Here is a 60,948-nt window from a genome sequence, read left to right on the forward strand (position 1 = left end):
CTTCTCTTCTCACAATAGACAACCAGATGCTTGTGGGAAACCCACGAGCAGGATTCGAACACAAGAGCATCTCTCCTGAATACCAGCGGGTATTCAGAAGCATTCCTGCCTCAGGGTGCAGAGCAGAGGCATTGTGGCTAGTAGCCATCGAGAGCCCTCTCCTCCATGAATTTGTCTAACTGTCTTTTAAAGTCATCTAGAGGGGGAAATGTTAATAATAATAATAATAATAATAATAATAATAATAATAATAATAATAATTTATTATTTATACCCTGCCCATCTGGCTGGGTTTCCCCAGACACTCTGGGCAGCTTCCAACAAAACACTAAAATACAATAGTCTGAAAGCTTCCCTAAACAGGGCTGCCTTCAGATGTCTTCTAAAAGTCTGGTAGTTGTTTTTCTGTTTGACACCTAGTGGGAGGGCATTCCACAGGGCGGGCGCCACTACCAAGAAGGCCCTCTGCCTGGTTCCCTGTAACTTGGCTTCTCGCTAGGGAACCACCAGAAGGCTCTCGGAGCTGGACCTCAGTGTCTGGGCAGAATGATGGGGTGGACCCCTGGACGGTTAAGTCCAGTGAAAGGTGACCATGGGGTGCGGCGCTCATCTCGCTTTCAGGCTTTGTCCACAGACGGCTTTCCAGGTCATGTGGCCAGCATGGCTAAACCGCTTCTGATGCAATGGGACACTGTGATGAGTGCCAGACCGAACGGAAACACCATTTATCTTCCTACCGCAATCGTTCCTATTTATCTACTTGCACTGGTGTGCTTTTGAACTGCTAGGTTGGCAGAAGCTGGGACAGAGCAACGGGAGCTCTACCCGTCACGGGGATCCGAACCACCGACTTTTCGATCGGCAAGCCCGAGAGGCTCAGTGGCTTAGACCACAGCGCCACCTAGAACTTATGGGCAGCCAATAAAACTGAAAGTTGGAAGATTCGAGACAGATAAACTATGCAGCGCGTAGTTAAATTATGGAGGCCAGAAGACTTTAAAAGAAGATTGGGCAAATGCATGGAGGAAGAAAAAGAGCTATCAATGGCTATCAGTCAGGATAGCCTCTGACTGTGGCAGCAGCACTTCTGAATACCCTTTGCTGTGGATGCCACAGGAGGGGAGAGATGCTCTCATGATTGAATTCTGCTCGCAGGATTCCCACAGATACCTGAGAAGAGGGCGCTGGACTAGACGGGTGCCATTGCCATTATTATCAGAGAGCAAGGGAGGTCTTCATGGTCCAGCACCTCTTTCTCTAGAGGAATGCCACTGGTTAGAACATTAGAGGAGCCTGATGGATGAGGCCAGTAGCCCACCTGGACCAGTGGCCTGATCTCCCAGTGGCCAGCCACATGCCCGTGAAAAAAAGACAGTCACGGAACCAAGAAATTACACAAAACAAAAGAATTACTGTGAAAATCCCTGAAACGAGAAGTAATCGACTTGTAAAACTTGTCATTGAGGTTTTGATACCTTTTTTCTAAACTCAAGGAAGCGTTTCAGCCCTGCTCTTGAGTTTGTTTGATCTCACTTTAAATCATTTAAGGTTTATAATTTCTTTATTTCCTTCTGAGGAAACTGATTTGTTCAGTGAAATGGGTTTTGTAGCCGGCATCTCTTTAAGTCTTTAATTCTAGGTTAACTTTTCCTTAATATTTTTGATATTTGTTATTTAATTCAATTCTATAGTCGATTACTTCTCGTTTCAGGGATTTTTACAGTAATTCTTTTGTTTTGTGTACATGCCTGTAGCAAGCAGGCTTCGAACACAAGAGCTTTCTCCCTTCTCCAGCAAATGGCATTCAGAAGCGCTGCTGCCTGTGACCTTTCGGGCAAAGCATAGCCCTATGTCATGAGGCACAAAGAGTGTTGCATGTGCATGTGTGCCCAGGCTCCCCCCACAGTGTGAGGCCCCACAACCTCCTTTTCAAACCCCACGCAGGTCCATGTACAATCTTTCGCTCTAATACTTTTGCTGCGGCTCCTCGCCTCCTCTGCCCCAGCCCTTTGCCAAATGTTCCATGGCTTGTTTTCTTGTTTCCCGATCCTCCTTGGGGAGGCTTAAATTGGTCACCTGGGAGTGCAGCACGGCCTCCCCAAGGACATCCCTCCTGCCATTTCTGAAGTCATCCAAAACACCACTGGAGTCTGGAGGGTCCCAATTAGAGAGCGGTAACCGGATCAGACACAGAGTCTGGCAGGGGACACATTAGCCGGCTGCGTACCTCCTTCTCCTCCTCCTCTTCTGCCAAACTCTTGTTGATGTGTCTTCCATCGCCTGCCTTGCCCCAGGGACAGCCTACTTAGCTCAGCTCTGCAAAGTGGCACCATCCTGCCCCCTGGAAACCACTCTGCCAAATAGCACCCACAGAAAGCGCCTTGCTTGACTCCTGGGCCAGAAGGAGAAACACAACGGGCTTATCCACATTCATATCTTGCCCATCTTTTTCCAGGCACAGATGACACCTTAAATCTCAGTGTCGGAACGTTGGTTTAATCCCATTTATTCATTTTGCCCTGGAGTTTTTCCTGAGGAAACCCACTCTTTAAAGCTGAAGCTCCGCAAACGGCAATTCAGCTTTTCTGCAGGTTGCTCCGACTGAGCTTTAGAATCACAGCATTGAAGGGTTGGAAGGGACCCTGAGGGTTAATTCTGTGTCCAGAGCAGCTGTCTCCCAGCTCCACCTGGTACGCAGGATGAGACCCTCCCTGCCCGCAGACCGTCTCGCCAGAGTGGTGCATGCTCTGGTTATCTCCTGCGTAGACTACTGCAATGCTCTTTAAGTGGGGCTAACTTTGAAGGTGACCCAGAAACTGCAATTAATCCAGAATGCGGCAGCTAGACTGGTGGCTGCGAGTGGCTGCCGGGACCACCTAACACCAGTCCTGAGAGATCTGCATTGGCTGCCAGTATGTTTCCGAGCACCATTCAAAGTGTTGGTGCTGACCTTTAAAGCCCTAAACGGCCTCAGTCCAGTATGCCTGAAGGAGTGTCTCCACCCCCATCGTCCAGCCCGGACACTGAGGTCCAGCTCCGAGAGCCTTCTGGCGGTTCCCTCACTGCGAGAAGCCCAAGTTACAGGGAACCAGGCAGAGGGCCTTCTTGGTAGTGGTGCCCACCCTGTGGAACGCCCTCCCACCAGATGTCAAAGAGATAAACAACTACCTGACATTTAGAAGACATCTGAAGGCAGCCCTGTTCAGGGAAGTTTTTAATGTGTGACATTAATGTACTTTTAATCTTTGTTGGAAGTCGCCCTGAGTGGCTGGGAAAATCCAGCCAGATGGGCGGGGTACAAATAATAAATTATTATTATTATTATTATTATTATTATTATTATTATTATTATTATTATGTGCTGCTCACAAAAACAACGCAGGGGCTGGCTCACAATGCCCCTGAACTACTGCGTTCCCCTCCCCCAGCCACCCTCTGGCAGCCAAGAAGGATGGAGCAGGCACATTCCTGCCCCCTGGCGCTGGGCTTGCAGGGCACCCGAACCACCATCCTCCCAGCTGCCTTCCAGCTGGAGGGCGCCTGCGAGGGGCTTGCTGGCTCGGGTGCCCTTCAGACCCAGTGCTGCCCGGTTTGGTGCCTGGATCATGCCAATCACGTCCCCCTCAGCCACCCTCAGTCGCTCTGCCTGAGCTCCCAGCCCCCAGGCCGCACGTATTCGAAATGTGCAACTCTCTCTTCTCATAGATGTGGGGCCTTTTGGATCCAATTCCCGACATTTCAGAGCTCGGAAGGCGATACACGAATCTCCCTTTGCCTCCTCAGCACCCTGCAATCTCAACGGGAAAGGAGATCCATCGTGAGGTTATAACTTTGGACTGTTTTATTCAGAGAAGTTCGGCCAGGAGGGCTGTTTACCATGTCAGCTGGAAGATTCTGATGGAGACCGGTATTAGGATCCTCTTTGTGAAGAAGAAGATGAGGATGGGAGGGACCAGGGAGAGGACGAAGGCGAAGAGCGAGGGAAGCAGCCGCCCGAAGAAGGTGTCCAAGATGGGCCGAGTCGACCTGGCGAACAAGACGATGGAGGGGATCACATGGTCGTAGATGATGAAGAAGGGGAGGAGGAGGAAGAAGAGGAGGACGAAGCTTATGCGGAGGAGGAGGTCGCAGAAGAGGAGCGTGAAGATGATGGAGAGAAGCTTCCGGAAGCAGCGGAAGATGCCTCTCACGGTGATGCGGAAGGCCATGCTCTGCCAAAGGGTCTGCCCGGGAGCTCACTCGGTGTGGGCAGATGGCTGTAGGGACTCCTCTGCTGTGGCACCGTCCCTGCGAGGGAAGAGAGAGAGAACTGGAGGATCATGGGAGCGCGAAACATGGGTTGGAGGAAAGACAGTTGCCCATCCGCTCCCTCCGTGTCTACGTTTTGCGGTGATATAACTGATTGGACGCCATCCTGAAATTCTAAACAAAATGAAGGGTAGGGACTCAGCTACACAGCTGCATATGAAACGTTTCAAGTGTGTTTCAAGTGCAATATACAATGTGGCACTAGATGGCGGTGGTGAGCCTTATGGGAAATTCAATATTTTATTTTGTTTTTAAAAGCATTTCCAGAACAGTTTTTATACGCGTGTAGATTCCACCTAGGATTTAAACATGCCTTGATTCTGGAATTCTCTGGATACTGAATCCTGTAGCCTGTGTCAGTCTCTATACTTGTGCAATGACTTTACAGAATCCAAACATTTGCAACCAATAAGCATTGGAGCAGTGGCAAGTTCAGGAATGAAAGGTTCCTCTACTTTATAGCCACAGCCACACCCCCTTCTAAAATTATACGAGCTTCTAAGATCGTACCCATATCTCATAATTATACAATAATGATAATTAGGGATGCACTGCAACATCTTTCCACATGTTGCCTTTCAGCTAGAGCCACTATTTTCCATGCATGTACATGAACATACGATTTGGAGTGCTCCAAACTCTTTTTTTCCTAATTGACTTGTATTTTCCTTGAAATTCCACTATACATAGCAGAACTTGGGCACCTTTTTTCTTGTAATGGAAGCGCCTTGTGTTTTCAGTGTTCCTCAATCCTTGGCTTTGCAGCATACAGAAAAATAACTCAGCAATGTTCTTCCCAAACACTTTCTTCAGATACAGATAGGTAGCCGTGTTGGTCTGCCATAGTCAAAACAAAAAAATTCCTTCCAGTAGCACCTTAAAGACCAACTAAGTCAGTTCTTGGTATGAGCTTTCGTGTGCATGCACACTTCTTCAGATACTTTCGTGAGCATGCACACTTCTTCAGATGGTATCTGAAGAAGTGTGCATGCACACGAAAGCTCATACCAAGAACAGACTTAGTTGGTCTTTAAGGTGCTACTGGAAGGAATTTTTTTGTTTTGACTTTCTTCAGAGTGACCCTAGGAGCCAATCCTCAGTGGCCGACTCACCTCCTTTCACTCTGATTGGCTCCCATCAGCACAAGGCGTGAGAATGCTTCCTCTCAGTGGCTAAAGAAAATCCCCTTTCTTGCTAAATGGGTGGCTCTAGAACCCTGGAATTAGGAACCCTGCTGTAGAAACAGGAGCAGGTCTTCAACCCCCTACAACCCCAGATCATGACCAGTGGCATCGCAGTGGGGTGTGTGGTGTGCCCCAGGTGCAATGTCTGGGGGGGTGACAAGAAGGCACCCCGCAGGGGCTCGCAGCGGCGCAAGCAGCCAGTGCGCCGTCACAACCACATGTGGAGGATCCTCCGTTTGCAACTGCAGCTGTGAGCAGAGGATCCTGGCGCCGGCGGCAAACCACTATGTACAGCACATGTGTGGCATCACACACATGCGCTGTACATAGCGGTTTGCTGGCGGCGGCGCTCCAGCGCAGTACGGACAGCAGTGGGATCCCTCCTTTACTGCTACAGCTGCAAGCAGAGGCTCCTAGCACCGTCCATACGCCGCTGGAGCGCCGGCGCCGGCAAACCGCTATGTACATCTCATGTGCAGCATCACTACGTACAGCGCATGCATCATACATAGCGGCACCACATATGCACCCTATGTAGCGACACCCCGCCATGGGTGTCACGACGCCTTTATTCGCCCCCTGATCACGACACCTCTTCCAATAAGTCCTTGGTTCATCACCACCACTGAAAAGCCATAAATCTCCAGTCCTTGATCACCTTCCCTTTTCTTTCTGATCATTATTCATGGAATCCTAGAATTGCAGAGCTGGAAGGGACCCCGGAGGGTCATTCCGCCCAACCCCCTGCAATGCAGGAAACTCAACTGCAGCATCCATGATAGATGGCCACCCAGCCTCTGCGTAAAAGCCTATGAGGAAGGAGAGATTTTGTAGCTCTGCTCAAGAGCCTTCGAGGCAGATGTGGGGAGACTCTGGCCAAACAGATGTTGCTGAACTACAACTCCCATCATCCCCGATGTGTTTAGAGTTGTAGTTTAGAGATGAGCTTAGCAACATCTGGAGGTGTGGGTCAGCTACCTCTGGAGGTGCCAAAGGTTCTCCACATCTGTCTCCCAGGCAGTAATTTAGCCAGATAGAGAAGATTCCCCAAACCAGGTAATAATAACAAGCATTGGGCAAGGGATGTCCTGCTTGTTTTCATTAAGTCAAGCCAACTTTCTGAAAGGGCTCGTCCACCCAACGGCCATTTGTTCCAATTCAGCGCTAAACCGCAGGGGAAAGTGGCCATTTGTCAGGAGCTCTTCAGCTGGGATTCCTGCATTGGTTTAGACTAGATGGCCCCTGGGAGTCCCTACAATGCTATGACTAAAGGTTTTGACCTTTAAAGCCCTATGTGGTCTAGGACACACATATTTATGGGACCTCTCCTGGTATGCCCCATGGAGGACCTTAAGGTCCACAAATGACAACACCTTGGAGGTCCTGAGCCTCAAGGAGGTTAGATTGGTTTCAACTAGGGCCAGGGCCTTTTCAGTACTGGCCCCGACGTGGTGGAACGCTCTGTCACAAGAGACCAGGGCCCTGCGGGACTTGACATCTTTCCACCTGACCTTTGGTTTGGACTCAGTCTGACCCTTATGTTTCCCTCCCCTTATGGTCTTGATTTATCGGCTGTTTTCAAATGAGGCTGCATTTTAAATTGCATTTTAACTTATATTTTAAATTGGGTTTGTTTTTTCCTCTCTTTTCCCCCTATTATGTTTTTACTGTGATTTTATTGGTGTTAGCCGCCCTGAGCCCAGCTCTGGCTGGGGAGGTCAGGGAATAAATAAAATTTATTATTATTATTGAAGTGAAGGACATGAGGCAGGAGTTGATAATGTAGGTGAGCTGCGCGCAGGTGAGCTGCAAGCAAGCTGCCGGCCAGCTCTGTGGAGGCTCCTTTTATTGACACAATATGAAAACTCAGGCAGATACATTTTGGGCTGTGACATTCACAAGTCTTCCAGTCCCAAGATCGTGGGGTGGTACAAAGCTATTTTGGCCCCTGTTTCCTCCTGAGACAAAGGTCTCCGAGTCAAAGGTTACAGACAGGACACTGCAGACTACTGAGACCGCAAAAGGTTAGACAGAGGGCAAGATGTTCAGAAAGCTGTGGCTTTATCTGTGAGGGGGAGTGTGCCCCGCACCCCAAGATCATGCATGCAGACAGCTGAGGCTGCCTGTGGGCGGGGAGTATGCTCCGCACCCAGCGATCATCCCTACAATTATTATTATTATTATTATTATTATTATTACTCTGTGAAGTCCCAGGACTTGGGGACCGGGGAGTGGCAACAATGCTGGAGAGCAGATGGCAAACAGGTGAGAGGGATCCTTCCTGCTTCTAAGCACGGAGGAACCTGACTTGCCTGATATAGTGAAGTAGACCCACCTTGTTCCTCCCACCATCTGCACCTTGCCTGCTGTCCCATTGGCCTGCCTGCCTGACCTCACGCCCGACCTCTGTCCGTCTTCCAAATGAGTGGAGCCCTCTCTTCTGCCATGGTTCCTCAACAGCCTTGGCCCAGCCAGGGCTGTGTGAGCATGGCACCTCTGTCACCCTGTCATGCTTCCTTCCGGTGATGTCACAAATGGGTGTGGTCTTATTGGAAGGCCCAGCTGACTCCAGGCTGGCAGGAAGTGAGGAAAGGGCACTGGGAGGCAAGTCCAGCAGCGTGGTGTCACTGCCGTTTGAGATGGTGCTAAAAGCCACTGGACGTGGGTGTTCAATGGTTTAGGCTTTGGTGGCAAGCATCATGTGGGTCACCAGCCCTTCAGAGAGATGCCACCCAACCTGAGAAGATTCAAAATCAGCATGGCTGCATTCTTGAGCCAACCGTGTGATTTTGAGGCGCAAAAGGCCAATACGGTTCCAAGTCGTCCCAACCTGAGCATGGTTTCCTGGTGATTGTTGTAGGAAATCTGCTAATCCGTAATTTCTGGTGCATCCAGCCTCTGCTTGTAAAGACCCCTAATGAAACAGAGAGTCCACTATCTTTTGAGGCAGCCTGTTGCACTGTTGAGCAACAGGCATTGTTGAATGTCCATCCTACTGTTTTGGGGAAATTGCAGTCAAACATAACTATGTATGAGTACTAGTTAGTGCATGAAGGGGTTAAGACCACAGAGTGAGATTCCTAGTCACAGCTAGGTCAACCCCCTCTTCTCCAATGTAGGTAGAAGTGAAACCTTCTCTTCCCTCTATCTCCACAACATGTAACTGACCATTGAAGACGTGTCTAAGCAAGCTGCAAGCTCAGAGCATGTGTTTGAAGCTATATGGCTATATTGCCTATCCAAGAGTATTCTGCCTGTGTTCTCCTTGCTGCTGCTTGAATAAATGCATGAATCTGACCTTTGAATTTGTAAGTAAAGCGTTTAAACTTATTTAGCAGTGTGTAGTCTGTTCGCTGCAAGAGGAATAGAGAGAGGAGGGCGCTTTGCAAGTGGGTTAAACAGGACAAAAGCTTTAGCATCCTGCAACCTTCTGATCAGCAAGTCCTAGGCTCTGTGGTTTAACTCACAGCGCCACCTGTGTCCCTGGTTTTCACCTACCTCATAGCAAATTGTCACAACTTTCTTGGTATTGGCGATTAGGCATTGGTATTGTTCTGTAGATGGAAAAGGGGAGGTAGCACCATCACCTGCCCCACATATTGAAGGGGCACCACAGTTCAAGAAGGACACTGACAAACTGGAACGTGTCCAGAGGAGGGCAACCAAAATGGTCAAAGGCCTGGAAACGATGCCTTATGAAGAACGGCTAAGGGAGCTGGGCATGTTTAGCCTGGAGAAGAGGAGGTTAAGGGGTGATATGATAGCCATGTTCAAATATATAAAAGGATGTCACATAGAAGAGGGAGAAAGGTTGTTTTCTGCTGCTCCAGAGAAGCGGACACGGAGCAATGGATCCAAACTACAAGAAAGAAGATTCTACCTAAACATTAGGAAGAACTTCCTGGCAGTAAGAGCTGTTCGACAGTGGAATTTGCTGCCAAGGAGTGTGGTGGAGTCTCCTTCTTTGGAGGTCTTTAAGCAGAGGCTTGACAACCATATGTCAGGAGTGCTCTGATGGTGTTTCCTGCTTGGCAGGGGGTTGGACTCGATGGCCCTTGTGGTCTCTTCCAACTCTATGATCCTATTCTATTCTATGATTCTAAGTCCGTTAATAGTTTCCGGGGGGGGGGGGTTGGCCCTGCCTGAAGCCTGGAGAGGTGAGGGCCTAAGGCACGCCCCCTAGCAGTGACCCCGGGGGAGTTCCTAGTTGATGTGCATCAGCAGGACTCCCCCTACTGGTGGTTAACCCTTCCCGGACTTCAAGCCGATGGACTGAAGTCGGATATAGTCAGTTAGGACCAATGCCTAAGCCAATACTGCTCATCACCTATAACCAATAAAGTTGTGGCCTTATTTAGCCCATTAACCTTAATAATTGTGTCATTATTTCCGCTGGGAGGGGGGTGGGAACTCGCCACGCAAGCAGGAGCTCAGACCACGCGGCTGGTTCATGTTGCTTGTATTGAGCTGGCTTCTCTGGACCGCTGTCCTCACCAGACCAGCCGCAGCAGCCTGAAATAGCTGGGGAGCAGGAGAAGGTGCAGGCAGCAGCCGGCGGTCAGCGGCAGCAGCAAGGCACCCAGGAAAACCAGAAGGGCACCGAGCACTTCGTTGTAGAAGACTTCTGTGGCGGGAGCCAAGGCATCCATGAAGACCAGGGAAGCAGGGACCATGCGGTCGTGCAAGACGGCGAGTGGGATGGAGAGGGAGACGACAACATGGAACATGATCTCCGCCAGGCAGATGCTGTAGACCAGCACTGCCAGGATGAGCAGCGTCTGCTCCAGGGCCCCCAGGATCTTGCTTGCGATGGAACGCAGGCCGAGGAAGGTCTTCGACCTCGGAGACAGAGGGGCCTTCTCCTCGGGTGACACATTCAGCCTAGAGGGGGCAGAAACGGAGGCAAGGGAACGTGTGACCTCGTTTGCTCTTTAAGGGTATGTGATTTATTGATAAAGCAACAGCTGGCAGGGAACGAAACAGAAGGAACGGATTGTGAATTACAGTGGCACCTTGGTCCACAAACTTAATCCGTCCCGGAAGTCTGTTTCAAAACCAAAGCGTTCCAAAACCAAGGCGCGCTTTCCCATAGAAATGGATTAATCCGTCCCAGACTTTTAAAAACAACCCCTAAAACAGCAGTTTAACATGGATTTTACTATCTGATGAGACCACTGATCCATAAAGGGAAAGCAATAAGCAATGTACTGCAGTCACACAATCAATCAATCAGTAGCTGAACTGGATTCCACACAGTCACAAAAACCAACAAAAGAGAGCCGCAAAAACAAAAATGCAAAATAAATAGCAAAAACAGATAGACCTCAGTGTAACACTCAAAAAGGACGTGTGACACTCAAACTGGAAGCAAAACACTCAAAACAGGAGCTCACCCCGTTGCGGGGATTCAAACTGCCAACCTTCTGAACAGCAAGCCCAAGAGACTCAGTGGTTTAGACCACAGCACCACCCGCGTCCCTAGGTTACCTTAGGAAATCCCTATTTTCATTGGAGAAATGTTGGAGGGTCTGGAGTTATGTGACCCCCGAGCTAAGGAGATAAGTAGCTATACAACCTTTAGAAGACATCTGAAGGCAGCCCTGTGTAGGGAAGGTTTTTAATGTTTAATGTTTTATTATGTTTTTATATATGTTGGAAGCCGCCCAGAGTGGCTGGGGAAACCCAATCATATAAATAATATAGGGATATAAATAATACAGTTGTTGTTGTTGCTGCTGCTGCTGTTGAATAGGACATCCCTATTTTCATCGGAGGAATGTTGAAGGGTATGTATAAACCAGAAGTGGGAAATCTCAGTCCTAGGGGGCTGAATTTAGCCCTCCAAGCTAAGCAATCCAGAATCCAGATCTGGATCGAGGAACAGATCTTCCATAGACATTATGCAGCCCTCTCCAGCTGGACTTCTGAACTCTCTCAGGCCACATTCATCACACAAAAAAGGTAAATAACCCCTGGACGGTTAAGTCCAGTCAAAGGCAACTATGGAGTTGTGGCGCTCATCTCACTTTCAGGCTGAGGGAGCCGGCATTTGTCCACAGACAGCTTTCCGGGTCATGTGGCCAGCTTCTAAACCGCTTCTGGTGCAAAGGGACACCGTGATGGAAGCCAGAGCACACGGAAGCACCATTTACCTTCCTGCCACAGTGGTACCTATTTATCTACTTGCGCTGGTGTGCTTTCAAACTGCTAGGTTTGCAGGAGCTGGGACAGAGCAACGGGAGCTCAACCTGTTGTGGGGATTTGAACCACTGAACTTTCTGATTGGCAAGCCCAAGAGAGGTATTTTGGACTCACCTGTTTAGGTGATACAGGGATTGTACATAAACTAGGCTACTCTACTTTGTTGGCATTCATCTGTCTCCAGTCATCTGCTGGAGTCTATGAGTTCTCATGTTGGGATTTGCCCACTGAGAATCACCCTAAGAGCCCCACATACAGAGGCACCGCGGCAATCTCCTACTCACCGGCTGCCTTCTGAACGAGCCATTTCTATCCCTGGGTGTTGTCCTCCCACACGCAGCCTGTCTTCATTCCTTCATCCAGATCTTTCCCCTCTCAGCTGGGCTCCAGCTCTTGCCAGCCAAACAGCTCTTGTGGCCTCTGCAAGGTCCATTATCCCGGTGGGACAAGCAAGCTGATGACCACATCACCTGGCGCTGATGTCATAAATTAGGTTGGGTAGCCCAGAGGCAGGCTAAAAGGGGCCAGGTGGTGGAAGCATCTCAGATCCTTCACCCAGTTATATCAAAGGCACAGGATCAAAGGAAGCTGCCATATACAGAGTGAGACCCATTCACAGACCCTCTAAGTGTCCCTGTTTTCCAGATGTTCTACCACATTCCCTTGCTGGTGAAAGAATTGCACTGGTTCCCTGTTTGCTACCAGCAGGGGTGCCAACTCCTGGGGGTCAAGCCCATTCTGATATCCCCTTCATTTTGGGCTAGGGGATGCTCCCCCCAAAAAACCCCCGGCTTCGGCCCGGTATATCTGGAGGAGTGTCTCCACCCCCATCGTTCTGCCCAGACACTGAGGTCCAGCTCCGAGGGCCTTCCCTGCGAGAAGTGAGATTACAGAGAACCAGGCACAGGGCCTTCTCGATAGTGGCACCCGCCCTGTGGAAAGCCCTCCCATCAGATGTCAAGGAAATAAACAACTATCTGACTTTTAGAAGACATCTGAAGGCAGCCCTGTTTAGGGAAGCTTTTAATGTCTGATGTTTTATCCCTTTATTAATAATATTATTATCATTAATTCTATTGGGAGCCGACCAGAGCGGCTGGGGAAACCCAACCAGATGTGCTGGGTATAAATAATAAATGATGATGATGGTATCCAAAAAGCAGAGGTGAAGCATGGAGTTCTACAGCACAGTTCTGGTGGCTGGCTTCTTCTTCTCTGCCATGGAGGTGAAAGAGGCAGTGCCAAGAGGTGGTGGAAGAGTCACCATTGAAGCCATGCAGCTGCCATGTTTGTGTCAGGATCTCAGGCTGACACAAGCAAGCTTTGATAAGAACTAAAAACTCTGTATTCCTCTACGCCACCTATTCCTCTACGCCACCACAGCCGCAAGAATTATGCTGGCACAAAACTGGAAAACGGAAATTATACCTAATATAAGTGACTGGCAAGTTAAAATGGTGGAATACGCCGAACTTGCTAGACTAACGGCTAGAATACGAGACCAAGATGAGCAAATATTTCATAAAAATTGGAGTAAATACTGGAAATATACTGAAAATAAATTGTAGATGACACTGGTGGGCCTCGATTAACTCTAACAGAGAATAACTAATATTTAAATTTAAGAGAAAATACGTGAATGTAGGATTATTTGATACTTACCAATAGGGTGGAGGGAAGTCCAGGACTAACTAAAGTCCAAAGGTGTTTTTTCTTTTTTTTTTTCTTTTTTTTTTCCTTTTCTTTTCTTTCTTCTTTGTATATTTACATGTATGTTTATAAGTTGGGTGATATGATGATCTGTATAGTGTATATCTGTATAGACATGTGTACTTTTAAAACTTGAATAAAAAGTATTCAAAAAAAAAAGAACTAAAAACTCTGGCAGTTTTATGGTATGTTTATTTACAATTTACATGCAAAGAGCAGCACCAGGCCATCCGCCGTTTGGTCACGAGTTGCTCAGTCTGAATCTCCACCCCTGCTGCAACGCGGAGTACGCCAACACCCCGTCCTCCTCCCTTTTGCACTTCTGTTGAAATTCAACCCTTTCAGCCCTCCTAGAGTGAGGAGAGGGGGGGTGGACTTCTCCACTCTCAAATGAGGAGTCCTCCACATGCTGACTCCCTTCTGGTTGCATAGCAAGCCCCTCTATGCTGTCTGTTTCCTCCCCTTCTGAGGCTGCTTGTCTGTCTGCGGCTGCGAACTCTGGAGGAAGCGGGGCCAAACTAACCCATCCTTGCTCTAACTGTGACTGCATTCTCTCATCTCCCGTGTCAGACTCTTCCCCGGCATCTGACTCAGCCACGTCTCTGAAACTTTGGCTCCACCCCAGCTCCTCCCAATGTTATGTGTGCAAGATTGCCACCCACCCATCGGCCTTGCAAGCTGGCACCTCTGGCTACCAGGATGAAATATACTTGGAGTCGAGAGTGGATTTCATGCTCTTTAGTCAGCTCAAAGTGGTGAGGAGGAATGGAAGTTCCCCAGAATGTCTGCTTTATATACATTATTTACACAATGGGCCCCACATGATTGGCTAATTCCGGGATTCTCCTGTAGGCCAATCAGGTTGCGGATTCACTTCCACCTGGAGCTAAATTGGGTGGCTCCTGTGGACCAATCAGACTACTGCATTCTGGACCCTATTGTTCTAGGACCAATCAGACTGCTGCCTTTTGGATCCTATTCAACTCAGTACATAGCACAGGATAGGTCCAGTGTACTGATTTTAGTGCACAGTGGTACCTTGGTTCTCAAAACTTAATCCGTTCCGGAAGTCCGTTCCAAAACCAAAGCATTCCAAAACCAAGGTGCGCTTTCCTGTAGAAAGTAATGCAAAATGGATTAATCGCGACGGTCACCTCCAGACTGGATTATTGTAACTCGCTCTACGTGGGGCTGCCCTTGAGACTGACCCAGAAACTCCAGCGGGTGCAGAATGCCGCAGCGAGACTCCTTACGGGGTCTTCGCTGCGAGATCACATTCATCCGGTGCTATACCAGCTGCACTGGCTCCCGGTGGAGTACAGGATCAGGTTTAAGGTGCTGGTTTTAACCTTTAAATCCCTATACGGCCTAGGACCCTCGTACCTACGGGACCGCCTCTCCTGGTATAGATAGATAGATAGATAGATTCTTTATTGTCATTACACAAGTGCAACATTGCACAAGTGCAACGAAATTGGATGCCATCCCTTAAAAACAACAAAAGCAAAACAACAACAACAACCAAACAAACCACATTCCAGCCACACCCACACCCACACCCATCAAACTCCCAGGTCACACTATCGAGTTACAGCATTTAAAAAGGCCACAGCTCTTGGATAGAAACTATGCCCCACAGAGGAACTTACGGTCTTCAAATAAAAACATCTTGAAGGTCCCAGGCCACAGAGAGGTTAGGCTGGCCTCAACTAGAGCCAGGGCTTTTTCGGCTGCGGCTCCAACCTGGTGGAACGCTCTGTCACAAGAGACTAGGGCCCTGCAGGACTTGACATCTTTCCGCAGGGCCTGCAAGACAGAGCTGTTCCACCAGGCCTTTGGTCAGGGCGCAGCCTGAGCCCCTCCTTTGGCAATCTTTACAAAACTTTATGGTTGCCATCAATTTGGATTTTAATTAACTTTTATAATGTTTTTATAATGTTGCACTGTTTTGGTGTTGTTAGCCGCCCTGAGCCCGGCTTCGGCTGGGGAGGGCGGGATATAAATAAAATTATTATTATTATTATTATTATTATTATTATTATTATTATTAATCCATTCCAGACTTTTGAAAACAACCCCTAAAACAGCAATTTAACATGAATTTTACTATCTGACAAGACCATGGATCCATAAAATGAAAGCATTGAACAATGTACTGCAGTCGCACAACCAATCAGTCAGTAGCTGAACTGGGTTTCATACAGTCACAAAAAACAAAACATAAAAGAGCCACAAAAATACAGTCATACCTCATGTTGCGTTTGGTTCGGGTTGAGCATTTTCAGGTTGCGTCCCGCAGCGACCCGGAAGTACCGGAAAGGGTTACTTCCAGGTTTCACCGCTCGCGCGTGTGCAGACGCTCAAAATGACGTCTCGAGCATGCGCAGAAGTGGCGAATCATGACCCGCGGAGACACGGGTTGCTTTCTGCTCAGGTTGCGAATGGGGCTCCGGAACGGATCCCATTCGCAACCAGAGGTACCACTGTAAAAAGGCAAAATAAATAGCAAAAACAGACAGACCTCAGCATAACACTCAAAACAGAAGTGTGGCTCTCAAATCGGAAGGGTAACACCCAAAACGGAGCACATTCGGCTTCCAAAAAAGTTCACAAACCAGAACACTTCCTTCTGGTTTTGCAGTGTTTGGGTTCCAAGTTGCTTGAGTACCAAGGCGTTTGAGAACCAAGGTACCAGTGTAAGCCATATGAAGCATGGAAGCTGAATACGTAAAAGATCATCTCACCCCTAACATGCCCAAATTGAAGGTCTGCTGATGCCACCTTATCAGGAGATCAGTCCCCTGCAATGTAGAGATTGAGCCTTTGGTGTCTAGGCACAAACCCTTTGGAACTCCTCTCCACTTGAATATCAGGCAGGTAGCATCACTGTTGCCGTTTCAGCACCGACTGAAGACCTTCTTCTCCAAAGAGCCATTAAAGCTGAGCTCTTTCCCAGGCTGCATCTGTACTAGGCTAGCTTTCAAAATGCATTTATTATTTTATCACCAGTTTGTCCTTTGGGAGGCTGGGTGGGGTGTAAATGTAATAAATAAATGAGATATATATATATAAATATTAGTGTCATTACTGCCTTTGGGTCGTTTGTGTGATGTTGCCCGTCGCAGAGTGGAAGAAACCAGCATTTCCATGCTTAACAGGGTCAGCAGTGATTCTCCCCCCCCCCAAAAAAAAGATATTAAAGAAAAATAGCAGCAAGCAATATATTGAAAATGTTATGGGGGTGGGACAGGGATTGTGCTACCCGTGCCATTGTGGGGCATGATCTCCTTTTGGAAGTGCTCCCCTGACTCGGTTTTTGAAAAAGAAGATGCTTTCAATCAGCCAGGAGGAAGGATGTCACTCAGGTAAGACATTCCACATCTGCTTTGAGTGAGGTGGTGCGCAGGGATGGTTCATTACAGACAACAGTCCCCTGTTCTAAAGGAATCTTCTCATTCAGGTATAGGGTGCCTCTGGCCCTCCAGATATTCCTGACCGACAACTCCCATCAGCCCCGGAAAGCCAAGAACCAGGGATCATGGGAGTTGTAGTTCAGCGATATCCAGAAAACCAAAAGTTCTCCACAGGTGCTCCAGTGGAATGGTTGTCCACCATGAAACAAGTTTGAAAACAATGTAGACCCACTGGCTTCCTGTTTCCGGCAGTGAGAAATGGCTGACTTCCACAGAATCTGACCTCAGTCATGGCAGTAATTCAGGGTGAAAGAGGAGAGCGCAAAATATGGTCTGAAGCCCAACATAAAAAAAACGAAGATCATGGCCATGTTGGTTTCTGCTCTCTTCACTGTGCAGCGAAAGGCTTGTCACAAGACAATGTTTACATTCCAGTCAGAGTACTGTTGGAGTTTCTCACGGGAAAGGGAGACTGGATGTGACGTACACTGGTTTCCTGTTTTTCACTGTTCACACTGTGCTTCTCTACGTGCTTCAGAGGAGAGAGGATGCTTTCTCTGCTCCGGCAGAGGCAAGATGTTTTTCTGTAATCTACCAGCTTTGAAACGTAAATAAAGCAATACAGAGTATGTGCACGTATTCCTCATCATTCCGCTGTGCACGGGACACTGCAAACACAACATTTTTGGTTATGGGCCCAGAAAGACGCAGTCATCTGAATGCCGGCAAAAGGATCGGAATGCAGAGGGACGGATCGGACGCTATCTCTGCGCGTCAAGATGATTGATGAGGTATGTGCTACTGCTCCGGGCAGCCTGCCAGCATCTAATTAATGGCTTTATGGCTGGACTTTGCAATTTTATGTCCGTTTGCCGGGCACAGGCAAAGGCGGATCAAGTTCCTATGCTGGGGAAATCGAAAGTAACTTTTAGAAGTGCTTTTGGAATGAAGCAGCTGCAGAAAACAGTGACGCAGCTTGATTTAAGGCAGCAGAGAGAAAGCACTTTTGAACTTGCCTTTGGAATGAGGCTTGAAGCAGCAGAGACGCAGCTTGTATAAAGCAGCTTGATTTAAAGCAGCAGAGATGACGCAGAAGGCTAATGCCAGAGTCATGATGGCCCTTCAGGATGCTTGTGGGATTCCTAAGCTCAATAAGAAAAACTATGCGGACTGGGTTCTCTATGCAGAGGCTATTCTGCGGAAAGAGGGTCTGTTTGAAGTTATTACAGACACCCCCCCAGCTCCAATTACAGATGCATGGGAAGCTAAAGATTCCAAAGCAAGGGGAACTCTTACATTGATAGTATCCCCAGAAGAGCTCTGTCTATTGCGTGATAAGACCTCAGCCAGAGAAATTTGGGACGCTTTGAGAGAGGCTCACTTGAGGACAGAAGCTGGATCTACCATGTTTTACTTTAACAAGCTGCATAATATGGCTCTTGCTGAAGGTGGAGATGTGCATACACATCTGATGGAGATGCAGAATCTGAGACATGAGCTGCAACAGAGAGGACTCAACTTTCCAGAGGCTGTGTATTCCTTCATGATACTACAATCTTTGGGTTCAGGTTGGGAGTCTGTTGCGACTCAGATTGCTGTACAGCCTACCGCTCAGCTGACAGTGGATTATATTACTGCCGTGATTCTGAATGAAGCAGATCGCCGGGGTGCTGGCTGCATGGGTAAGGGGGAGTCTTCACAGACGTCATCCCAGAGTGCAGTGGAACCACCAGATGGCGCCAAAGCTTTGAAGGCAGTGAAATGCTACTCGTGTGGACGTCTAGGCCATATGAAGAGGGAATGCAAATATCCCAGGGCCAAAACAGAGCAGCGCAGCGAAAGCTCATCGCGTGGAAAAGGCCGAGGCAAAAGCAGAGGTCCAGTGTCCAGGACAACGCAGCCCAAAGCAATGGTCTCACGCTTCACTCCAAAAGTTGCAGAGGTCCAGAAGACGTCTAGATATTTCTTCGTTGTTGATTCAGCGGCAACGCATCACATGTGCAACGATAAGCGACTGTTCGTGTCTTTTACACCGCAGGAAGGTGCGATTCACCAGGCGGATGACCACACAATCCCCAGTAAAGGCTTCGGAACTGTTCTTCACAGTTTGGACTTATCGATACAGAATGTACTTTATGTGCCAGATGCCAAACATAATCTGCTCAGCGTTGGACAGCTGAATGAGTGGAAAATTGACGTTTCCTTTAAGAACAAAAGGTGCATCATCACAAAGAAAAATGATTATGTATTGTGTGCTGAATATGTTGATCGTTTATATGTTTTATATTATGATGATGTTGTGCAGGATGACACTTGTTGCATTGCAGGTTCTAACAAAAGTTTGCATGCAGATTGTATTCATGATTTTCATCAAAAATTTGGTCATTTGCATTTTGAGGCAGTATCTAAAATGCCTGCCTTGGTTGAAGGTATGACTATTAAACCCTGCAGGTACCACATGAAGTGCAAGGCATGCGCAGCAAACAAGGTGAAAATGGCTGCGAAAGGTAAGGTGTCTAGTAGGCAAGCTACAGAACCATACCAGGTTGTTCATGCTGATTTGGTTGGACCACTAGCGCCCTCTTTGGGTGGAAACAGGTACTTCATGGTTCTCATGGATGCATTTTCCAGGTATATTTATGTGTACAATCTCAAGCAGAAATCAGAGGCTTTTCCAAGGTTCAAGGAATTCTGTGCTTGGTTGGAAAATGTGCATGGTAAGAAGATAAAAATTCTTTTCACTGATCGCGGGGGGGAATTCACTTCTCAGCAGTTTGAAGCTTTTCCGTCAGAGAAAGGAATTCAACACGATTTGTCTAGTCCTCGCTCGCCATGGCAGAATGGACTTTGCGAGAGGGCAAATCAAACATTGCTTCAAGGGTTAAAAACCTTGCTGCATGATGCCAATCTTCCAGAGAGTTATTGGGCCGAATCTCTCTCATGTTTTGTTTACAGTTATAATCGCAGGTTATCTTCAGCGATTGGTAGTACCCCCTATGAAAAGATGTTTGGCAAGAAGCCATACATCAAACACATGAAAATTTTTGGTTCTGACATGTGGGTTCACTCACCACAAAACTCCAAGTTAGACAAGCGTGGTTTGCATGGTATCTTTCTAGGTTATGAGAAAGGTTCTTACAGAATAAGGATGACTGACTCTAAGACCATTAAGCTCACAAGAAGTGTTGAGTACAATGCCAAGTGGGGGGAGAATGTGGGAATTTTCCAGTGTTACCCTTATGACAGTGATGAGACTGAGGATAGTCAAAAGCAACCACAGCAACCCACACCCACTGATGAAAGTTCTGATTCTGAGTCTGAAACTGAATCGGGTGATTCAGAGGATTTCAAGAGTGCGAAAGCCTCTATGCGACCCTCTGAAAGTTCTGATCAAGAATTGGAGGAACCATTGTTCACAATAGGTCACTTTTCTCCTAAGAAGGAAGAGGAGAGTGTTGAAGACCTAAGGCTAATTCGCAGGTCACAAAGAGCCACAAAAGGCAGACCTCCAAAGAGATTTGCTGATGAGTTTGCCAAGATAGCAGTAACAGCTGTTAAAAGCTCCAAGAAGGTATTTGAACCTTCAAGTTTCCAAGAAATCCAGGATTTGGATTCAAAGGAAGCTGAGCCATGGTTAAATGCCATGAAGGCTGAGCTTGATTCCTTGGAAAGGAACAAAACATGGGAACTTGTTCCAGTAGTTCCAGGAATGAAACTGCTTGGAAGCAAATGGGTCTTCAAAGCGAAGACTGATCAAAATGGCAAGATAGTCAGACACAAAGCCAGATTGGTAGCCAGAGGTTTTGCACAGGTACCAGGTGAAGACTATCACGAGACCTACTCACCCACAGTGAGGTATGAGAGCATTAGGCTTATGCTCAAGCTAGCTGCAGAGGAGAATCTACACATTAGTCACCATGATGTGAATACAGCTTTTCTGTACGGATCTCTAGGTGAATCTCTTTATATGCTTCCACCTGATGGCGTACAGGTAAAACAGGGATTTGTTTGTGCTCTGAAAAAGTCCCTTTATGGTCTCAAACAAAGTGCACGGTGTTGGCACACAAAACTCACTGAAGTATTGTTTTCTCTAGGTTTTCAGCAAGGGAAAGCTGATCCATGTGTATTTGTCAAAGAGGAGGGGCAAAAGAAACTGTATTGTTTGTTTTATGTTGATGATCTTTTATTCTTTTGGGAAGATGTCACAATGTACAATAACGCCCTAGCTCAACTGAAAGAGCACTTTAACATGAAAGATCTTGGTGAGGTAAATAACTACCTATCTCTGGAAATAGAAAGAGATCGAGATGGTAACATTCTAGTACACCAGTCACAGAAAATTGCTGATGTGTTAAGCAAACTAAACCTGATGGATGCTAACCCTGTAGACACACCGATGACAACAGGTTATCAGGTAGATGACACTGAAGAAGCATTTTCTGACACTACACTGTACAGAAGTGTGCTAGGCAAGCTAAACTTCATTGCCAGATGTTCAAGACCTGACATTGCTGTTAGCTGTAATTTGCTAAGCAGACAAGTCAACAATCCTACTGTTAAGGATTGGAAAGCTCTGAAACGCATAGCGCGGTATTTGAAAGGCACTATGCATTACAGACTGAGATTTAACAATCAGAAGTCTGGTGGTCTTGAGATATTTGCAGATGCAAGTTATGGAAGTGACACTACAGACAAGAAAGGCACGTCTGGAGTTTGCTACATGTACAATCAGGGTCTATTTGATTGGTCATGCAAGAAGCAAACAACAGTTAGCTTAAGTACTTGTGAAGCTGAACTGAATGCACTGTCTTATTCACTTAAAGATTGTGAATGGTTGTTACAATTGTGCAAAGACATGAAAATTCCTGTCAAATGTCCAATCCAGGTTTACCAGGACAACAAAGCATGTTTGGCTTTGCTGAATTCTGAAGGTTGTAAGCAAAGCACAAAGCACTTGCAATTGATGTTGCAACATGCTAGGGAACGTATTCAGAAGGGACTCGTAACGGTGTCCTATATGCCAGGTAATGAAATTCCTGCTGATGTATTGTCCAAGATTGTATCAAGGAATCAACACTGTACCTATGTGCAGAAGTTGGGTTTGTACTGATATTGTACGAACACGCTGCCCAGTGATGTTCACAGAAAGGGGGAGGATGTTGGTTTCTGCTCTCTTCACTGTGCAGCGAAAGGCTTGTCACAAGACAATGTTTACATTCCAGTCAGAGTACTGTTGGAGTTTCTCACGGGAAAGGGAGACTGGATGTGACGTACACTGGTTTCCTGTTTTTCACTGTTCACACTGTGCTTCTCTACGTGCTTCAGAGGAGAGAGGATGCTTTCTCTGCTCCGGCAGAGGCAAGATGTTTTTCTGTAATCTACCAGCTTTGAAACGTAAATAAAGCAATACAGAGTATGTGCACGTATTCCTCATCATTCCGCTGTGCACGGGACACTGCAAACACAACAGGCCACTGGGCCCATCACCTCCTGACAAATAGAAGGGGAAGAAATGGAGGCAGTGAGAGATTTTACTTTCTTGGGTGAGAGCAGCCACGAAATTAAAAGACGCCTGCTTCTTGGGAGAAAAGCAATAGCAAACCTAGACAGCATCTTTAAAAGCAGAGACATCACCTTGCCAACAAAGGTCTGTATAGTTAAAGCTATGGTTTTCCCAGTAGTGATGTATGGAAGTGAGAGCTGGACCATACAGAAAGCTGATCGCCGAAGAATCAATGCTTTTGAATTCTGGTGCTGGAGGAGACTCTTGAGGGTCCCATGGACTGCAAAAAGATCCAACCTCTCCATTCTGAAGGAAATCAGCCCTGAGTGCTCACTGGAAGGACAGATCCTGAAGCCGAGGCTCCAATACTTTGGCCACCTTATGAGAAGAGAAGACTCCCTGGAAAAGACCCTGATGTTGGGAAAGATGGAGGGCACAAGGAGAAGGGGATGACAGAGGACAAGATGGTAGGACAGTGTTCTCGAAGCTACGAACATGAGTTTGACCAAACTGCGGGAGGCAGTGGAAGACAGGAGGGCCTGGCGTGCTCTGGTCCATGGGGTCACGAAGAGTTGGACACGACTAAACGACTAAACAACAACATGGGGATAATTAGCCCTGGCAGACTCCCCAGGTTGGGGGACAACTGTCTCGTAGACCCGTAGACCATCCGAGATTGTCAACTGGCACCAAGGTGCAAGCGGCAGGACGCTGGGTCCCAGAGCACAGCACGGCTGGCACTCTCCGAAGTCACTCTCACAAGCCGGAAATATCTGTTTGATAAAATAATTAGATTTGGACAGTAAACAGACATAGTCTAGACCGAAGACGACTGAGAAAAAATCTGCAGAATTGCATAGTCCCTGGTGTTTAAGCTTGGACTTCAAAAAGATTCTCATCATGGTGTTTGGATTTACGGAGGTGATTGGTACGTTCCTTTTTCTACTTTTCTATACCTACAATTGTTTTCTATGCCAAGCCTCATTTAGAAACCTATTTATTATCATCTTTTATCTATTATCTATTATCATGATTAAGAATAAATAATTTGGATTGTAATTTGGCTGTTTTTTATTTTATTTTTAATTGGATTATGATTTGATGGATTTGTTAATTGGATGTTTTTATTGGATAACTAATAAAAATGATTTAAAAGGGGGGGAGGAAACAATGAAGACCCAGAAGGCAGAGCCAATGGGGGCGTGCACTTGAAATCACTTTTCCATGGTTAGCACCTAGAGAGGAAGCTAAGCACCTGGGTCTCCTACGCACTGAGTCCTGTTCCCCACCATGGCAAGGCCTTGTGGGATTTCTATTTACCGTATTTTTCGCTCCATAGGACGCACTTTTTTCCTCCTATAAAGTAAGGGGAAATGTGAGTGTGTCTTATGGAGTGAATGGCACTGCGCAGAGAGGTAGAGATGCGCAGCTCCCCTTCAGAGAAGCGGGAGGAGGAACTATAGGTATCTATTAGCGTATGTGCATTTTAGGGATTTCTGTGGGTCCTCTACATCTCTCCTGCACGTTTGGTGATGCTTAAGAGGGTCACCCCTGTGAAACCAGAGAGCTCATCTCTGCAGTTTTGAAGTGGACGACCTTGTTAATTTCAATTTCCAGCTTCCCCCTCTTTGGAGGAGCTCTGAGGTCCCAAATTCACTACAGGGCAGGGAGAAGACACCACTTTGCCCCCCATAAAATATTTGAGGGGGACAGCCCCCCCATTGATGGGCCTTGCCATTCAAATGGTGTGCATGTGCTGGATCACGTGATTGATTGTGCGGGGTGGGGCTCACCTGCCCCCACCCCAATGTTTTATTCAAGTTGGCACCCCTGGGTGGCAGAAAGAGATAGAAGCAGTGGGAGAGAGAGATGGGGAAGGAAGGAAGGAAGGAAGGAAGGAAGGAAGGAAGGAAGGAAGGAAGGAAGGAAGGAAGGAAGGAAGAGTTCTTGTTGACTTGTTGCTCTTACCCACCCTGCCACTGAGGGAATAAGGCCCTTAACAGAGAAAATGTTGGCCACCTCTGGACTGGAGGGTGACACACACACTCCAGACTTGCACCCCTCACCCCACTCTGCCTCAGGAAGAAGAAAAACAGCCAAGCCAAGCCCAGTCCTCCTTGGTGCTTGTATTCCCGGAAGATCTCACAAAACCGGCTCGTGGACGTGGAACTGCTGTGACAAGATCTCGCTCATCCACTGCAGGCAGAAGAGGAGCAGCATGGCGGAGAGCAGGAACTGCAGGATGAGGAGAGCCGACGGGATGAGGGTGCTGAAGAGGACCTGGACGGCCGCAAACAGCAGGGCGGTGCAGAGCAGGGCAACGTATGCCGTGAAGGCACAGAGGCCCAGGAACAAGATGATGCTCAGGACCATCTTGACGCCGTTGAGGAAGGACCCCAGGAACCTGCTGCACACAGTGGGTGGCGCCACCACTTTGCAGCCAGGAGTCGGCTGCACCGGCGGCAGCTCCGACGGCTGAGGTTGCGAGGGCTTCTGGCGAGCCATGGCGATCCCCCTGGGGAGGCAAAAAATGTCAGTATTTGTACTGTATTATTTGGAAGATGCATTCTGCAAATAATAAATTGTACGGGGGGAGAGGAAAACCTCTGCCACAGCTGCAAAATCTTGTAACTTATGCATTGCTGCAAAGGAGTTTTGGAAGCAAGAAAACCCTCTCTTGGGCTCAAGGGAGAGAAATGCATTGTATTGGACTTGACATGCATAAATAAAACTGCTCTTTAATAGCTGGCACCCTGCAAGCAAAGAGTCTTGTGTGTGGAATCTACTTCATCACTAAGGCTTCAAGGGTGAAACCGCTGCATCACTCTGCGTGACTCAGAAAAACAGCCAACACAAAACCCTGTTTTTTACGTGTTCACTGAGCTGTTTCAAAGATACCAAGAGAGGAGGCAGGCAACTGGGAATCTCCTCTCCCCAGGTCTCCCTGAAGGGACAGCATCTGCCTTCTGAGCTGGGACAGGTAGAGATGGAAAGAGTGTCTTTCTGGTGGTGGCACCCCATCTATGGAAACAAAAGGTTTGTATCCAATTCAGCAGACCTTCCACAGGGATCATAAGAAGATGAGAACATAAGAGCATGTTGGAGCAGGCCTATCTAGTCCAGCATCCTGTTCTCACAGTGGCCGACCAGATCCGAGCACGAGAGCCCTCTCCCCTCCTTTGGTTTCCAGAAACTGATGTCTGGAAGCATTTCTGCCTCCGATTGTGGAGACAGACCATAGCCACCCTGGCTAGTAGCCATTGATAGCCACCAATTTGTCCAATCCTCTTTTGAAACCACCCAACTTGGTGGCCATCACTGCCTCCAGTGGCAGGGAGTTCCATAGTTTAACTTTGTGCTGCATGAATAAGCCCTTTCTTTTATCTGTCCCGAATCTTCCAGCATTCAATTTCTTTTTATATATACATTTTTATTGATTTTTTAACATATCAGTTCCAACAGTCATGCAACACATTTTCTCATCTTATACAATGTTTTAGACTTCCGTCAACACCTCTGATGAGTTTCCGTTCTTAATTTCTATATTGCATTTAATTGTCCTTAACTAATAATTCTTTTCATAGTCCTTCTTGCAATATTTCAGATTATCCACCTTACAAAACTTCTTGCAGTCCTACTAGCGTAATCTGTTCATCACAATTACTTTTCAAATAGTTCATATGTTTACTCCAGTCCTCTAAGAATCTCTGATCCCGCAGGTTTCGAATCTTTCCTGTTAATTTATCTAATTCTGCATAGTCCATCAACTTCATCCTCCATTCTTCTTTCATCGGTAGTTCTTCACCTTCTTTGGGGGTGTCCACAAATTCTGTTGTTACGAGAGAGGGAGAAACCCTTTTCGCTATCCATGTATAATTTCATAAATTTGTATCATGTCTCTTCTGACTCACCTTTTCTATAAACGAAAAAGATCCCAAAGCTACAACCTTTCCTCGTATAGCAGAGTTGCTCCACCCCCTCGATCAGTTTGGTTGTCCTTTTCTGAACCTTTTCCCAACTCTCCGATATCAGTTTTGAGGCGATGTAACCGGAATTCCAAATGCAACCACACCAGAGATTTGTATAACGGTATTATGATATTGGCAGTTTTCAGTTCTGTTCCTGAATGGTCCTAACTGCTTGTTTTAGCACCTTCTTTTAACAAGTTTAATCAGTTTTATTGCATTTCTATTTCTTACGGAAGATTATTCCAGTGCTTTGGGGACTAAAAGACCTTTTTGTCCCTATCCCCCTGCCCTTGGCAGTTTCAAAGGTGGGAGATCCTTTAAATCAAGTGCAACGCATCCATGGCTCTCCAGATCTTGTCGTAAAGTCTCCAGCTCCCATGAGCCTCAGGTCACATGGCCAGTGGTCAAGGATGATGGGAAATGTGGTCCAACAAAACAGGAAGGGCCATAGTTTCCTTGCTTTACTTAGAATAAATTAAAAAATCTGCATAGTTGTGGGTTTTTTGTGGGGGTCAGTCTGGATGACATCCCGAGTCCCTCCCAGTTCTTGGGGTCTTGTGCCCCTGAGAGGGTTGGAATCTGATGGAGGTTACTGCCCTGGTCAGTGACCTTAGCTGGCCACTTAAGTGTCCTCATCAGCATCCCAAAATAATGAGTCAGCTTGCAAGGGCTGCAGCTAAAGTGATGATGCCCCCCTCCAAGACTGATTGGTGGTTTCTTCCACTCCATCACCTAGCTGCAAGGTAAGGTCAGTGCTTTCTTACAGGGGGGATGCAGGGGTACGCATACCCCTAAACGTTTTGTGAACCTTTGTACTTTTGTCCATTTACTGTATTTTTTGTCCCAGATTTGAACTATAAAATGGTGGTTTTCTTGAGTCAAAATGAGAGTACTCCTAAACGTGTGGGGGTTTTTTTTGGGGGGGGACCACTGGGTAATGTAAATGGTATAAGGCATGGGTAGGCATACTAAGGCATACTAAGGCCCGGGGGCCGGATGCGGCCCAATCGCCTTCTCAATCTGGCCCGCGGACAGTCCAGGAATCAGTGTGTTTTTACATGAGTAGAATGTATCCTTTTATTTAAAATACATCTCTGGGTTATTTGTGGTGCCTGTCTCGTGTTTCTACATGAGTAGAATGCGTGCTTTTATTTAAAATGCATCTCTGGATTATTTGTGGGGCATAGGAATTCATTCATTATTATTTTTTCAAAATATAGTCTGGCCCCCCACAAGGTCTGAGGGACAGTGGACCGGCCCCCTGCTGAAAAAGCTTGCTGACCCCGGTATAAGGTAAATGATCCCTGGATGGTTAGGTCCAGTCAAAGGTGACTGTGGGGTGCGCTGCTCATCTCATTTTTCAGGTCAAGGGAGCTGGCGTTTGTCCACAGACAGCTTTCCAGGTCATGTGGCCAGCAGGACTAAACCGCTTCTGGTGCGACTTCCGGGTTGGTGCTACCGACTAATGGCGGATTCCCTCCGAGCTCCGGAGGGATCGGCTCCGCGGGATTGGGTCCTGCCGCTACGGCAAAGCGGGGACCCTTAAAAATCACAGGCGTGGAAGCCTGTGAGCATGGGGACTCGGTGGGCACCTTTTGCGCCCCCCCAAGCTGCGAAGGAGCCTTTTTAAAGGCTCCGGAACGGGACGGGGTGAGCGGCGTGGTGCTGAGAGTCGACTGCTTCTCCCGTGGAGTGAAGCCGCACAGCCATTTGTTGGAGAGCGCTGACTTCTTGTGAACAATTGGACTCTAAAGTAACAACCCTTGAGTATTACGGAAATTGGAACTTTAAAGAAAAATTCCTTTTTATGAATTAGGCACGATCGGGGAAGGTCCAAACAGGAAGTCAGCCTTCCCTCCTTGTAAACAATCTAAAGCAAAGGACCTGCTAACTAAGATCGAGAGAATCTTCTTTTTCTTCTGTAAAAGACTTTAATTTCATGGTTTGGCACTACTTGAAATTGTATTGGAAGCAGGGGAGCCTGCAGACAAAGAATTAATTTTGGGAGCTGAAGTGCCACCCCACCCCCCACCCCCCGGACCCAGGAGTGTTCTGCGAGAGAGCCTTGAGGTACTGAAGAGTTTGACAGCTGTCAAGTCAGCTGTCAAGACGGAAAAAGAGAAATTTGTTTCTGTTGCTCTTGCTGGTTATATTTGTTACAATTTGCTGAAAATAAGGAAGGGCTGATACAAACTAACTGAACTTTTGGACTTGAGCTGAAAGAAACATTAAGGAGCTAAAATCCCTCTAGTTTTGGGTTTTGGGACATTACAAGAATGGCTGGAGGAGGGAAAATTCAGGCTGAGCTGAACAGAGCATTTGTTCTCTTGGGAAAGTTACAAGGCCAAATTGATGTTTTGGCTACAAGTGTTACAACTCTGGACTTAACAGTAAACACCATCATTGAATTTGATAAGGATTTGGAACAGGAAGCCTATTCAACTGGAAAAACAGAGAAACTTGAGAGCTTTGAAAATTTGGAGAAGGAGATATATGTTGCCCCTGAAGAAAAGGAAGGAGGAGCCGTAATTTTTCAGATGCCAAAGGAGAGCCGCAACTTGAGGCCTGACATGATGGCAACAAAGGAAAATAAAAACGTGATGTGGAAAGTCTGGCCTGAATTGGAGAGTGAAAAATGGAGGGATCTCCTTGTGTGGAGATCTGAAGACCTAAGGATTACAAATTTGATTAAGGTGGAGGTTGGAGCAGTGGGGACAATTGGACTTGAAAGGAGTATGAAACAAGATTTGGACTACCCCACAGGCTAGAAACATGGACCTTGTTGGGCCGGAGCTTCTCCGAGATTTGCTGTTTAACATTAAGGACTATCAAAAAGACCGGCAGAGAGGAAGTGAGAGAGAATTAAGAGCCTCAGATGTTAGATCTCCAGGCTGATTGCATATTGAGACTGATAGACATTTTTTGGAGATGGAAACCGGGAAGGGGGCATGGGGGGATTAGAAATTGGGAATTTAAAGGGTAGAATCATAGAATCATAGAATCGTAGAGTTGGAAGAGACCACAAGGGCCATCGAGTCCAACCCCCTGCCAAGCAGGAAACACCATCAGAGCACTCCTGACATATGGTTGTCAAGCCTCTGCTTAAAGACCTCCAAAGAAGGAGACTCCACCACACTCCTTGGCAGCAAATTCCACTGTCAAACAGCTCTTACTGTCAGGAACTTCTTCCTACCTAATGTTTAGGTGGAATTTTTTTTCTTGTAGTTTGGAACCATTGCTCAGTGTCCGCTTCTCTGGAGCAGCAGAAAACAACCTTTCTCCCTCCTCTATGTGACATCCTTTTATATATTTGAACATGGCTATCATATCACCCCTTAACCTCCTCTTCTCCAGGCTAAACATGCCCAGCTCCCTTAGCCGTTCTTCATAAGGCATCGTTTCCAGGCCTTTGACCATTTTGGTTGCCCTCCTCTGGACACGTTCCAGTTTGTCCGTGTCCTTCTTGAACTGTGGTGCCCAGAACTGGACACAGTACTCCAGGTGAGGTCTGACCAGAGCAGAATACAGTGGCACTATTACTTCCCTTGATCTAGATGCAATACTATTGATGCAGCCCAGAATTGCATTGGCTTTTTTAGCTGCCGCGTCACACTGTTGGCTCATGTCAAGTTTGTGGTCAACCAAGACTCCTAGATCCTTTTCACATGTACTGCTCTCAAGCCAGGTGTCACCCATCTTGTATTTGTGCCTCTCATTTTTTTTGCCCAAGTGCAATACTTTACATTTCTCCCTGTTAAAATTCATCTTGTTTGTTTTGGCCCAGTTCTCTAATCTGTCAAGGTCATTTTGAAGTGTGATCCTGTCCTCTGGGGTGTTAGCCACCCCTCCCAGTTTGGTGTCATCTGCAAATTTGATCAGGATGCCCTTGAGTCCATCATCCAAGTCGTTGATAAAGATGTTGAATAAGACCGGGCCCAAGACAGAACCCTGTGGCACCCCACTAGTCACTCTTCTCCAGGATGAAGAGGAACCATTGATGAGCACCCTTTGGGTTCGGTCAGTCAGCCAGTTACAAATCCACTGAGTGGTAGCATAGTCAAGACCGCATTTTACCAGCTTCTTTACAAGAATATCATGGGGCACCTTGTCAAATGCCTTGCTGAAATCAAGGTAGGCTACATCCACTGCATTCCCTTCATCTACCAGGCTTGTAATTCTGTCAAAAAACAAGATCAGGTTAGTCTGACACGACTTATTTTTCAGAAATCCATGCTGACTATTGGTGATCACAGTATTCCTTTCTAGGTGCTCACAAACTGTTTGCTTAATGATCTGCTCCAGAATCTTCCCTGGTATTGATGTCAGACTGACTGGGCGGTAATTATTTGGTTCCTCTCTTTTCCCCTTTTTGAAAATAGGGACAACATTTGCCCTCCTCCAGTCTGCCGGGACTTCGCCTGTTCTCCAGGAATTCTCAAAGATGACTGCCAGTGGTTCTGAGATCACATCTGCCAGTTCTTTTAATACTCTTGGATGCAGTTCATCTGGCCCTGGAGACTTGAATACATCTAAACTAGCCAAGTATTCTTGTACTATCTCCTTAGTTATTCTGGGCTGTGTTTCCTCTGCTGTATCATTTGCTCTAAATTCTTCAGGTCGGGCATTGTTTTCTTTATCGGAGAAGACTGAGGCAAAGAAGGCATTGAGGAGTTCAGCCCTTTCTGTGTCCCCTGTTTGCATTTCACCATTTTCTCCTCTGAGTGACCCCACTGTTTCTTTGTTCTTCCTTTTGCTACGAACATACCCATAAAAGCCTTTTTTGTTGCTTTTAACCTCTCTAGCAAGCCTGAGTTCATTCTGTGCTTTAGCTTTTCTGACTTTGTGTCTTTTCTGACTTTGTGGCTATTTGTTTGAATTCCTCTTTGGTGGTTTCCCCCCTTTTCCATTTTTTGTACACATCCTTTTTTAATCTTAACTCAGTTAAAAGTTCTTTAGATAGCCACCCTGGCTTCTTTAGGCACCTTCCATGTTTCCGTCTCATTGGTATTGCCTGAAGTTGTGCTTTTACTATCTCCCTCTTAACAAACTCCCAGCCATCAAGAACTCCCTTTCCTTTTAGTATTACTGTCCATGGGATCTCACCCAGCACTTCCCTAAGTTTTATGAAGTCAACTTTCTTAAAGTCAAGAAATTGAGTCCTAGTATGCTTGGCTGCTCCTTTCCGCTGTATAGTAAACTTCAGAAGAGCATGATCACTCGCGCCTAATGATCCTTCCACTTCTACCCCACTAACCAGGTCATCAACCTTGGTTAGGACCAGATCTAAAATGGCTGTTCCTCTTGTTGCTTCTCCCACTATATAATTACAATTTGTTTTCTTTTTATTTCATTATTTGTATGAAAATTGGGAAATTCGTGGAAGGGAATTGTGGTCGATCTTAGAAAATGTTTTAAGAATAAGTATTGAGGTATAAGTTTGGATGAGAGCTAAGATGAGACAAAGTAAAATTGGTTTTTAAAGTGAATTAAATTAGGTGAGGACTTGCTGAGTTAACAATTTGAATTGGAATACAGAGAGGGGAGGGGTGAGGAGGTCTGAGAAATAAGATAAAGGAAAAGTAAGCAATTGAAATTCTATGTGTTTTTAATTGTTTTTAAGTTTTGTATTTTTGTATTTTTTGTATTTTCTGTTTTTCTTTTTGTTTTTTGTATTTTGAATTAATTTGGAAATGCTAATAAATATTCATTAAAAAAAATAATAAACCGCTTCTGGTGTAATGGAACACCGTGACGGAAACCAGAGCGCACAGAAACGCCATTTACCTTTCCGCCGCAGCAGTACCTTTTTATCTACTTTCACTGGTATGCTTTCAAACTGCTAGGTTGGCAGAAGCTGGAACAAAGCAATGGGAGCTCACCCCATTGCATGGATTCGAATTGCCGTCCTTCTGACTCTCCTACCTGCTAGGTAGGAGAACTTTGACCAGTGTAGTATGAGTGCTGATCTTCCATGCATTGTTCTTGGCACCTGTCTGTCTCGGGAGACAATGGAGTGTACCTCTGGGGGTAAAGTCAAACCGTTGGAGAGTTACAGCCCCTGCTGTGACTGTAGAAACTGATATGGGAGAGACATTTTGTTGTTGTTGTTGTTTTATTATTAATGTTGCGATACATATATGAAATCTTTACATAATGGTACATATACATTATATTCGTAAATTCACATTTTCACATTTCATTATGTACCAACATTTATCCATTTCTTATTTCTTGCCCCGTGTCTTCCCTCTACCCGTGCATGACTTCCTTGTTATTATTTTGTAACTTTATTAATGAGATTGTATTTTTGTATCTTAATAATTAAACATTCATTCTTGTATATCTGCTTAGCTTAACTTAACTTTGTGAAATCAGTCTATACATATCAATAAATTCTTGTTGGAGCATCTTTTGGTCATGTATTCTTCTACACATTTCCATTCCTGTTTGAGATTTTAATTAGATTGCATTCTAATTGTTGCCGTCATTTTTGCTAATTCAATCATTTCAAAAAAATTATGTTGCCAATCTTTCAGTGTTGGTACTTCTTCTGATTTCCATTTTTTTTGCAATCAATAACCTTGCTTTATATAACTTTATAAATATAAATAATATATAAATAACTTTATATGTTGCATATAAAAAGATTCTGGGAGAGACATATTTTGTTGCAGCTGGGGCAGATGAAGGCGTCCGGTTGTGCTGCTGTAGATGTGCTATGTCGTTTCTTCTCTCTGCACGCCTCCCAGAGGTCATTCCTCCTCTGGTCACCTGACTGTCTGTCTCAGGGACTGCGGTTGTCTGCAAGGGATTCCCTCATGGCGAGGTTAACATTGTCAGCCTTCATGCCACCTTCACAGACACCGTTGTAATGCAGAATTGGTCTGCCAACCTGCCTGGTGCCTGAAGAAGGCTCCCATAGAGCACGTCCTTGTGGATATGTGTGAATAAAGCCATATATTCAAAAGACACCACTGTCTTCGTCATTCCAAGGAAACAGAACCCTGAGTAAATGCCTGGAACCCATGGAGTCTCTCACCTCTTGGATATTGGGGTGGCAGGAAACAGTCTCATTTAGTAGGCATCTTCTAGCACTCCTAAGCAGGTGAATCTGGTCCTTTCTCTTGTCAGTTTTTTAAACGGGCCCTGAAGACTTCTCTGCTCCAAGCTGCTTTTAATTAATGTTTTAATGCTCTGCGCTTAAAACTGCTGCTATTTTAAAGTCATGTTTTGATAACTGCTGGATTTAATTTACGCAGCATTGACACTGTTTTAAACTACTGCCGGGATATTATATTACCTGGGAACAAGGGTGTCTCTGGACTGGTGCTGTTCTAGAGGAGGGGTTCAAGGATGCAGGGGAAATTTAGGTTTACCCAATTGAAGTGGGTTAAAGCACCGGATCTTTTCCAGCTCATGGGACTCAGCTACATAAGTAAAGAAATAGTGTTTTAAATGCGTTATAACACTGTGACACCAGATGGCGCCGTGGAGTCCCGTCTTTCGCCAACTTGATTTCCCATAATGAAGTTTACAACACATTTTCCTGAAATGCTTTTTTGTCTAGATACAGCCACAGTTCTAGAACCTAACCTTACCCAACCCTCCCAAAAGCAGTCGTATTTTCTATAGCTGCCAAGGGCTCCTAGTCGTGATGGCTAGATACTGTCCCTAGTGTTGAAGGAAATCGGTCTCTGAACACCAGCCGCTCAGGACCGCGGGTGGGAGATGATTTTGTAGAATTGTAGAAGAGTTACAGCTTGTAATGCCTTGAAAGAGAACATGATGAAAATGATGTATAGATGGTATATTACACCTGTGAAATTAGCTAGAATGTATAAGACAAGTAATAAATGTTGGAGATGTAAAGAAAAAGAAGGAACATTTCACCATATGTGGTGGGAATGTAAGAAAGTAAAAAACGTCTGGGAAATGATATATAATGAGATGAAAAAGATGTTGAAGTATACATTTTTTAAAAAACCAGAAGCTTTTTTACTTGATATTATAGGTGAGGATATTAATAGGCAAGATGTTAAATTGTTTTTGTATGCAACAACAGCAGCAAGAGTATTGTTATCCCAGAAATGGAAGCAAGAAGAGATTCTGACGAAAGAAGAATGGCAAACAAAATTAATGGATTATGCAGAATTAGATAAAATGACAGGAAGGATTCGAAACCTGCGGGACCAGAGATTTACAGAAGATTGAAATAAATACACAAACTATTTGAAGAGCAACTGTAACCAACAAATTACGCTAGTAGGACTACAAGAAGCTTTGTAAGGAGAAACGTATGAAGTATTGCAAATTAGAGAAAGAATAGTGATATCAGTTATGAGTTAAATGTAATAGTGGAAGTGAGAAATGTATATTTAATGATTAGGTTGGAAAATTTTCAGATGAGATTGATGGAAGTCAAAAAATTGTATAAGATGTTAAAATATGTTCAATTATTGTTGAAAATGATTTGTTGAAAACAAATACAAATTTATATACAAAAATGGAAAAAAAGAATTGTAGAAGAGTTGGAAGGGACCCTGGGGGTCATCTAGTCCAACCCCCAGCAGTGCAAGGATCTCAACTAGATTGTACGTGGCAGGTGGCCAACCAAACTCTTCTTAAAACCCTCTAATGAGGGAGAGTCCACAACCTCCCAAGGCAGTCCATTCCATTGCTGAACAGCTCATACTGATTGATTTGGCTCACGCCAAATCTGGGCCAAATCTGGGCTGCATCAATAGGAGTATAGCATCTAGATCAAGGGAAGTAATAGTGCCACTGTATTCTGCTCTGGTCAGACCTCACCTGGAGTACTGTGTCCAGTTCTGGGCACCACAGTTCAAGAAGGACTGACAAACTGGAACGTGTCCAGAGGAGGGCAACCAAAATGGTCAAAGGCCTGGAAACGATGCCTTATGAGGAACAGCTAAGGGAGCTGGCCATGTTTAGCCTGGAGAAGAGGAGGTTAAGGGGTGATATGATAGCCATGTTCAAATATATAAAAGGATGTCACATAGAGGAGGGAGAAAGGTTGTTTTCTGCTGCTCCAGAGAAGTGGACACGGAGCAATGGCTCCAAACTACAAGAAAGAAGATTCCACCTAAACATTAGGAAGAACTTCCTGACAGTAAGAGCTGTTTGACAGTGGAATTTGCTGCCAAGGAGTGTGGTGGAGTCTCCTTCTTTGGAGGTCTTTAAGCAGAGGCTTGACAACCATATGTCAGGAGTGCTCTGATGGTGTTTCCTGCTTGGCAGGGAGTTGGACTCGATGGCCCTTGTGGTCTCTTCCAGCTCTACGATTCTATGATTCTACGATTCTACGCCCTACTTGTGGACTTCCTAGAGGCAGCTGGTTGACCATCATGGGAACAGGATGCTAAACTAGGTAGACCATAAGGAAGTGTTGAGATTTTGACAACGTGCCATTCTGTGCAGCTTCACACAAAGCAATTAGAAGTTGGCTGAAAGCCAAGGATGACTGATCAGAGGAGTTATTCTGCCTGGAGAAGTGGGACCTTAGATACAGCTCTACCGTTGGTTGAGGTCTCACACAGGCATGATGACTAATGACCTTACTGACCAGAATGTGCTGTTGGTCAGTGTGGTGTTCTGTGTTCTGAGAGTAGTTTGGAGTTTGTTAAGAGAGAGCTAGTTAAGATCCGTATCTGTTCTTGTATATAGTAACTTGTAGAGTCTGCTGTAAATAATAAACAAGTTACTGGTTCCTGCTTCGTCCATCCTGCCTGCAACTGATTGCTCTCTGGAACTCTGTATGCTCTGCTAAGGTCTGGCTAAGGTCCTGCAACAGGTCAAAGTTGCAAAACACCAGTAAGTGACAGGTTCAGCATTTCAGACTTTTTAGTCAGTGAAAAGGGCAAATTCCATGCTATGGATCCTTAGGGAAAGAACTGAAAACAAAAACTGCCAGGATCATAACGCCATTGTGCAAATCTACGGCACCACATTTGCAGTACTGAGCACAAGTTCTGGCCACCTCACCTCAGAAAGGACATTGCAGAGTTGGAGAAGGTTCAGAAAGAGTGACAAAAATGATCGAGGGGATAGAGAGACTCCCTGATGAAGAAAGGTTGCAACGTTTGGGACTTTTTAGAATACAGAAAGGGGGATTCAAGAGGCAACGTGATAGAAGTTTATAAAATTCTGCGTGGCACGGAGGAAGTGGACTAAGAAAGGTTTTCCTCCCTCCTTCATGACACTAGAACTCACTGCCCGAGGCAGCAGTACTTCTGAGCACCAGTTGCCAGAAACTACAGGAGGAGAGGAGGCTCTAAGGCTCAAATCCTGCTTGTGAATTTCCCAGAAGAGGCACCCGGTTGGCCATTGTGAGAACAGGCTGTTGGCCTGATCAAGCAGCTGGACTCTTCTTATGTTCTCCCACTGAGACTTCATGACTACTCAAAGAGAAAGGAGGTGTTTGAAAGATGGAGAAACGTGTGAGAGTTTGGCACCTTCCTCCTATGCACCCATGACGCACTTTACGTGCATCCAGACACACGCATGTACATGCACACATGCTTCACAGGGAATCAGCAGGACTCCCCATGTGGATTTGCCCTGACTTGTTAATAATAGCAAGAACGACTAATTTTAGACACTGGGATCCCAAATTAGGGTTTTTCCACACTTCCCTTTCCTCTGCTCTTTACAGGCATAAAGGTAAAGGTAAAGTGACCCCTGACCATTAGGTCCAGTCATGGCCGACTCTGGGGTTGCGGCGCTCATCTCACTTTACTGGCCGAGGAAGCCGGCGTACAGCTTCCGGGTCATGTGGCCAGCAGGACTAAGCCGCTTCTGGTGAAGCAGAGCAGCGCACAGAAACTCCATTTAGCTTCCTGCCGGAGTGGTACCTATTTATCTACTTGCACTTGATGTGCTTTCGAACTGCGAGGTTGGCAGGAGCAGGGACCAAGCAACAGGAGCTCACCCCATCATGGGGATTCGAACCGCCGACCTTCTGATCGGCAAGTCCTGGGCTCTGTGGTTTAGACCACAGCGCCACCCGCATCCCCTTTACAGGCATAGTCTATGCTTTAAAGCCCTGTGTGCAAGTGCCCTTTATTTTTTTGCTCTGTAGCATTCTCCATGAAAGTCTTCTCTTTAAAGCTCAGTCAGAGCAAATGGCAATCCAGAGAAAATTCAAATTGACGTTTGCTCTGATTGAGCACTAAATACCAGTTGTTGGACACTAGTGGAGGGTGCTCTTTCACTCGTTCTGTTGCTTGCAGGCTTCCCATTGGGGCATCTGGTGAGAACAGGATGCTGGGATGGATGGGCCTTGCCCCTTCTTAATACCAGGGGTAAAAATGAGCAGTGGGATCCACGGTATGGTCTTCGGGCTCCCATGGCAGGAAAGCCCCAACTTACCTCCCTTCTAGGCTGAGCTCAGCATTAGATGTTACCCCCAGGCCCGTCCTCGTGTCTGAATTATTGACCCGTTCATTGGGCAGAGATGTCTCCCACACCACATACCAGCCTAATGGGAGTGGCTTCCCTGGGGAGGGCGCTCTGTTTCTTGACTGCTGATGTCACAAACCCAACTAGCTGGGTAATGGCAGCCCTGCAAGCCCTCAACTTTTGGCTGAAGACTGGGGGCCACCTGGAGAAGACTTCCTGTTAGGGAAGCTGGACCACGCTCTCTCAGATTTTTCCTCCGTTGACCGGGAAAAAGTACAATGGAAAAAGCAGTAGAGGTCAACCTTCAGAAAGTCATCATGGGGTGACTACTGGAATAGAATCTCCCACAGAGGTCTTCCGTCATACAGACCCTAATGTGGCTAGCCTAGCGGTCCAGATGAGAACTGGGATATGTCTCCATGGGTAGGTCTCTCTTGTGGTCCATGGGGTGGTGGCAGTGGTTAGGATCTCATTCAGCTCTGGCCAGAAAACCCAGCCAAGTTTCTGAGTGGGAAGGGGTTTTTGGGGGGCGGGGAGCCACCCAAAAAACCCCAATACTAATCTGCTCCTGAATCACATCATGACTAATTTTAGTAATGGGAATTTTTTTTTTTTAAAAAAAAAAGACCAACTCAGATTTGTTGGGCAAAGGGGTGCAACGCTAAACCAACATAGGACCAGAGAAAGCTGTCTTCAGGGCTCATTCAGACGTGCTTTTTTTGCCATGTTTCTAGGCACAGATCATAGAATTGTAGATTTGGGAGGGACCATGAGGGTCATCTATTCCAACCCCCTGCAATGCAGGAATTTTTTGCCCAACTTAGGTTTCGAATCCATGACCCTGAAATGAAGAAGTCTGTGCTTTAAAGCTCCGTGTCCAAGCACTTCTTTTTTCTTTTTTGCCCAAGAGCATGAAGACCTGCTCTTTACTGCTGAATCGGAACAAACAGCAATCCATGGGAAACCCAAATGATTGATTAGTTCCAATTCAACATTATAGAGCAGGTTTTCCTGGCAAAATCCCTTTTCACCCTGAGCTGTTTGGCGTTTTAGCAGCCCCAACTTTCATCTCTGCTAAATTTCTCCCACCCGCTCACAGTGGAGACGTCCCTGCCTATTGCGAATTGCTAGGGTCTTCCTAGCTGTCAACAGAGTTAAAACCCAAGACTTAACGCTAGAAGAACACCATGCAGGGGGAGGCATGTTTATTGCAGTGTTTAGGGGCAAATAGAAAGCTCCCACATTGTCTTGTTTTGCAACAGGGCTGTTTCCAAGCCCTGCTGATTTCACGACCCTAAGGAAAAGCCCACGTTCTTGGTCTCCTCCAGCACCTTTTCCTGCACCCACGAGGAGATCGTAGAGAGCAGCAAGGCAAGGGCACCAGAGATGAATAAGTAGATGATGTGGCGCCCTAGGTCAGAGGTGATGCGCAGCACATCAAGGAGCGGGGCAGCCAAGGGGCCGAGGAACTGGGTGGAGGCGATTAGCTCAGAATGGAACCGGTCGGTCATCAAGAAGTAGTAAGTGGTTGAGAGCACTATCACAAAGGTGGCCATGCACATGGCTGGGGTCTTCCGCTAAGCTCTTCCTCTGCTAGGTAGCACCATGGTCCACAGGGCTGGGGGGTGGGGCGTGCATTCCCTGGAAATGAATGGGGAAGAGGAACCATGGGTGAATTGGACGGAGGCAGCTTTCCCTAGCCTGGTATCCTGTGGATCAGCGGTTCTCAACCTGTTGGTCTCCAGATGTTGTTGGCCTACAACTCCCATCACATCTAGCTAGCAAAGCCAGAGCTCAGGGAGGATGGGAGTTGTAGTCCAACAACATCTGGGGACCCACAGGTCGAGAACCGCTGCTCTGGATTGTTTAGGACTACAACTCCCATCAGCCCCTGCCAGCTGGCCATGTTTTGGACTACAGCACCCATCAGCCCCGCACCGCCACAGTCATGTGCAGGACTACAACTCCCATGAGTCCTGGCTAGCACAGCCATGTTTTAGACTACAACTCCCATAAGCCCCCTGCCAGCATAGCTCTTCTCAGGCTGAAAGCCTCAGGCTGATTGATTTAGTCAATCAAAGTTTGCACCCATAGTTTGTTTTTTTGTTTTTTTGCTTTTAATTTTTTATTGAATTTACTTGATATGATAACATACAGTCATACCTCGGGTTGAAGTAGCTTTGGGATGAAGATTTTTGGGTTGCGCTCTGCAGCGACCTGGAGGTAACCGAGCACGTTACTTCCAGGTTTCGCCGCTCGCGCATGCGCAGATGCTCAAAATGACATCATGCGCGGAAGCGGCTAAACGCAACCTGCACACACGCAGACGCGCAGTCGCATGTTACGTTCACTTCAGGATGCGAACAGGGCTCCGGAACGGATCCCGTTCACATCCAGAGGTGCCACTATAATTATATATGGTCTTTTGGGCGGGGATTACAAAACAGTGTCAATTCAAAATACAATACAATTCACCATACACTCCTACATATATACACATGAGACTTCCCACCCCCAATGCCCCTTCCGACCTTCAGGAGGAGGGGGGGTTGTGGGATCACGACCCCGCCCACACTCTGCGAGGCTGGCGTCAGCCTCGCAGGAGACAGGGATTCACCCAATTAGCATACCCTGTGGCGCCAGCCAATTGGCTGGCGGCAGGGGCGGGCCTTCCTAGGGCCACTTAAGGTCAGGGCAGCCCCTGGCTCACCCCCTTTCTTCCCTGGAGACGACGCAGTTTGCAGTTTGCAGTTTGGGTTTTCCCTCAGCTGCTGGACCACAGGGAAGTTTACCTTTTGTTATTCCTTTCTCCTCTAGGAGTGAGGGCTGCTTAATTTGCCTTTATTGCGCTGCTCTCTTCATAATTGGGTACTTTGGCTGAATTTTAATTGATTGGGGTGCCTGGGGGGGTGACTACATTGCCATTCGTCGTTAATTCTGCTGGTGCGTTGCTGTTTGTGTGTGTGTTTATTGTTCCCGTGGTCAGCAGAGGTGCTTCAGAATTTCCTCATCCTTCCTCCTTTTGCTTCTCCCCCTCTCTCCCCACGGTCTGAATGCTCTTTTAATCAGCTGATTTTACACGGTCTCCGTTCTGCCCCCCTTGTTTTTCCCCTCTCCCCAGCTAATTTAAACAGTCTCCATTCTGCCCCTTCGTTTCTCCCCTCTCCCCGGCCAGCCCTCACGTTTCCCGCATATCAGCTGTTCCTGCTTGTGGGAGATCTTATCTGCCTTGCCTGGAGCGTTCCTGCCTTGCTTCTTTGTTGCCTTTGTTCTTGAGCTGCAGGGCACCTCGTGGAATATGCTGTAGCTTCACAGAAAAAGCTCCCTTTCTTTTACAGGGAATTTTCAGCATTCGCTGCTAGTGTTGCTTTATTTCTAAACTGCTTGATTTTCAGGAGTTGTTATCTCTATTTTTGTGGGGCTTTTCTCCTTCTGGGGGTTTCCCCCTTTGCGCTCCATTCCAGCTGCTGCAGTTTAACACGGGAGCTGTAATTGAGCTAAAATCACTGTGTGTGTGTGTTTGTGTGCTTTCCTTCCAGCATCTCTTTCACGTCTACAGTTTTACAGGAAGCTCTGTGTGTTTTGGTGCAAGTTCCCTGCCCTCAGGAGCTTGCCTTGCCTGCTGCTGCATGCCCCCTTCAGAAGAATTTATTCAGCTTTGTGGAGCTTTTTCTGGTGATCCCTTGCCTGCCCTCGACTGCTGACTGCCTGTCCTGCAAGGAGCTCAAGGAAGAAAGGCCGGAGGACACAGCGCACCCATCCAATCAGGTTTTTGCTGTTGGGGCTTCATGCTTTAGCTAGGGGTTTGTGCAGGGGAGCGTGGTGCAATTAGGTGGATGGCAGCTGCGGGAGGAGAGCGGGCTGCATTTGGTGCCGGTTGTGTTTCATTTTCCTGCTGGGGTGAGGGGGCAGAATTTCTTGTCAAATAATCATTTCAGCAGCATTCTTGAGGGGGTGAGTTCTACAGGCTGTTTTATTTTCGCGCGGAAGTTTAGACTTGGAAAGCATCGGAAGCAGCTGTGCCGTTGCCGGGCAACCACCGTGCCCCTGCCGCCATTTCATCCGCCCACATGGCCTTCCGGGCGGTTGCCATTTTACTATAGGCACTCCACGTGGGAAGTAATTTTAAAAACCCTACCTTTTAAGCCTAACCGGCGGAAAAACCAGGGAAATAATTAATGTTCATAAGGGGTACGTGGGGAATGCCTGCAGGTTTTGCTCTTGCGGTTGTGGAATTTTTTCAGTGTTAAAGGGCTAGCGTTAAGTGTTTCCGCACATGTTCCTTGCCGCTAGGCAGTGGGAACGCATTACGGCCGCCATTTTGATTGCCCACGTGGCCTTGCGGCGGCGGCCATTTTAGGAGAGGCAAAACCACGTGGGATCTACTTTTTGAGTGCCCCTCACTTTCTATTTTGGTTTTAAATTCAAAAGCAATATAAACAATATAAACAAAGGAAATAAACACAAGCTATATAAACAAAGGATGAAAGCGCAACTATTATTAGAGCCTAGCTTAAATATTGAGCATGCAAGGGGCTGCAGGGAGCCCCTCCTCTTGGTGCATAAGCTTGCATAGAGCTGGCTACAGCGTCTCTGGCTAGGCTAATCTTAGAATTAATATCCTCTAATTAATTTGACTGCTTTTGTTTATACTTACACTCTCGAGAATTTCATTCTGGGAATTTAGGAAACACATTTAAATCAAATTGAAGCATTAGTGCATAGTATATTGGAATTCAAATTATTTCATTCAGCTTGCGGTGCTCTGTGGAGCTGTGTCATTTACTCTCTGCCTAGGCTTTAATTTTATAATTTGGTATAGTCAATTCATAGTTATAAGGAAAAGAGATCCAGGTTTTACATCATTTGATTTATTAAAGGGTTTCTTCGCCTGCAATCTCTTGCGAGCTTTGCATACAGGTTATAGGGAATCTAAAGCAAATAGCTCATGCCTCTTTTACGTTCATCTCTTTCTGGTATTTCATCAGTTAGTTTATAAGTATATATTTAATCTGGCAATTTTAAATCATTTGGTTGATTTTGATAATAGTGCTTAAGGGCTTTTGGGAGCTTTGCTTTGCTTATAGGTTTGTTGCATAAGTCAACTTATCATCTTTCACTGCTGTATTGCTGGGTTACAATGTATAATTCTACCTCTAGCTTGCTGCATAGCTGCTGACATTATCAAAGGTGCTCTTCTGTTTATTATAGACTCAGTATTCCTCTAAATACATTGCTTGAGGTGTGGGCTTGTATTTTGGTTTGCTATCCAGTGCAGATAATAATGAGCTACGGTGATATTGTTTGCAGCTAAATACAATTTGTTGGAGATTAGTTAGGCATCTTTGATTCCTTTAAACTCACCAGTGCAGACAATACTGAACTACTGTGATATTGCTCGCACCTCACCCATATAATCCAAGCTAGTTGGCGTTGATTTTACTGAACCAGGCTAATTAAGGGTATCAAACTATGTCTGCTCAAAATGCCGCTATATCTGGGGTGGCATAAGGGAACCAGGAGGGGTCCCAGGCTTTGTAATGCCTACTGTATCGGGGGGGGGCATAAGGGAACCAAGAGGGGCCTCAGGCCTTCGTAGTGCCTAGTAACCCACATACTTTGGCACAGTTTTTCAATGCTCTTAGACATTTTATAGGCAATATAGGCCCGCAGGCCAGGTGGCAGCGGCACCTCTTGCGCTCACCCAAGAATGCATCCCGGATACGCCACCTACGTTGTGGACCGCCCTGGTACCTCCGCGGCCACCGCAGCAGTGCTGAGAGCAGCCAATGATTCAACAGTGAGTCCTGTGTCCAAGATGGGTTAGGGTAGCCTCCTGTGCCCTGCAACCCACAGGCCTAGTCAGTGTTTCCTCTGCTTTGGAAACCTTTTACCAACAATTCAGGCCCATGGTCACTACGGCCTCTTCCGAAATAGTGAGGAGCTCCTTTGCACTTTGGCCTCCTTATTTAGGGTTCCACATTCGGGTAGCAATCCATTTATGCATCCTCACACATAATTACAGTCTACGTGTCCCTGGGTTTCCAATGACAGATCCTCGGGAGGTAGGGCTCATGCTTACAATTATAACCTTTCTGCCTCTCAGTATACCCCAGACTTTCCCAGTATTCCACAGGGAATGCTGTGGAAGGGAGAAAGAAGTCTAAGTAAGAAGAAGCATTCGGCCGAGAAGAGCAAAAGAAGTAAGCCTTCTGATGCCGAGGACGATTCAGAAAAGCTTCCTGCTGCCCACCACCTGCTGTGTTCCGAGCGACCAGAATTACTGGATGGAGCATATGGGTCCCTATGTGGGAAAAGGAAAGTCAGAAAATTTGAAGCCAAGCGAGTCCCTCACCATGAGGTTTGCTGGGAGTACAACACGGGTGTGTGCCAAGGGCCAAATTGTAAGTATGTGCATGAATGTGAGAAGTGCCTAGGTAACCACCCAGCGTCTTCGTGTTTTAAAGGTAAACAGCCTTTTCCGGGCAGCAGGGGGCATTTCCATCAGGGGTCTGGAAAAGCTCACAGACCCGCCAAAAAGAACAGCCAGAAACTGGTATTAATTTGGCCCTTGACTGGGATGTTCTCTTCTGTTGAGCCCTCACCTCTTAGAACCCTTCTCGATAGATACCCTAAAAAAAATAGAGGCAGCAAAGAGTTTCTCTTATGGCCTCAGGATCCTCATTTCATTACCCCCTAACTCGGGGAACCCCCCCCCCAAACCAAAGAATCAGTTCGGGAAGTGTCCCGTCTAAACAATTATCGCACTCCTAGAGTGGCAAACCTGTCCCGGACCTTTGACCTTTAGTGCTTAGAAATAAACATCTACTTCTCTAACAAATTTACCCCTGGGGTTAACAAGGGCATCACGGATGCACAGGTGCAGCGAATTGCCACAGCCATTCCGGGAGCACCTTTGGAGCCTTGGGAACATGATGTCCTGAAGGGAGTATTAGCTTCAGGAGCCAAGCCCACGCTTAGATCTTTTAAAAGGGCTTGGGTGGACTTTATGGAGTTTCAAGGCAAACTTATAAAATAATAATAATAAAATATGATAATGATAATAATAATAATGACAATAATAATAATAGTAAAAAACAAAAACAAAAACAAAAAAAACCAAAAACCTACGCTGGACACACCTCAAGGTAAATTAAAAAATCCTAAGCTTCACACGCCTCCTACCAAGGCTGAAGCTCTGCAATACTTGGTACATTGGAGAGTGCTGGGTCGTGCAGCAAAGACTCTTAAACATCCAGTAGGCGGCAATCTCTTTTTTCTGTAAGGTTGTTTAATCCAGAGACCCTGGTGTGGCCTTCTTAGTGTGAAGGGCACTGTGGGGCTGGCGCAGGCCGCAGCCTCCTAAAAGTGATGGTAGAAGGCCCTTAACTTATGACATTCTATGCTAATTCATAAATAAATAAATAAATGTAAAATAATAATAATAATAATAATAATAAACCATAAAAAAAAAAAAACAACAACAACAAGAAGGAAGAAAATTAAGAAGTATCTGTTGGTCCGAGGACAAGGCCCAGTTATTTACAGCTGCATACTCCATTGCCTTTGGCGCTATGCGCAGTGGCGAAGTGGTTTGTAAGGGCCAACCAGATTCCATTGCCCGAGGTAGTTTGAGAGACCTGACCTTGTTCAGATCCAATTTAGTCCTGCATGTCCAATGTTCCAAAACCGATCAGCAGTAAAGGACACTAAACAATTCATGTACATGGGACCAACCGTCTCAGGTCCATTCCTCGAACATTGGGATGGCTCCGGCCTTGCACGGCATCAGTCCATGCACGTTATGCGAAGGGCGATTGCTGCCTGAGGTTTACCCTCAGCTAAATTCACGGTTAACTCCTTTCGGATTGGGGCCGCCACCACAGCAGTGCATTTGGGACTCTCATCTGAAAGGATGAAGGACTTGGGGGCAGTGGAAGTCTGATGCATTAAGGGAAGTCTGATGCATATAAAGGATATATTCATAAGACCTTGTGATTGTTCACAGTATACCTGACCTGGCTTTGTTACCTTCTTTTGCTTTCAGGTGACGTTGTGATGCATATTTGGAGTATAGGCCCTGCACCGTCCACTGGGATATAAACCATGCCGCTAATAGGGTGCAGGAGCTACGAGGGCGCGCATCTGGATAATCGGGCACAGCATGGTGCATTGGGCCAGGGTCCGCGCCATCAATTCCGGTCTCGGGCCGCACCTTAGCTACATAAATATATCTTGGATCTCTCGAAGGAGAATGCGCTGGGCCAAAAAATGTTGCCCGCTATTAGGGCCAGAGAGGCGGCGGAGGGGCCCCCAGATGCTTTAGATATCCAATTAGGCGAAAAGTGTTAGCTTACAGAAAGGCAGTCGACTTGATGTGGCATATCTTTAGTGACTTGGAGGAACTTAAGGCCTCTTACCCAAACGTCACTACTAGTTTATTTGGGGCCTCGTGGATGGAGAGGCGGGTTTGGAGAGATTGCAGGTGCCCGATAGCCATAAACAGGGCTAGGAAAGCCTGGCATTGGGCGGTGGTGCGTAGAGTGGCAGCCCTGGGTGGGAGTGGCATTGAGGGCCCACCCAGTGCCATGGTCATCCAGCTGAGCGAGAACGACTTGGCGTATAGGAAAGGGGTGGACTTGATATGGAACATTATCAATGACTTGGAATTGTTGAGGGCATCCCATGAAAACATTACAATAATCTGGTCATCTTTGCTGGAAAGGCGATGTTGGAAAGGGGTGCAGAAAAACCCGTGGCTGTGAACAAAGCTAGGAGGATTGTGGAGCGCACGGTGGCTCGTAGAGTGGCCGCATGGGGCGGTCGGGTCATTCAGCACCCATGCATACGGTTTGACAAGGAAATGCTTTATCACTGGGATGGCGTGCATACGGTTTGACAAGGAAATGCTTTATCACTGGGATGGCGTGCATCTATCCGATGCTGGCAATGCTATTTGGTTGGCAGATAATTTTCAAGGCGTTAGGGATTGGTTACAGGTCTGAGGGTATTGGCGGCGAGCCGGCTTGCGGCTCGGTGGCGGTAGGCATTGGCCGGGGTATTATCATGCAGATGAGGTTGGGGGGGAGGAACGCCATCACCTCCCCCAATGCTTGAAGGGTAGTTCGTTAAAGGACTCCGAGGGGCGACGCCTCGTCCGAAACCTACGGAGGCTAGGGCCTAAAGCGCGCCCCCGAGCGGTAACCCCTTGGGGAGCGCCCAGGGATATGCATCTCGGGTGGCTCCCCCTGTTGGTGTTTAACCCTTCCCGGTCAGACCGGATAGTCGGTTAGGGCCAATGCCTAAAGCCAATACCCTTCTTTCCTGTAATCAATAAAGTTGTGGCCATTTTTCGCCCATTAACCTAAAACTCTGTGTCCGTTGTCTTCATTTATTCCACCTGTGGGGGGGAGGGAATAGCCACACAATGCCCCTTCCGACCTTCAGGAGGAGGGGGGGTTGTGGGATCACGACCCCGCCCACACTCTGCGAGGCTGGCGTCAGCCTCGCAGGAGACAGGGATTCACCCAATTAGCATACCCTGTGGCGCCAGCCAATTGGCTGGCGGCAGGGGCGGGCCTTCCTAGGGCCACTTAAGGTCAGGGCAGCCCCTGGCTCACCCCCTTTCTTCCCTGGAGACGACGCAGTTTCCCACCCACCCGCCCTTTAGGTTTTGCCACTGACCTTGCTATGGGCTTCGGCTGGTCGCCGCAAGGGGCCTGGTAGGAGTTTTTCCATTTGGCTAATTGGCTGGTTTTGTGAGCCACTTGGTTTTTTCGCCTACCTCGTAGCAAATCGTCACAACTCCCTCGGTTTTGGCGGTAGGCATTGGCCGGGGTATTATCATGCAGATGAGGTTGGGGGGGAGGAACGCCATCACCTCCCCCAATGCTTGAAGGGTAGTTCGTTAAAGGACTCCGAGGGGCGACGCCTCGTCCGAAACCTACGGAGGCTAGGGCCTAAAGCGCGCCCCCGAGCGGTAACCCCTTGGGGAGCGCCCAGGGATATGCATCTCGGGTGGCTCCCCCTGTTGGTGTTTAACCCTTCCCGGTCAGACCGGATAGTCGGTTAGGGCCAATGCCTAAAGCCAATACCCTTCTTTCCTGTAATCAATAAAGTTGTGGCCATTTTTCGCCCATTAACCTAAAACTCTGTGTCCGTTGTCTTCATTTATTCCACCTGTGGGGGGGAGGGAATAGCCACACAATGCTTTTACCTTTTCTATTTTCCTCTTGTACAAAACTTAACATTATACTAATTATACTATCTTAAAGTTCCTTACTAATTTTAGAATCTTTTCATTCATGTATACAGAAATCAGTCAAATGCTGTCAAAGAATCCACACTACTGTTATATATATATATTTTTAAGTAGTTCTTGAACATGTCCCATATTTGAATAAATTTTTGGTTAACCTCTCAGCCTGCTTGTCATTTGAGCCAATTCAGCAAATTCTACCAATTTGTTCAGCCATTCTGTTTTTGAAGGAACCCCCTCACCCTTCCAGTTTTGTTGCACCTCTAGTTTGGACTTGGAGGTCCAACTTGAAATCACATGAGATTTTCAAAAGAATGAATGGCAGGGGAGGGGAAGAGATGATTTTCAACAGAACTACCATTTGGGATGCAGTGGTTTTCATCAAAGTCGTAGTAGAAAGAAAGGCATAAGCTTCTCTCCTCTCTCACCCACCAGTCCTGTTGAAAATCATCCCTACCCACATCGGCTTGTTAGTCGACATGATTGCAGGTGGCAATCCCATTTCGCCTCCCGTTCCTCCCAGAGCTCATTCACACCCAGTTGTGGAAGTATTTCTTCCACAAGGGTGGGCTTTTCCTTCACACATACACCCTCACCTAGCTGCTGCCAGGTAGGAGAATAATAGCCAGGTGTGGTGTGTGACAGCTGAAGTGGTTGGAAGCTGGATACACAGAGACCTCCTTGCTCTGTGCTGGATCGAAAGCTGTGACTAATGGGGAAGCAAGATCTGTGTTTAATAATAATAATAATAATAATAATAATAATAATTTTATTATTTATACCCCGCCCATCTGGCTGGGTTTCCCCAGCCACTCTGGGCGGCTTCCAACTGAATATTAAAAACAATACAGCATCAGACATTAAAAACTTCCCTGAACAGGGCTGCCTTCAGATGTCGTCTAAAAGTCTGGTAGTTGTTGTTCTCTTTGACATCTGGTGGGAGGCAGGTGCCACCACCGAGAAGGCCCTCCCACCAGATGTGCTCAGAAACGTACTGGGAGCCAATGTAGGTCTTTCAAGACCAGTGTTACATAGTCTCGGCGGCCACTCCCAGTCACCAGTCTATTCTGGATTAGTTGTAGTTTCCGGGTCACCTTCAAAAGTAGCCCCACATAGAGCGCATTGCAGTAGTCCAAGCGGGAGATAACCAGAGCATGCACCACTCTGTCGAGGCAGTCCGCAGGCAGATAGGGTCTCAGCCTGCGTACCAGATGGCACTGGTAAACAGCTGCCCTGGACACAGAATTGACCTCTGCCTCCATGGACAGCTGTGAGTCCAAAATGACTCCCAGGCTGCGCACCTGGTCCTTCAGGGGCACAGTTGCCCCATTCAGGACCAGGGAATCCTCCACACCTGCCTGCCTCCTGTTCCCCAAAAACAGTACTTCTGTCTTGTCAGGATTCAACCTCAATCTGTTAGCCGCCATCCATCCTCCAACCGCCTCCAGACACTCACACAGTACCCTCACCGCCTTTACTGGTTCTGATTTGAAAGAGAGGTAGAGCTGGGTATCATCTGCATACTGATGGACACCCAGCCCAAACCCCCTGATGATCTCTCCCAGCGGCTGCATGTAGATGTTGAAAAGCATGGGGGAGAGGACAGAACCCTGAGGCACCCCAGAAATGAGAGCCCAGAACTAGGAAACAGCTCTCACCTTTGTCCCTAACCTGCCGGAGATCATTGACCAGTGCAACCAAGCCAGTTTCAGTCCCATGTTAGAGCCTCTCCATCTTACGCCCAGGTTGTCTGTACATGAAAATAAAACCATGTATCCTAAACCTACCGCTGTCTCCACCGACCTTCATTCCAAGGAAACAGAACCCTGAGTGACTGTTGGAACCCCAGAAGTCACTCACCTTTCAGAGATTAGGTAGGCATGCAACAATTCACATCCTTGGGCGGAAGCCGCAGTGTGCTACCTAGCAGCTCTACCGACTTTCCCGGTGCCAGATTCCCACCCAGAAGGCTGTCCTCTGACCTCCAGGCTCTGAACCTCTTAGCCTGCAGTTTGCAGCTAACCTGTGGCCTGGAGAGAGCTCCAGGAGTCCAACAGGTGCAGCATCTTGGTCAAGGCACCATTGCTTGGCGGGAGATGCTGGACCGCACCTGCCCCGGGAGCTCCCATTGTGAAGCAGAGGACAAAGCTGCCACCCACCTGTGAGGTCATCAGACAGGCAACCAATTGGAAGCTAAGAGCCACTCTAAGCAAAGAGCCTGGGTCCTGCAAGTGCCTCTGGGAAGCCCAGAACATGAGTGCAAATGGTTCTGAGCTGCTAGGAGCAGGTGCAACAGGAACAGAACTTAGTGGCACATGCACAGCAGAAGGAGGACATTCGGTCTTGAGAACACGAAAAGAGCCTGCAGGATCAGGCCAATGGCCCATCTAGTCCATCCTGTTCTCACAATGGACAATGCTTTTTACTGGTGTTTTATTTAATACAAACAAACAAAATACAGTAAAATTCAACAATCATTTACCCACACTATGCTGATCATTGACTCCCTTCCTTCCCTTCAACAGGTTTTCTTATGTCAGTTACTTTTCCATCGTTTCTTATTGTATCCAATCCCATCTACATCATAAGATTTATTTCAGTCCTGCCAGAGTCTTCAAATTTCTACAGTTATTATTTATGTACTTCGTAAATTTACTCCGGTCTTTTTGGAATTTTGCTTCCTCCTGATTTCGGATTCTACAGGGCAGTTTTGCTAGTTCCACATAATCAACCATCTTCGTCTGCCACTCCTCTATTGTTGGTAACTCTGGTGCTTTCCATTTTGGGGCTAACAAAGTTCCTCACAATAGACAATTCAATGAGAAGAAGCCCTGCCCTCAGTCAATAAAACAAATCAAAGAACACCATTTTTAAAAATTAGAAGCAGACCTTGCAGGTGCCAGGGGGCAGTGTGTTGCTCATAGGCACCACATTAGGGGTCAGGTACTGGGCTAGATGAACAGAGGAATATAGAAACTGCCATGGACTGGCTGCATGCAGAGCAGCGGTGGGAGGCACCAGCTGAGGAACCCCCGAGAGAAGAAGGCTCAGAACCTGGGGGTTGGTGGTGGGACAATGAGAGGTCAGAGGGAGAAGATTGGGGAAGAGGAGGTGTCGGAAACTGAGGAGGCAACAGGGCTTAGTGAGTGGGGAGAGTCTGTGGCAGAGAGAAGACCAGACTCAGTGGCAGAAGCTGAAGCAGGCAAGGGGGAGAGGGAGGCCAAGAGGCAGAGATGAGGCAGAGTCACGGGTGTCTCCCCCTCCTGCCGAGACAAGCTCCCCTCTCCGCTTGTCCCCCAGGACCAGAAGAGGGCTGAAACAGGAAGAGCAGGAGCAAGCCGCACACAGGCGCAGTCTCTGAATGCTTGGGGAAAGCTCTGGAGAAGAGGACACCTAGGCAGCTGTTGGCAGGCGAGGACTTTCAGGTTCATGGGGCAAGACCTGCTGGGGATGAACGACTGCGCTCATTAGGCCTTACACTCAACCAAGTCTGCAGAGATTCTGTTTTCTGCTAATACAGTGGTACCTCGGGTTAAGTACTCAATTCGTTCTGGAGGTCCATTCTTAACCTGAAACTGTTCTTAACCTGAAGCACCACTTTAGCTAATAGGGCCTCCCGCTGCCGCCGGAGCACGATTTCTGTTCTCATCCTGAAGCAAAGTTCTTAACCCAAGGTATTATTTCTGGGTTAGCGGAGTCTGTAACCCGAAGCATCTGTAACCTGAAGCGTCTGTAACCCAAGGTACCACTGTAAAGAGTTAACCTAGGGTTACCAGACGTCCCCGGAATCCGGGGACAGTCCCCACATTTGCAAATCTGTCGCTGGACAAATTCCGTCCCTGGAATGTCCCCAGATTTGCAAATCTGTCCCTGGGAAACGTGGCAGAGGCAGCCTCAGCAGCCCAGAGCCAGCCTGGTAGCGCAGCTGGCTCTGGCTGGCTTCAGGAGCTGCTCACTCCCGCCACCACTGTCAAAGGGGAACTGGGGACGTCCGGCGGTACAGATCTCCTGGCCCCTTCCCCCTTTGTTTTGACAGATCGGGGGAGTCTCGGGAGTCACTGGTGGGCGGGCGCTGCCCAGGAGGAGTGCAAGGCACGTGGTTTCTCTGCCAGGCAAAGTGCAAAGCCCTTCTTTTGCACCCTGTGAAACATAAATGCGCAGAGTTTTTTAAAAACTGGGCAACACCCACCTGTGACTCCTGAGCCTCCACCGATCAGTCAAAACAAAGGAGGAAGGGGGCAGGAGATCAGGGGAGGCTTGGAGTCATGGGCAGTGTGCCGTTGCCCAGTTTTTAAAAAACTCTGCGCATTTATGTTTCACAGGGTGCAAAAGAAGGTCTTTGCACCTTTATACAATATGTATGTGTGCTTGGGCCCAGGGTCTTTTGCCTCACCATCCACACTACAGTGGTACCTCGGGTTACAGATGCATCAGGTTACAGAAGCTTCAGGTTACAGACTCCGCTAACCCAGAAATAGTACCTCGGGTTAAGAACTTTGCTTCAGGATGAGAACAGAAATCGTGTGGCGGTGGCAGCGGGAGGACCCCATTAGCTAAAGTGGTACCTCAGGTTAAGAACAGTTTCAGGTTAAGAACAGACCTCAGAATGAATTAAGTGCTTAACCTGAGGTATCACTGTACTGACTCCCTGTTGCTACTCAGCTTTAAAAAAAAAAGGTGTCCCCGAATTCATTGGAAAAAATCTGGTAACCATAAGTTAACTCCAACTTTGAACGGTGTGATATACTGCCAGAGGGCTCTTAGAGTGTTCCAGACAGGAAAATTCACTGGCAAGAGGGTGTGACCTTTGGAGAGTCCCATGGGCCAAACGAAAAGGTTGGGGGGGGCTCATCTGGCCCATCCCCTTCATGGATCGCTGCCTTGCCGTGGCGAAGGGGCTTGAATAACTCAGAGAAGCTATGAGCTGTGCCATGCAGGGCCACCCAAGATGGACAGGTCATAGCGGAGAGTTTTGACCAAACGTGATCCACCTGGAGCAGGAACCAGCAAGCCACTCCAGTATCCCTGCCAAGAAAACTCCATGGACAAAGACAACAGTTTGGCCAAACTGTGGGAGGCAGTGGAAGACAGGAGTGCCTGGTGTGCTCTGGTTCATGGGGTCACGAAGAGTCAGACACGACTAAACAACAGCAACATCTGGCCCATGGACCTGAGCCTCTCCAGCACAACAGCCCGGCCCACCTGCCAAAGAGCGGCTCTACACAGGACCAATGTTTCCAAGCTCTCCCTTTATTCGTGGTTGCTCCTCTCAAGAGCAGCTCCTTTCACTGAGGAAGAAGATCAAGGGCAGGATGAAGACGAGGTTGCAGAAGATCAGCCCAACACGGACCAGGAAGTAAGCGACCGCCAAGGACATCACCAGGTCCTCGATCCCCTGGACGTAAAGGTGGAAGGACGTCTGCTGGGCTCTCTCCCCCGCTGCCCCCTGGCACAAGGCATGCCCCGTCCTCAGGTTCTCAGAAGATGCAGCGCCCATTATGGTGTTTGCCCTGAGGACAGAAGGAAGAAGCAAGCGGGACTATTTCCAAGGTGGCTAGAAGCAAAAGAGACCCACTCTGAAATAAGGGAGTGGTTCAAGGTGTGGGCGGGAGTGGGTGGCGCTATCGTCTAAACCCCTGAGCCTCTTGGGCTTGCCGATCAGAAGGTCGCCGGTTCGAATCCCTGCGACGGGGTGAGCTGCCGTTGCTCGGTCCCTGCTCCTGCCAACCTAGCAGTTCAAAAGCATGTCAAAGTGCAAGTAGATAAGTAGGTACTGCTCCGGCAGGAAGGTAAACGGCGTTTCCGTGTGCTGCTCTGGTTCGTCAGAAGCGGCTTAGTCATGCTGGCCACATGACCCGGAAGCTGTACGCCGGCTCCCTCGGCCAGTAAAGCGAGATGAGCGCCGCAACCCCAGAGTCGGCCATGACTGGACCTAATGGTCAGGGGTCCCTTTACCTTTTCAAGGTGTGGGATATTTAAAATGCAGTCAAACCAACAATGCGCGTTTGCTAGATAGGCACATGATAGAAGCTGAAGCTCACAGAGTTTTCCTGTAAGTCTGCTAGAGAGAACTTTGTGAGAGACACTCCCACTGTGCCCTGACACAGGGAGGGTATATTGTCCTTCCCTTCCTGAGCACATCCTCTTTTCTTACTCTTCATGTCATCACCAAGGTAGAAATGTGAGAGTAACTGCTAAGTCTGAGCTACAGCTCAGAAACTCCATCTTAAACTAGACCTAAGCATGTTATTTTATAGGGACGCGGGTGTCACTGTGGGTTAAACCACAGAGCCTAGGGCTTGCCGATCAAAAGGTCGGTGGTTCGAATCCCCGTGACGGGGTGAGCTCCCATTGCTCAGTCCCTGCTCCTGCCCACCTAGCAGCTCGAAAGCACATCAAAGTGCAAGTAGATAAATAGGTACCACTCTGGCAGGAAGGTAAATGGTGTTTCCATGCGCTGCTCTGGTTCGCCAGAGGCGGCTTAGTCATGCTGGCCACATGACCCAGAAGCTGTACGGCAGCTCCCTCGGCCAATAAAACGAGATGAGCGCTGCAACCCCAGAGTCAGCCATGACTGAACCTAACGGTCTTGGGTCCCTTTATCTTTACCTTTAAGCATGTCTTTGTAACTGAATTACCATTTTAAGCCTGCCAGAACAAAGCTACTGTATCTATTATTCTGCAGCAGAAACTTTGAGTGAATGTTATTGTTTTACCTTTTACAAGACTGTGTGGTTGTTGTTTTAAGAGGAGGAAAAGGGGGGGAACACCAGGATAATCCAATCTGCCTTAAAGCATCCTGGTTTACTTAAACTAAAAGGCTAGGGGTAGCCTATCTCAGCTTCCTTTTAAGCTGCAAAGGAATGGCACTCTGCTGAACTCACAAACGAGAAGAAGGAAGGATAATAGCTAATAAATAAATCTTCTCCCAGCATCTGTTCACATCCCTACACAAGGCAGGTCTCTAAGGCAAAGAGTGCAAGTTTGTAAATGAAAATGAAAATACAACAAAAATGAAATAAACTGGCAGCAACATGCGAGCTTCAAGGATGTGCCGAATGTGGATGTACCAGCTGCCAGGGGGAGAGGGGACAGAAACGAAACTAGAGGTGGTCTAATGCAGTCCACTCATCAGTTAAGCTCTGGGGAATGGACTTTGCTCTAAGTCTGCTTTCTACTGGGTCAAGTGAGGAGATTTCACCCCTCCCATATCCAAGAATCTCCTGAGGATCCTGCTGATTCTACAGAGAGGAGGAGCAATGTTCTGCTTTCTACTTAGTCAGTGAGTGAGTCAGTCAGTGTACCGGAGAGAGAGAGAGTGTTAGAGGTCGTGTCTAGAGATAAGGTTGCTGCTAAGAGCAGCTGCAGACTCTCAGTGTAGCACTGATTTATGCTTAGATCTTTTAGCTCTGTATATAGTTTTGTATCATAGTTGTAGCTATAGAATAAAAGGAAGATATTCTACAGAGCTGCTCTCCGAGTGTTTTATACTCTGCAAGACTCTGCAAGACTCTGCTGCGCAACGACTGTATTATTGTGCAAGTGAATCCGGTGCTCTCAGCTCTAAGCTGTGAGTCCACAGCACGGTGACCTGTCCCTGTGAGAAAGGTGGTCGCTGGCAGTGCTACCCAGCTCGCCTAGCCCAGTCGGGGTTGTAGTGCATGAGTCCAGTTGGTACACTGGCTCAAGGGCGATGCTGACATCAAGTTCTGGGCACCACAATTTAACAAGGATGTTGACAGGCTGGAAGGTGTGCAGAGGAGGGAGACCAAGATGATCAAAGGTCTAGAAACCAAGCCTTTGGAGGAATGATCACAGGAGTTGGGTATGTTTAGCCTGGAGAAAAGGATGTGGGATGTGATACATGGATAGCAGTCAAGTACAACATTCCTTGTTTTCCTAGAGTGGACTTGCAGAAGGATGTTTGCTCCAATCAGTAGAAAACTTCCTGTTTCCTCCTGACTGGGACATACTTCCTCTTGCATGTGACTAGAGGTGGGCGTGACTTTACCTGTCCAGGTAACGAAAAGGACAAGCAACAGCTGTTTTTAGCTAGAGATGCTCTGTTGGCTTTCAGCTTTCAGCTAACAGAGGACAAAGAGACTATCTTCATATGGGATTGACTCACATGTATGTATATATCTGTAACTAAGTCTGCCTTCAGGGGTCCATCTGTGAACTAAATGCGTGAGTAAACTTCTTTTATAATCCTTTACACAATATTGTCTTGTGTCTATTCTTTTAAGGGAGGGGAAAGGGGATTACCAGGAATGCTATATTGAGAAGCTTAAACAAGCTAACTGCTGTGTGTTTAAAAGGGGAATGCACTCTGCTAAGTAAAGGGACTTTCTAACACATGTTAGGAAGGATATTATTAAACAATATATCCTCTCCTGCCTCCCTGAACATTCCCACAGAGGAGAGTGAGAGGAGATCTGAGAGCAGTCTTCAAATATCAAAAGGGCTGCCACATGAAGGATGGAGCATGCTAGTTTTCTGCTGCTCCAGAGGGGAGGCCCCAAAACACATGATTCAAATTACAAGATTGCAGATTAGGAAGAACTTTCTGGTGGAAAGAGTTGTTGGGCAGTAGGACAGACGAGCTCAGGTGGTGGTGGACTCTCCTTCCTTGGAGGTTGAATGACCATCTGTCTGGGGCTCTTTAGTTGAGAATTCTGTATAGCAGGGGTTGGGCTAGATGACCCTGGGCGTCCCTTGCAACTCGTCTGTCCCACTGCCCAACAACTCTTGCCACCAGAAAGTTCTTAAAAGAACCGCCTTGCATTTGGCAAGACGCTCACCTCCCTCTTCCCCTTCCAACTTACCCAGAGATGACATTGGAGACGACAAACCCCATGGGCAGGATGAGGAAGAGGCAGGAGAAATAAATGGCCGTCTGGATGAGGAAGTGGAGAGCCGCCAGGAGCAGAAGAACGTTCAGGAGCCGCTCAAGTTTGGGGAAGGAGCCTGCTTGGAGGACGGCATCGCCCGCTCCCTGGGCGTGGGGAGGGTTGGAGAGAGGCTGCAGCAGCATCGTGGTGTTACCTGCATGGAAGCAGAAGCAGGAAGGAGAAAGGAGAAAGGGAGCCAATGAGGGGCCTTCAGGTGTACCTCACTCCAGCCAAACTAACAAGGATGTGTAAAACAGAAAGCAAAAACTGTTGGAAATGTGGGGTGAAAGAAGGTAGTTTCTTCCACATGTGGCGGTTATGCAACAAGGTGAAAACTTATTGGGGAAACATATATAATGAATTAAAGAAGATCTTTAGATATATGTTCCAGAAAAAAACGGAAGCATTCTTGTTGGGAGTGGTGGGAGAAGATATAGCAATGTGTGATCAGAGATTGTTCTTATATGCAACAACAACGGTGAGGCTATTGTTAGCACAGGTCAGGAAACAACAGCAATTGCCAACAGTGGAAGAATGGCAACAGAAGGTAAACTTGGAAAATTAATAAAGAGTATATTGGGGGGGGGGGTGAGGGGCCTTCAGGTCAGGACTTATCAAAGAACTGTAAAGTGGGAAGGGACCCAACTCCCTGCAAAGCAAAGATCCCCCCAATGCTGCTCTGGAGGAGGAGTGCAAGGGACGTGGCAGAGGGCAGATTCAACTGTGTTCGCATTTAAAGGCTGATCAATGAAATTTGTACTTTCTGAAACAAGGTGGGGAGCAGAATACAGCCATCAACTCAAGTTCGTACTTATCTGAATTTTGCAAGGCAGTTATCCAACGTTTGCAAAAAAAAATACCGGTAATAAAAATCCACACATTAGGTAAAAGCGTTCATGAAAATGAATATATTCAGGAAAGTACTGTACAAAATTGCATTCCGTTGGGAGAAATTGTTTGAGGAAGAGTGTACCGTAGCCAAAATTGCATACAAAAATGTGTTTATCTGAAGAAAATTGCACTAGAATGCTGAATAATTTTCAAGAGAATTAAAAAAAGAACTCAGGTTGCTGCAGGAATGTGGAGAGCTGCATGTAAAATTTGAAAATTGAGAAACTGAGAGAACCAAAATGAATTGATCTTTCCACCCCTGGGAGCACAGCCCTTTTGAAAGAAGGCGTGACGATGTCATCTATAGGGCAATTGCTGGACTCCCTTTACAGGTGATGGAGGTGACGTTGAGGCTTTAAGTTGTGGCAGATGATTAGCATTATTATCATTTATTATTTGCTGGAGACTGCTTTTCGTTTTCACCATAAATGGTCACAAAGCGGTTTGCAGAACAATCAATAAAAAGCAATTCATCAGTCAACTAATAATGATGTTTTAAAGGAACCCAAACCACAGGTGAAAGCTTAAGTTATGTATATAAGAATAAAATAATGTCCCCAAAATGCCTGCTGAACTAAAAAAAAAGTCCTCATCAAACACCCAACATTCAACGGGGAAGATCTGGAGGGCATTCCACAGAATCAGGCCCACAATAATCCTGGTAGTTGCAAGCCATGCATTTGAGCCATAGGGAACCAGAGGTCACATCTGTTAAAGCACATGGTGTGACTCAAAGGATCTGGGAACTGTAGTTTGGGGGTTTGGGTTTCTAGCACCCTTCACAAACTACAGTTCCCAGGATTCTTTGGGGGGGGTTAAATGTATTGTTCAGGTGTGATCAACAACTCCCCCAAAGGTATTTGTCCTCAGGCATGGATACAAAGATTAGCAGGGAGGGAATCAGAGGCTGGCTACGTCTTTCCTTTCCTTTGATGGGGTCCCCGCTTCAAGCTAGCAGCTTAGAGTGTGCATTTCAGCTGACTGAAGATCCTTGGGGAAAGCTCAGTGTGTTTTCTAAGTGGACCCTATACAGGCAGAAGCTGAGACCAGTGTGTTTAATGGAACTTACTCTCAGACACGCTGCATAAAGTTGCAGTGATGCTAACCCTGATAAATCAGCTATTGTGCCATGGGCTCTTTGCAGCGGGGGGGGGGGGGGGATTTGGGTCTGCATTTTTAAACTATCCTTTGGGTTAAACCACAGAGCCTAGGACTTGCCGATCAGAAGATGGGGGGGTTCGAATCCCCGCGACGGGGTGAGCTCCCGTTGCTCAGTCCCTGCTCCTGCCAACTTAGCAGTTTGAAAGCACATCAAAGTGCAAGTAGATAAATAGGTACCACTCCAGCAGGAAGGTAAACAGCATTTCCGTGCGCTGCTCTGGTTTGCCAGAAGCGGCTTAGTCATGCTGGCCACATGACCCGGAAGCTGTACACCAGCTCCCTTGGCCAGTAAAGTGAGATGAGTGCCGCAACCCCAGAGTCGGCCACGACTGGACCTAATGGTCAGGGGTCCCTTTACCTTTAACTTGGGGCAAGGCCTGTGGAGGCTGTCAGGATAAGCTCCTGCGTGCATGTCAAAATTTACCATACCACCGCCAATTTTCCTGCCAAGCTAACTTAGTCTTCACTAGCTCATGGATTAAGTTGCATGCTTAGTTTTTGTTGAGGGTTTGGGATCAGCCCAGTGGCGTAGCGTGGGTTGTCAGCACCCGGGGCAAGGCAAGTAATTTGCGCCCCCTAACCCTGAGTGAGCCAGGTAGGGGCAGAGAGCTGCGAGTGCGAGCGTGCCCCCCCCCAGATGTTGCGCCCGGTGCGGCCGGCCCCCCTGCACCCCCCACGCTACGCCACTGGATCAGCCTCTCTTTTGCCAACAATGACTGCCACCAAATATTGAGTCAGATCCTACCCCTGCTAAGGATGTTCTTGTGTTAATTTTTGTGTTAGGCTCTTTCTTATGTGCTTTTTAAATTTTTGTGTTAGGCTCTTTCTTACGTGCCGACCTTCTGATCGGCAAGCCCTAGGCTCTGATTTAACCCACAGCGAAACCCGCATCCCTGGGAGATATGATAAAAGGTAAAGGTAAAGGTACCCCTGCCCGTACGGGCCAGTCTTGACAGACTCTGGGGTTGTGCGCCCATCTCACTTAAGAGGCCAGGGGCCAGCGCTGTCCGGAGACACTTCCGGGTCACGTGGCCAGCGTGACATCGCTGCTCTGGCGAGCCAGAGCCGCACACGGAAACGCCGTTTACCTTCCCGCTGGTAAGCGGTCCCTATTTATCTACTTGCACCCGGAGGTGCTTTCGAACTGCTAGGTTGGCAGGCGCTGGGACCGAGCAGCGGGAGCGCACCCCGCCGCAGGGATTCGAACCGCCGACCTTTCGATCGGCAAGTCCTAGGCGCTGAGGCTTTAACCCACAGCGCCACCTGCGTCCCTCGGGAGATATGATAGCCATCTTCAAATATCTAAAGGGCCGTCACATGGAAGATGGAGCAAGCTTGTTTTCCTCTGCTCCAGAGGGCAGGATCTGAACCAATTCAAGTTATAAGAAATGTGATTCTAACTAAACACCAGGAATAACTTTCTGACGGTAAGAGCTGTTCAACAGTGGAATGGACTCCCTTTGGGAGGTGGTGGACTTTCCTTCCTTGGAGGTTTTTAAGCAGAGGATGGATGGCTATCTGTCATGGATGATTTAGTCCTGCATTTCAGGGGGTTGGACTAGATGACCCTTGAGGTCCCTTCCAACTCTACTATGATTCTATGACCCTGCCCACCTGTAGGCTCAGTGTTTCAAAGAAGGACTTCAGAAGGATGGCTCCTCATCACCTCCAAGGCTCACCTCCCAGTCCGGGCAGATTTTGGTCATTCAGCTGGACACTCACATTATTTCCGGCACTAAAGATGGTCCTGTGCCCCTGCTCTCTTTCCTCCACCCCACCAACCCCCAACCACGCTCCCCTTCTGACTGCTGGGCTGCTGCCTGGCTGCTCCCCTCAGCAATCCATCCCACTGAGGTCACAAACAGAACCAGCTGGGCTCATCTGCATAAAAGGCAAGCGTGGTCCCTTTCGGGTCTGACCGAAGCTCCTCTGGCCTTTCAGTGCGGCTTGCAAAAAATCAAGCAAACATACTTATTTATTTGTCTGTTCTATACCATCTATGTGCTGCTGGATTGTAAAAACTAAAATGAAACCTTGCAGCG

At 47.3% G+C, this 60,948-nt stretch overlaps 4 protein-coding genes and 1 long non-coding RNA gene across 7 annotated transcripts; all 5 read right to left on the minus strand.

Annotated features, from left to right (window-relative positions):
* Nucleotides 1–3,818: 3,818 nt before the first annotated feature.
* Nucleotides 3,819–8,015, minus strand: LOC307224408 (uncharacterized protein). Its single transcript, XM_079991274.1, has 2 exons — nucleotides 7,828–8,015; nucleotides 3,819–4,287 (listed from the first exon to the last, which is right to left on the minus strand). The coding sequence occupies exon 2, from the start codon at nucleotides 4,206–4,208 to the stop codon at nucleotides 3,873–3,875; it is 336 nt and encodes a 111-aa protein (XP_079847400.1). The 5' UTR covers nucleotides 4,209–4,287; nucleotides 7,828–8,015; the 3' UTR covers nucleotides 3,819–3,872.
* A 1,921-nt stretch (nucleotides 8,016–9,936) lies between these two features.
* On the minus strand, nucleotides 9,937–12,130 carry LOC307224393 (uncharacterized protein). The gene is made up of 2 exons (XM_079991258.1): nucleotides 11,978–12,130; nucleotides 9,937–10,373 (listed from the first exon to the last, which is right to left on the minus strand). Exons 1-2 carry the CDS (start codon nucleotides 11,998–12,000, stop codon nucleotides 9,983–9,985), a joined length of 414 nt encoding a protein of 137 aa, XP_079847384.1. The 5' UTR covers nucleotides 12,001–12,130; the 3' UTR covers nucleotides 9,937–9,982.
* A 12,300-nt stretch (nucleotides 12,131–24,430) lies between these two features.
* LOC307224401 (uncharacterized protein) lies at nucleotides 24,431–37,829 on the minus strand. Its single transcript, XM_079991267.1, has 2 exons — nucleotides 37,676–37,829; nucleotides 24,431–24,834 (listed from the first exon to the last, which is right to left on the minus strand). Exon 2 carries the CDS (start codon nucleotides 24,822–24,824, stop codon nucleotides 24,462–24,464), a length of 363 nt encoding a protein of 120 aa, XP_079847393.1. The 5' UTR covers nucleotides 24,825–24,834; nucleotides 37,676–37,829; the 3' UTR covers nucleotides 24,431–24,461.
* Nucleotides 37,830–38,895: 1,066 nt separating this feature from the next.
* Nucleotides 38,896–50,088, minus strand: LOC307224419. 3 transcript variants are annotated; one of them, XR_013842493.1, is made up of 4 exons: nucleotides 49,824–50,088; nucleotides 49,622–49,713; nucleotides 48,560–48,672; nucleotides 38,896–39,346 (listed from the first exon to the last, which is right to left on the minus strand). It is a non-coding gene; the product is annotated as an uncharacterized lncRNA (long non-coding RNA). The 3 variants fall into 3 exon arrangements; XR_013842492.1 differs by lacking the exon at nucleotides 48,560–48,672; XR_013842491.1 differs by lacking the exons at nucleotides 48,560–48,672; nucleotides 49,622–49,713.
* A 3,105-nt stretch (nucleotides 50,089–53,193) lies between these two features.
* LOC307224390 (uncharacterized protein) lies at nucleotides 53,194–60,706 on the minus strand. The gene is made up of 3 exons (XM_079991255.1): nucleotides 60,586–60,706; nucleotides 56,789–57,008; nucleotides 53,194–53,473 (listed from the first exon to the last, which is right to left on the minus strand). The coding sequence occupies exons 2-3, from the start codon at nucleotides 56,995–56,997 to the stop codon at nucleotides 53,233–53,235; spliced, it is 450 nt and encodes a 149-aa protein (XP_079847381.1). The 5' UTR covers nucleotides 56,998–57,008; nucleotides 60,586–60,706; the 3' UTR covers nucleotides 53,194–53,232.
* Between the last annotated feature and the right edge of the window lie 242 nt (nucleotides 60,707–60,948).

This window comes from Podarcis cretensis (assembly GCF_951804945.1).
Source record: "Podarcis cretensis genome assembly, chromosome: 9".
Classification (NCBI taxonomy): Eukaryota; Metazoa; Chordata; class Lepidosauria; order Squamata; family Lacertidae; genus Podarcis; species Podarcis cretensis.

What these genes read in the sequence shown, in the direction of transcription:
- LOC307224408 (XM_079991274.1), bottom strand. Translation starts at nt 4,208, where the DNA reads ATGGCCTTCCGCATCACCGTGAGAGGCATCTTCCGCTGCTTCCGGAAG.
- LOC307224393 (XM_079991258.1), bottom strand. Translation starts at nt 12,000, where the DNA reads ATGGCTCGTTCAGAAGGCAGCCG. An exon ending in GCTCGTTCAGAAGGCAGCCG is followed by an intron (nt 10,374 to 11,977) that starts GTGAGTAGGAGA and finishes TGCCCCCTCTAG; the next exon opens with GCTGAATGTGTCACCCGAGG.
- LOC307224401 (XM_079991267.1), bottom strand. Translation starts at nt 24,824, where the DNA reads ATGGCTCGCCAGAAGCCCTCGCAACCTCAGCCGTCGGAGCTGCCGCCG.
- LOC307224390 (XM_079991255.1), bottom strand. Translation starts at nt 56,997, where the DNA reads ATGCTGCTGCAGCCTCTCTCCAACCCTCCCCACGCCCAGGGAGCGGGC. An exon ending in GTCTCCAATGTCATCTCTGG is followed by an intron (nt 53,474 to 56,788) that starts GTAAGTTGGAAG and finishes TTCTGTCCTCAG; the next exon opens with GGCAAACACCATAATGGGCG.